The sequence below is a fragment of the Ranitomeya variabilis genome, chromosome 4 (assembly GCF_051348905.1).
Source record: "Ranitomeya variabilis isolate aRanVar5 chromosome 4, aRanVar5.hap1, whole genome shotgun sequence".
Classification (NCBI taxonomy): Eukaryota; Metazoa; Chordata; class Amphibia; order Anura; family Dendrobatidae; genus Ranitomeya; species Ranitomeya variabilis.
This window is the reverse complement of record NC_135235.1, coordinates 719841769-719898621: the sequence shown is the minus strand read 5'-3', so window position 1 is coordinate 719898621 and position 56853 is coordinate 719841769. Positions and strand designations below refer to the sequence as shown.

General features: G+C 45.6%; 1 protein-coding gene across 2 annotated transcripts; it reads right to left on the bottom strand.

Moving 5' to 3' along the window:
* Nucleotides 1–237: 237 nt before the first annotated feature.
* On the bottom strand, nucleotides 238–49888 carry LOC143766625 (uncharacterized). Of its 2 annotated transcripts, none has more exons than XM_077254431.1 (8): nucleotides 39922–40143; nucleotides 39134–39282; nucleotides 38825–39004; nucleotides 38618–38741; nucleotides 38445–38542; nucleotides 20397–20487; nucleotides 2044–3427; nucleotides 238–1965 (listed from the first exon to the last, which is right to left on the bottom strand). In XM_077254431.1, exons 2-8 carry the CDS (start codon nucleotides 39209–39211, stop codon nucleotides 1239–1241), a joined length of 2682 nt encoding a protein of 893 aa, XP_077110546.1. In that variant the 5' UTR covers nucleotides 39212–39282; nucleotides 39922–40143; the 3' UTR covers nucleotides 238–1238. The 2 variants fall into 2 exon arrangements, with proteins under 2 accessions (XP_077110546.1, XP_077110545.1); XM_077254430.1 differs by adding an exon at nucleotides 49795–49888 and having other exon boundaries at nucleotides 822–3427; nucleotides 39977–40054.
* Nucleotides 49889–56853: the final 6965 nt, after the last annotated feature.

The following is a 56853-nucleotide window of genomic DNA, read 5'->3' as shown; positions in this document are numbered from 1 at the left end:
ACATGTAGCTCTTTATGGTTGGAGACACAAATCTTCACTCCTCTGTAGGCTCTGTCTGATCCTTGTGACGTGAAATAGTGGAATTCCTGTACCTTGAACTACAGATGTTTAGCAGAGCTCTCCTCCCCCTGTGTGCAAGGAAAAGGAATCCACCCAAAATAGCACAAAAATCAGATTTGGCTGGGCTCCCCAAAATGTTAGAAAAAAAATAACACTTTCTTACTTTTTTTTTTTTTTAAGTAAGAGCACGGTGAGGATAGAAAGGAACGCAATATTGAATTATGTGGATAAAACAAATCTTGTTTAATGTTTATTCAAAAAGTGATTACAAAAATGAAGAAAAGTAAGTTCATAGCACCCAAAAATAAGTATTAGATTATAAAAGAGAAAACAAGCATTCAGTGGTTCTTACATATGGTCTTGAAGTTGATGTGGTCCGGGTTGGAGATTCTTAAAATATGAGAGATCTGAACAAGAGTTAGGTCGGCTTATATACTATTTTGACCCATAGACTTACATTGGTTTCTATTTTTCCTGTCTCATAACAACATAAAATGTTCTGCCGCTATGTTCATAGCCTCTACCATATTAGAAGAACACTAGCAACTTGCGGAATATGAATATTAGTTTTTTGTACATTACCTCATTTTGAAATGCATATAGCCTGTGACCTTTAAGAACCATTTACTATCTCCAAATAGCCACATATTGACAGTTCTGACAAAAGCCCTATAGTTCTGACAAACAGAGAACAGATGTATCGGCCAAAATCCTCAGAATAACTCATTCTCTCAATATACAGAGTATCTATTTGCTAGTTAGAACCTGCATATGTTAAGTTATCTATATATTTTTTTTATTATTGAAATACTAATATTTTACAGTGGCTTACCCTCCTTCTGGAGTGTGTCAATGACTGCCTTCTAGACATCTATCCAGTCAGCAGTCTTCCTCATGATTGTGGAGCGTACTGAAACAGACTAAGGGACCTTTTTTAAATGTTTAGGAAGCCACTGCAGGTGTTTTTATTCTAATTTACTGACATAATGACTTTTGGGTTTTCATTGGCTATAGGATATAGTCATCAACAGAAATAAACGCTTGAGATAGATCACTCTGTAATGACTAATTTAAGAGTTTCATTTTTTGCATTGAAGAACTGAAATAAATTAACTTTTTGATAATATTCTAATTTAGTTAGAAGCACTTGTATGTGACTATGTAAAACAATTAAGAACTTAAAAAAGCTTCTCCCCTGTGTGAATTCTTTGGTGGCTAGAAAGAGATGGTTTCTTCACAAAACATTTCCCACATTCTGAAAATGAAAAAGGCTTCTCCCCTGTGTGCGTTTTCTGGTGACTAACAAGATTCGATTTCTGGTTAAAACATTTTCCACATTCTGAACAGGAAAAAGGCTTCTCCCCTGTGTGGGTTTTCTGGTGGCTATCAAGATTCGCTTTCCTGGTAAAACATTTGCCACATTCTGAACAGGAAAAAGGCTTCTCCCCTGTGTGGGTTTTCTGGTGGCTAACAAGATGCACTTTGTGGTTAAAACATTTCCCACATTCTGAACAGGAAAAAGGCTTCTCCCCTGTGTGGGTTTTCTGGTGGCTAACAAGATTCGATTTCTGGTTAAAACATTTCCCACATTCTGAACATGAAAAAGGCTTCTCCCCTGTGTGGGTTTTCTGGTGGCTAACAAGATACGCTATTTGGTTAAAACATTTCCCACATTCTGAACAGAAAAAAGGCTTCTCCCCTGTGTGGGTTTTATGGTGGCTATCAAGATTCGCTTTCCTCGTAAAACATTTCCCACATTCTGAACAGAAAAAAGGCTTCTCCCCTGTGTGGGTTTTCTGGTGGCTAACAAGATTCGTTTTCTGGTTAAAACATTTCCCACATTCTGAACATGAAAAAGGCTTCTCCCCTGTGTGGGTTTTATGGTGGCTATCAAGATTCGCTTTCCTGGTAAAACATTTCCCACATTCTGAACAGGAAAAAGGCTTCTCCCCTGTGTGGGTTTTCTGGTGGCTAACAAGATACGTTTTCTGGTTAAAACATTTCCCACATTCTGAACATGAAAAAGGCTTCTCCCCTGTGTGGGTTTTATGGTGGCTATCAAGATTCGCTTTCCTGGTAAAACATTTCCCACATTCTGAACAGGAAAAAGGCTTCTCCCCTGTGTGGGTTTTCTGGTGGCTAAAAAGACTCGCTTTGTGGTTAAAACATTTCCCACATTCTGAACAGGAAAAAGGCTTCTCCCCTGTGTGGGTTTTCTGGTGGCTAACAAGATTCGCTTTGTGGTTAAAACATTTCCCACATTCTGAACAGGAAAAAGGCTTCTCCCCTGTGTGAGATCTATGATGTCTGTCAAGAAATGATTTAGCTAGAAAACATTTCCCACATTCTGAACAGGAAAAAGGCTTCTCCCCTCTGTGGGTTTTCTGGTGGCTAACAAGATTCGCTTTGTGGTTAAAACATTTCCCACATTCTGAACAGGAAAAAGGCTTCTCCCCTGTGTGGGTTTTCTGGTGGCTAACAAGATTCGCTTTGTGGTTAAAACATTTCCCACATTCTGAACAGGAAAAAGGCTTCTCCCCTGTGTGAGATCTATGATGTCTGACAAGAAATGATTTAGCTAGAAAACATTTCCCACATTCTGAACAGGAAAAAGCCTTCTCCCCTCTGTGGGTTTTCTGGTGGCTAACAAGATTCGCTTTGTGGTTAAAACATTTCCCACATTCTGAACAGGAAAAAGGCTTCTCCCCTTTGTGGGTTTTCTGGTGGCTAACAAGATTCGCTTTGTGGTTAAAACATTTCCCACATTCTGAACAGGAAAAAGGCTTCTCTCCTGTGTGGGTTCTTTGGTGGGTAACAAGCTGCGCTTTTCGAATAAAACATTTCCCACATTCTGAACAGGAAAAAGGCTTCTCTCCTGTGTGAGTTCTTTGGTGGGTAACAAGCTGCGCTTTCCGAATAAAACATTTCCCACATTCTGAACATGAAAATGGCTTCTTCCCTGTGTGAATGCTCTGGTGACTGACAAAATCTGATTTCTGGTTAAAACATCTCCCACACTTGGAACAAGAAAATCTATTGTCTGCTTTGTGAAGTTTTTGTTGTTTGAGAAATGACTTTTCTAGGGGAAAACTATTTCCATATTCTGAAAATGAAAATGTCTTCATTGCTTTAGGAGCAGTTCGATTTTTAATGCTTATTTTGTGACTTCGATTTTCATTAGTACTAGGCAATGAATCAGAAGACAGGACCAGTTCCAAATGATCAGATGACAGATCTTTGCTGTGAAGGGATGATGGTATATTTGGAATTATGGCATTCACTTCAATTGTATCCTGAGGGATCTCAAGATTATCTGATTTAAACATTGAAGATGTCAGCTGTCCTGCTGATCTCCTGGTACGGTCATCTGCCAAGAATAAAACCAATTATTATTTTAGAATAAAATATCCTTGAATTCTATATTTTTGAACATTTCTACTTAAACGGTCTGTAAAAATGGTAAGTTATGCAAAATTATTGAATTATTCACCAAGACAATGACAGTTTACAGTTTACTAGACTGTGCTCAAAACCACATTAAGCATCCATGCTTTTGGCATTACTATAGTGAGAAGAAACCACTTATTTTACGGCATGTGTATCTCCTGGAGCACAATCTGGGCACTATGTGTTGGGTAATAACTTGGGATATTTGCAATTTTCACTCTCCAACATGCACTGCTGTTGTGAATTAGACCTTTTTGGCTCCCTCTTGTGGTCACTAGTGGTATGACTCTGAGATTGTCTTTCCCTAGTTGGCACCCACCTGGGTCGTTAGTCCAGGGGTGTTGCTATATTAACTTCCTGAATTCTTAGTCTGGTGCCTGGCATCGTTGTAATCAGTCCTTTCTGTTTGCTCCTGTCTGCTGGTCCTGGTTCATGCAAAATTAAGCTAAGTCCTGCTTCCTTGTTTTTTGGTTATTTGTATTGCTCTCATTTTTTGTCCAGCTTGTACTAAATGTGATTCCTGATTTTGCTGGAAGCTCTAGGGGGCTGGTATTCTCCCCCCGGGCCGTTAGACGGTTCGGGGGTTCTTGAATATCCAGCGTGGATATTTTTGATAGGGTTTTTGCTGACCGTATAAGTCATCTTACTATATTCTGCTATTAGTCAGTGTGCCTCTCTTTGCTAAATACCTAGTTCATTCTTACGTTTGTCTTTTCTTCTTACCTCACCGTTATTATTTGTTGGGGGCTTGTATCCAACTTTTGGGGTCTTTTCTCTGGAGGCAAGAAAGGTCTATCTTTTCCCTTCTAGGGTTAGTTAGTTCTCCGGCTGGCGCGAGACGTCTAGAACCAACGTAGGCACGTTCCCCGGCTGCTGCTATTTGTGGTGCTAGGTTTAGATATACGGTCAGCCCAGTTACCACTGCCCTATGAGCTGGTTTTTTGTGTTTGCAGACTTGGTATTTATTGCAGAGACCCTCTGCCATTGGGGTCATAACAGTATGCCAGGCCAAGGTTGAATGTTTAATGCATTGCAGAAGTGGGATAATAAGAAAGGAAATTCTGAGTTTTTTTTTTTTTTCCTCTCTTTCTTCCTCCCTTTTACCTCTGAGTGGCTTAAGCTTGCTGCAGACATGAATGTCCAGACTCTGATTACAAGTGTGGATCAGCTTGCTGCTCGTGTGCAGGGCATACAAGATTTTGTTACCAGTAGTCCTATGTCTGAACCTAAAATACCTATTCCTGAACTGTTCTCTGGAGATCGATTTAAGTTTAGGAATTTCAGGAATAATTGTAAATTGTTTCTTTCTCTGAGACCCCGTTCGTCTGGAGACTCAGCTCAGCAAATTAAAATTGTTATCTCTTTCTTGCGGGGCGACCCTCGGGATTGGGCTTTCTCGCTAGCGCCAGGAGATCCGGCATTGGCGAATATTGATGCGTTTTTTCTGGTGCTCGGATTGCTTTACGAGGAACCCAATCTTGAAATTCAGGCTGAAAAAGCCTTGCTGGCTATTTCTCAGGGCCAGGATGAAGCTGAAGTGTATTGCCAAAAATTTCGGAAATGGTCCGTGCTTACTCAGTGGAATGAGTGTGCTCTGGCCGCAAATTTCAGAAATGGCCTTTCTGAAGCCATTAAGAATGTGATGGTGGGTTTCTCCATTCCTACAAGTCTGAATGATTCCATGGCGCTGGCTATTCAAATTGACCGGCGTTTGCGGGAGCGCAAAACTGCTAATCCTCTGGTGGTGTTGTCTGAACACCTGATTTAATGCAATGTGGTAGAATTCAGACTAGAAATGAACGGAAAAATCATAAACGTCAGAATCGGTTGTGTTTTTACTGTGGTGATTCTACACATGTTATATCAGCATGCTCTAAACGCCTTACAAGGGTTGTTAGCCCTGTCGCCATTGGTAATTTGCAACCTAAATTTATTTTGTCTGTGACTTTAATTTGCTTATTGTCTTCCTACCCTGTTATGGCGTTTGTGGATTCAGGTGCTGCCCTGAGTCTTATGGATCTGTCATTTGCCAAGCGCTGTGGTTTTGTTCTTGAGCCATTGGTAAATCCTATCCCTCTTAGAGGTATTGATGCTACGCCATTGGCGGAAAATAAACCGCAGTTTTGGACACAGGTAACCATGTGCATGACTCCTGAACATCGGGAGGTGATTCGTTTTCTTGTTCTGCATAAAATGCATGATTTGGTCGTTTTGGGTCTGCCATGGTTACAGACCCATAATCCAGTCTTGGATTGGAAGGCAATGTCTGTGTCAAGTTGGGGCTGTCAGGGAATTCATGGTGATTCCTCACCGGTGTCTATTGCTTCCTCTACTCCTTCGGAAGTTCCTGAGTATTTGTCTGATTATCAGGATGTATTCAGCGAGTCCAGGTCCAGTGCTCTTCCTCCTCATAGGGACTGTGACTGCGCTATAGATTTGATTCCGGGTGGTAAATTTCCTAAGGGAAGATTATTTAATCTGTCTGTACCTGAGCATACCGCAATGCGTTCGTATATCAAGGAATCTCTGGAGAAGGGGCATATCCGTCCATCCTCTTCCCCTCTTGGTGCGGGATTCTTTTTTGTGGCCAAGAAGGACGGATCTTTGAGACCTTGTATTGACTATCGGCTTCTGAATAAAATCACTGTTAAATTTCAGTATCCTTTGCCTCTGTTGTCGGACTTGTTTGCCCGGATTAAAGGTGCCAAGTGGTTCACCAAGATAGATCTTCGTGGTGCGTACAACCTTGTGCGCATTAAGCAAGGAGATGAATGGAAAACTGCATTTAATATGCCCGAAGGTCATTTTGAGTACTTGGTGATGCCTTTTGGGCTCTCTAATGCTCCTTCAGTGTTTCAGTCCTTTATGCATGATATTTTCCGGAAGTATCTGGATAAATTTATGATTGTTTATCTGGATGATATTCTGTTTTTTTCTGATGATTGGGACTCGCATGTAGAGCAGGTCAGGATGGTGTTTCAGGTTTTGCGTGAGAATGCTTTGTTTGTTAAGGGCTCAAAGTGTCTCTTTGGAGTACAGAAGGTTCCCTTTTTGGGTTTTATTTTCTCCCCTTCTGCGGTGGAGATGGACCCAGTCAAGGTCCGAGCTATTCATGATTGGACTCAACGCACGTCAGTTAAGAGTCTTCAGAAGTTCTTGGGCTTTGCTAACTTCTACCATCGTTTTATCGCTAATTTTTCTAGCGTTGTTAAACCTTTGACGGATATGACCAAGAAAGGTTCTGATGTTGCTAACTGGGCTCCTGCAGCCGTGGAGGCTTTCCAAGAGTTGAAGCGCCGGTTTACTTCAGCGCCTGTTTTGTGCCAGCCTGATGTCTCACTTCCCTTTCAGGTTGAAGTGGATGCTTCTGAGATTGGGGCAGGGGTCGTTTTGTCGCAGAGAGGCCCTGGTTGCTCTGTAATGAGACCATGTGCTTTTTTCTCTAGGAAGTTTTCGCCTGCTGAGCGGAATTATGATGTTGGCAATCGGGAGTTGCTGGCCATGAAGTGGGCATTTGAGGAGTGGCGTCATTGGCTCGAGGGTGCTAAGCATCGTGTGGTGGTCTTGACTGATCACAAAAATCTGATGTATCTCGAGTCTGCTAAACGCCTGAATCCTAGACAGGCCCGTTGGTCATTGTTTTTCTCCCGTTTTGACTTTGTGGTCTCGTATTTACCAGGTTCAAAGAATGTGAAGGCTGATGCTCTTTCAAGGAGCTTTGTGCCTGACTCTCCTGGAGTCGCAGAGCCAGTTGGTATTCTTAAAGAGGGAGTAATCTTGTCAGCCATTTCTCCGGATTTGCGACGTGTGTTGCAGAGATTTCAGGCTGGTAGACGTGACTCTTGTCCACCTGATAGACTGTTTGTTCCGGTTAAATGGACCAGCAGAGTCATTTCCGAGGTTCATTCCTCGGTGTTGGCAGGGCATCTGGGAATTTTTGGCACCAGAGATTTGGTGGCTAGGTCCTTTTGGTGGCCTTCCTTGTCGCGGGATGTGCGGTCATTTGTGCAGTCCTGTGGGACTTGTGCTCGAGCTAAGCCTTGCTGTTCTCGTGCCAGCGGGTTGCTCTTGCCCTTGCCTGTCCCGAAGAGGCTTTGGACACACATTTCCATGGATTTCATTTCAGATCTTCCGGTGTCTCAGGGCATGTCTGTCATCTGGGTGGTATGTGATCGCTTTTCCAAGATGGTCCATTTGGTATCTTTGCCTAAGCTGCCTTCCTCTTCCGATCTGGTTCCTTTGTTCTTTCAGAATGTGGTTCGTTTACACGGCATTCCTGAGAATATCGTGTCTGACAGAGGATCCCAGTTTGTTTCCAGGTTCTGGCGATCCTTTTGTGCTAAGATGGGCATTGATTTGTCGTTTTCGTCTGCCTTTCATCCTCAGACTAATGGACAAACGGAGCGAACTAATCAAACTTTGGAGGCTTATTTGAGGTGTTTTGTTTCTGCGGATCAGGATGATTGGGTGACCTTCTTGCCGTTGGCTGAGTTTGCCCTTAATAATCGGGCTAGTTCCGCTACTTTGGTCTCCCCATTTTTCTGCAACTCTGGTTTCCATCCTCGTTTTTCCTCGGGACATGTGGAGCCTTCTGACTGTCCTGGGGTAGATTCTGTGGTGGATAGGTTGCAGCAGATTTGGAATCATGTGGTGGACAACTTGAAGTTGTCACAGGAGAAGGCTCAGCGTTTTGCCAACCGCCGCCGCGGTGTGGGTCCCCGACTTCGTGTTGGGGATTTGGTATGGTTGTCTTCTTGATTTGTTCCTATGAAGGTCTCCTCTCCTAAATTCAAGCCTCGCTTCATCGGTCCTTACAAGATATTGGAAATCCTTAATCCTGTGTCCTTTCGCTTGGATCTTCCGGTGTCGTTTGCCATTCACAACGTGTTCCATAGGTCTTTGTTGCGGCGGTACGTTGTACCTGTGGTTCCCTCTGTTGAGCCTCCTGCTCCGGTGTTGGTTGAGGGCAAGTTGGAGTACGTGGTGGAGAAAATCTTGGATTCTCGTCTCTCCAGACGGAGGCTTCAGTATCTGGTCAAGTGGAAGGGCTATGGTCAGGAGGATAATTCCTGGGTGGTTGCATCTGATGTGCATGCGGCCGATTTAGTTCGTGCCTTTCACGCTGCTCATCCTGATCGCCCTGGTGGTCTTGGTGAGGGTTCGGTGACCCCTCCTTAAAGGGGGGGTACTGTTGTGAATTAGACCTTTTTGGCTCCCTCTTGTGGTCACTAGTGGTATGACTCTGAGATTGTCTTTCCCTAGTTGGCACCCACCTGGGTCGTTAGTCCAGGGGTGTTGCTATATTAACTTCCTGAATTCTTAGCCTGGTGCCTGGCATCGTTGTAATCAGTCCTTTCTGTTTGCTCCTGTCTGCTGGTCCTGGTTCATGCAAAATTAAGCTAAGTCCTGCTTCCTTGTTTTTTGGTTATTTGTATTGCTCTCATTTTTTGTCCAGCTTGTACTAAATGTGATTCCTGATTTTGCTGGAAGCTCTAGGGGGCTGGTATTCTCCCCCCGGGCCGTTAGACGGTTCGGGGGTTCTTGAATATCCAGCGTGGATATTTTTGATAGGGTTTTTGCTGACCGTATAAGTCATCTTACTATATTCTGCTATTAGTCAGTGGGCCTCTCTTTGCTAAATACCTAGTTCATTCTTACGTTTGTCTTTTCTTCTTACCTCACCGTTATTATTTGTTGGGGGCTTGTATCCAACTTTTGGGGTCTTTTCTCTGGAGGCAAGAAAGGTCTATCTTTTCCCTTCTAGGGTTAGTTAGTTCTCCGGCTGGCGAGAGACGTCTAGAACCAACGTAGGCACGTTCCCCGGCTGCTGCTATTTGTGGTGCTAGGTTTAGATATACGGTCAGCCCAGTTACCACTGCCCTATGAGCTGGTTTTTTGTGTTTGCAGACTTGGTATTTATTGCAGAGACCCTCTGCCATTGGGGTCATAACACACTGCGCGTGCTAATATCTGGAAACTGCAGTGCAGTCAAAATAGTCACTATTCCTATAGATTAATTTATTGAGGGTTATAATTTACAAAATGGAGTCACTTTATAGGGATTTCATCAGATCTGGTTTTCTGCAATTTTGTCATATTAGGGATTCTGCAAATGGTGTGCCCCATCTCCTCTGGGATCTGCTCCTGCAATGTCTGCTTCGGACACCAGACGCGGCTTACTCATTCTGCAGGCGATGCTTGTAACAGAGGTGGGGTTGGAACCAGAAGCTCTTGGCGGTGCAGGCTCTTCCAAGCCACTAAGATTAGAGTGCCTGGTATCTGTAGTACCATCCAGTCTGGCAATATGGGTATGTGTGCTGTCAGCTGCAGTAATCTGCTCCCTGTTTTAGCCAATTGGAAAGCACCACACCTTTTTAATCAGATAAATTTGTATTAACCATAACAAGATTTACAACAGATCACATGTTCATACTCATTTTATGTTTTACAGTAAATTAACCCCCCGATGGAGATCATATCAGGAGCAAACAATAATTCGTCCATAGTTGACAATATCAGAGTTCCAGTTTACCATAAGTTGTACTCTATAATACTATATACTAGTATACCATAAATTAATCCTATCCAACCACGGCTGCCATAATTTATGGAAGAAATCCAGCTCGTCTCTCCTGGTGTAAATACTTATCTCAAGTTGAATTATGTGGTTCGTTTGATCAATGAATTCACGTCTGGACGGAGGCTCCTCCCTAACCCAATATTTTGCAGTCAGTTTCCTTGCAGCAAACAATAATCTTGCAATTACAATTTTAGCCGTATTGTCAGTTAATATTTCCTCCACATACCCTAATATAGATATCAACGGATCCCTAGGGATAACCCACCCATACACCACTCCAATGAAGTTCAACACTACAATCCAATAGGAGAAAATCTGGGACAATCCCAAAGCACATGCAATATGTCCGTCTGAGATTGCCAACACCTTGGGCAATCAGAATTGGACTTCGAAAGCACCACACCTTACTACAGCTTGAAGCATATTGCCGGAATCTGCCAGATACAGCCTTGATCTCCTCTAGCTCAGTCCTCTGTGTTCAGCTCCCGGCTTGTGTATTTGTTTCCTGTTGTGACCTTGGCCTGTTTACTGACTACTCTTAAGGTACCGTCACACTAAACGATATCGCTAGCGATCCGTGACGTTGCAGCGTCCTGGCTAGCGATATCGTTTAGTTTGACACGCAGCAGCGATCAGGATCCTGCTGTGATGTCGCTGGTCGCTGAATAAAGTCCAGAACTTTATTCGGTCGTCCGATCGCCGTGTATCGTTGTGTTTGACACCAAAAGCAACGATACCAGCGATGTTTTACACTGGTAACCAGGGTAAACATCGGGTTACTAAGCGCAGGGCCGCGCTTAGTAACCCGATGTTTACCCTGGTTACCAGCGTAAAAGTAAAAAAAACAAACAGTACATGCTCACCTGCGCGTCCCCCAGCGTCTGCTTCCTGCTCTGACTGAGATCCGGCCCTAAAGTGAAAGTGAAAGCACAGCGGTGACGTCACCGCTGTGCTGTTAGGGCCGGAGCTCAGTCAGTGTCAGGAAGCAGACGCTGGGGGACGCGCAGGTGAGCATGTACTGTTTGTTTTTTTTACTTTTACGCTGGTAACCAGGGTAAACATCGGGTTACTAAGCGCGGCCCTGCGCTTAGCAACCCGATGTTTACCCTGGTTACCCGGGGACCTCGGCATCGTTGGTCGCTGGAGAGCGGTCTGTGTGACAGCTCTCCAGCGATCAAACAGCGACGCTGCAGCGATCGGCATCGTTGTCGCTATCGCTGCAGCGTCGCTTAATGTGACGGTACCTTTATGTCTCCTGAGTTATTATTTTCTCTGGCCTCTTGGTTCTGACACGGTTATCTGTCTATTCTTCTTCCCATCTTACTCCACAGAACAGTAGGTAACACTGTGCCCCAAGCTTAGGGGTCTCTGTGTAAGTCCAAATCCATGTAGAGGGGTTAAAGAAGTTAAAGGGTAATTGGCAAAACTGTGACTATAGACAATAACACATCTACTGAAATGATCAAGCTGAACAATCATCCTCAGGAAAAAAAATGAGTAGTGGTGAAACTTCTCTGGAGTAATTGGAGTATGGGACTTGGTGGCTCTAAGCAATATAAACTATCGTAAGGACCAATATTTTCTGTCAGATAAATGTCAAGAAGAAATATTAGACATTTAAATAGAACTTTTTATAATAGTGCAGAGCTGAGGGATCTTAAATTTAGATCTCAGGCATTTGGTAACTGAAACCTTTTTCTAAACACTACCAGGGAGTTACAGACTCAGATAAGTGAGGCAGGCCGATCCCACCACAATCAAACTATCATAAAAGATGAACTTGTAAAAAAAAAAAACGTTACATCCTCAACAACATCTATATGAGGGGAGAACTCCAACACTAAACCGGAGTTGCACTCATTTATGGTGGACTACTGGAGATACTATGAGTCCTGACCAGAAGAGTAGAGAAAGTATTGGCGCCCCCATTTCAGGAGAGATTACTGCACAATCCGAATTAACGTATATACTCGAGTATAAGCCGACCCGAGTATAAGCCAAGACCCCTAATTTTGCCACAAAAAAATGGGAAAATTTAATGACTCGGGTATAAGCCTAGTGTGGAAAATGCAGCAGCTACCGGTAAATGTCAAAAATAAAAATAAATACCAATAAAAGAAAAATTAATGGAGACATCAGTAGGTTAAGGGTTTTTGAATATCCATATTGAATCAGGAGCCCCATATAATGCTCCATACAGTTCATGATGGGCCCCATAAGATGCTCCATACAAAATACACCCCATATAATGCTGCACAAATGCTGATTAGGCCCCATAAGATGCTCCATACAGACATTTGCCCCATATAATGCTCCACAAATGCTGATTATGGCCCCATAAGATGCTCCATACAGACATTTGCCCCATATAATGCTCCGCAAATGCTGATTATGGCCCCATAAAATGCTCCATACAGTCATTTGCCCCATATATTGCTCCATAAATGCTGATTATGGCCCCATAAGATGCTCCATACAGTCATTTGCCCCATATGCTGTTGCTGCGATAAAAAAAATCACATACTCACCTCTCGTCGCTCAGGCCCCCGGCACTTTCTATATTCACTTGCTCCGTGTTCCACCGCTGCCAGCCGCAGCTACGTTCCCCTCCCCCCCGTTCCCCTGTTTTTTTGTGACATATTGGGCTTCATGTTAGTGGTAAATTTAGGTCGATAATTTCTGCGTTTATTTGTGAAAAAAATGGAAATTTGGCAAAAATTTTGAAAATTTTGCAATTTTCACATTTTTAATTTTTATTCTGTTAAACCAGAGTTATGTGACACAAAATAGTTAATAAATCACATTTCCCACATGTCTACTTTACGTGCTCAAAACCACATTCAAGAAGTTTATTAACCCTTCAGGTGTTTCACAGCAGCAGAAGCAACATGGAAGGAAAAAATGAACATTTAATTTGTAGTCACAAAAATGATTTTTAGCAACAATTTTTTTTTTTTCCCAAGGGTAAAAGGAGAAACTGGGCCACGAAAGTTGTTGTCTAATTTGTTCTGAGTACGCTGATACCTCATATGTGGGGGTAAACCACTGTTTGAGCGCACGGCAGAACTCGGAAGGGAAGGAGCGCCATTTGACTTTTTGAATGAAAAATTGGCTCCAATCTTTAGCGGACACCATGTCGCGTTTGGAGAGCCCCTGTGTGCCTAAACATTGGAGCTCCCCCACAAGTGACCCCATTTTGGAAACTAGACGCCCCAAGGAACTTATCTAGATGCATAGTGAGCTCTTTAAACCAACAAGTGCTTCACAAAAGTTTAAAACGGAGAGCCGTGAAAATAAAAAATAATTTTTCTTTCCTCAAAAATTATTTTTAGCCCAGAATTTTTTATTTTCCCAAGGGTAACAGGAGAAATTGGACCCAAATGTTGTTGTCCAGTTTGTCCTGAGTACGATGATACCCCATATGTGGGGGTAAACCACTGTTTGGGTGCACGGCAGGGCTTGGAAGGGAAGGCACGCCATTTGGCTTTTTGAATGGAAAATTAGCTCCAATCATTAGCGGACACCATGTCGCGTTTGGAGAGCCCCTGTGTGCCTAAACATTGGAGCTTCCCCATAAGTGACCCCATTTTGGAAACTAGACCTCCCAAGGAACTAATCTAGATGTGTGGTGAGCACTTTGAACCCCCAAGTGCTTCACAGAAGTTTATAACGCAGAGCCATGAAAAGAAAAATAATTTTTCTTTTCTCAAAAAAAATTTTTTAGCCCTGAATTTTTTATTTTCCCAAGGGTAACAGGAGAAATTTGACCCCAAGAGTTGCTGTCCAGTTTCTCCTGAGTACGCTGATACCCCATATGTGGGGGTAAACCACTGTTTGGGCACATGCCGGGGCTCGGAAGTGAAGTAGTGACGTTTTGAAATGCAGACTATGATGGAATGCTCTGCGGGCGTCACGTTGCGTTTGCAGAGCCCCTGATGTGCCTAAACAGTAGAAACTCCCCACAAGTGACCCCATTTTGGAAACTAGACCCCCAAAGGAACTTATCTAGATGTGTGGTGAGCACTTTGAACCCCTAAGTGCTTCACAGAAGTTTATAACGCAGAGCCGTGAAAATAAAAAATAATTTTTCTTTCCTCAAAAATAATTTTATAGCCCTCAATTTTTTATTTTCCCAAGGGTTACAGGAAAAATTGGACCCCAAAAGTTGTTGCTCAGTTTCTCCTGAGTATGCTGGTACCCTATATGTGGGGGTAAACCACTGTTTGGGCACACGTCGGGGCTCGGAAGGGAGAGAGCACCATTTGATTTTTTCAACGCAAGATTGGCTGGAATCAATGGTGGCGCCGTGTCGCGTTTGGAAACCCCCTGATGTGCCTAAAAAGTGGAAACCCCTCAATTCTAACTCCAACACTAACCCCAACACACCCCTAACCCTAATCCCAACCCTAACCACAACCCTAACCCCAACACACCCCTAACCCTAGTCTTAACCCTAATTCCAACCCTAACCCTAAGGCTATGTGCTCACGTTGCAGATTTGTGTGTGGATTTTTTCTGCACAGTTTTTGAAAAATCTGCAGGTAAAACGCACTGCGCTTTACCTGCGGATTTACCGCGGATTTCCAGTGTTTTTTGTGTGGATTTCACTTGCGGATTCCTCTTATGGAGCAGGTGTAAAACGCTGCGGAATCCGCACAAAGAATTGACATGCTGCGGAAAATACAACGCAGCGTTTCCGCGCTGTATTTTCCGCACCATGGGCACAGCGGATTTGGTTTTCCATAGGTTTACGTGGTACTGTAAACGTGATGGAAAACTGATACGAATCCGCAGCGACCAATCCGCTGCGGATCCGCAGCCAAATCCGCACCGTGTGCACGTAGCATAATTCTAACCCTAATTACAACCCTAACCCTAATTACAACCCTAATTCTAACCCTAACCCTAATTCTAACCCTAGCCCTAAGTGCAACCCTAGCCCTAAGTGCAACCCTAGCCCTAAGTGCAACCCTAGCCCTAAGTGCAACCCTAGCCCTAAGTGCAACCCTAAACCTAAGTGCAACCCTAACCCTAAGTGCAACCCTAAGTGCAACCCTAGCCCTAAGTACAACCCTAACCCTAAGTGCAACCCTAGCCCTAAGTGCAACCCTAACCCTAAGTGCAACCCTAACCCTAAGTGCAACCCTAACCCTAAGTGCAACCCTAAGTGCAACCCTAGCCCTAAGTGCAACCCTAGCCCTAAGTGCAACCCTAAGTGCAACCCTAACCCTAAGTGCAACCCTAAGTGCAACCCTAACCCTACCCCTAACCCTACCCCTAATGGAAAAACAAAAATAATTATATTTTCTGTATTTTATTATTGTCCCTACCTATGGGGGTGATAAAGGGGGGGGTTTATTTACTATTTTTTTTATTTTGATCGCTGTGATAGAACTTATCACAGCGACCAAAATGTACAGGAACGAATCTGCCGGCAGGCAGATTCGGCGGGCGCACTGCGCAAGCACCCGCCATTTTCCAAGATGGCGGCGCCCATGGAGAAGACGGCCGGACACCGGGAGGGACATCGAAGCTAGGTAAATATGGGGGGGTGGGATCGGAACACGGGGGGGGGGGGGATCGGAGGACCGGGGGAGCGGACAGGAGGACCAGGGGAGCAGACAGGAGGGAGGAGGGGAGCGGACAGGAGATCGGGGCAGAAAGGACGACTGGGGGGCGATCGGTGGCGGTGGGCAGATCGGGGTCTCCAGCCATGGCAGATGCTATTGCAGCATCGGCCATGGCTGGATTGTAATATTTCACCATTTTCATAGGTGAAATATTACAAATCGCTCTGATTGGCTGTTTCACTTTCAACAGCCAATCAGAGCGATCGTAGCCACTGGGGGATGAAGCCACCCCCCCTGGGCTGAAGTACCACTCCCCCTGTCCCTGCAGATCGGGTGAAATTGGAGTTAACCCTTTCACCCGATCTGCAGGGACGCGATCTTTCCATGATGCCACATAGGCGTCATGGTTCTGATTGGCACCGACTTTCATGACGCCTACGTGGCGTCAAAGGTCGGGAAGGGGTTAATGTGCACTCTGTACCCCATCTTGACTGAAAACAAAACAGAAATGTAGAAATTTTAGCAAATTTAACATATAAGAAAAACTGAAATATCACATGGTCATAAGTATTCAGACCCTTTGCTCAGACACTCATATTTAAGTCACATGCTGTCCATTTCCTTGCGATCCTCCTTGAGATGGTTCTAAGCCTTCATTGGAGGCCAGCTGTGTTTAATTAACCCCCGAAGCCTTTTTCAGTTTTGCGTTTTCGTTTTTCACTCCCCTTCTTCTCAGAGACATAAGTTTTTTATTTTTCCATCAATATGGCCATGTGAGGACTTGTGTTATGGACCTGGTGGTTAGGAGCACCCGGAATGACCTGATGGTTAAAATGGAAAACCTGAGACAAGCTCTGAGGAGGTGGTAACTCTACTGACCGCAATCCCTAATCCTATCACACACACTAGAAATAGCCGTGGAGCGTGCCTAACTCTCCCTAGACGCCTCTTCACAGCCTAAGAGCTAACTACCCCTAAAGATAGAAATAGAAGCCTAGCTTGCCTCAGAGAAATTCCCCAGGAAAAGGTAGCCCCCCACAAATATTGACTGTGAGATAAGAGGGAAATGACAAACACAGGAATGAAACAGATTTTAGCAAAGGAGGCCGAATCTTCTCTAGAAAGACAGAGGATAGGAAAGGGAACTGTGCGGTCAGTATTAAAAACTACAAAAACCACGCAGAGTGTGCAAAAAGACCTCCACACCGACTCACGGTGTGGAGGTGCAACTCTGCACCCCCAGAGCTTCCAGCTAGCAAGGAAATATCATAATAGCAAGCTGGACTAGAAACATAGCATGTACTGAGAAATATTCTCAAAAACAAATGAGCAACAAATGAACTAGCAGGGACTTAGCTTCTGCTGGAGTAGACAGGTCATCTGAGAAATCCAAGAGAGATCTGAACCAGTACTGAGACATTGACAGCTGGCATAAACTAACGATCTGAGCAGAGTTAAATAGGGAAGCCAGCAGAAGCAATAAGCGAGGGCAGCTGAGAAAGCCAACCTCAAAGATCAGCAGTTCCACTCAAAGCCACCAGAGGGTGTCCAAGGACCGAACTCACCAAAGAACCATTCACGACCACAGGAGGGAGCCCGAGAATGGAATTCACAACAGACTTGTTTTTGCGGGACGAGTTGTACTTTTGAATGACACCATTGATTTTACCATGTTGTGTACTAGAAAACGGGAAAAAATTCCAAGTGCGGTGAAATTTAAAAAATAAAAGTGCAATCCCACACTTGTTTTTGTTTGGCTTTTTTGCTACGTTCACTAAATGCTGAAACTGACCGGCCATTATGATTCTCCGGGTCATTACGAGTTCATAGACACCAAACATGTCTAGGTTCTTGTTTATCTATGTGGTGAAAAAAAACAAAAACAAACTTTGTTAAAAAATAAAATTTGCGCCATTTTCCAATACCCTTAGCATCTCATTTTTCGTGATCTGAGGTTGGTGAGGGCTTATTTTTTTCGCGCCGAGCTGACGTTTTTAATGATACCATGTTGGTGCAGATACGATCTTTTGATTGCCCGTTATTGCATTTTAATGCAATGTCGCAGCGACCAAAAAAACATAATTCTGGCGTTTTGACTTTTTTCTCGCTATGTCGTTTAGCAATCAGATTAATCCTTTTTTTATTGATAGATCAGGCGATTCTGAGCGCAGCAGGGCCAAATATGTGTATGTTTGATTTTATTTTTATTTTATTTTGAATGGGCAAAAGGGGGGGGATTTTAATTTTTATATTTTTAAAAACTTTTTTTTTTACTTTTGGCATGCTTCAATAGTCTCCATAGGAGACTAGAAGCTGCCACAACCCGATTGGCTCTGCTACAAAGAGGCGATGTTCAGATCATCTCTGTGTAGCTGATTTACTCACTTGCTATGAGCGCCGACCACTGGGTGATAGGACTTGATTTGGAAAGGCACACACCTGTCTATATAAGACCTCATAGCTCACAGTGCATGTCAGACCAAATGAGAATCATGAGGTCAAAGGAACTGGCCAAGGAGCGCAGAGACAGAATTGTGGCAAGGAACAGAGCTGGCCAAGGTTACAAAAGAATTTCTGCAGTACGCAAGGTTCCTAAGAGCAAAGTGGCCTCCATAATCCTTAAATGGAAGAAGTTTGGGACCATCAGAAGTCTTCCTAGACCTGGCTGTCCACCAAATTGTGCAATCATGGGAGAAGAGCCTTGGTGAGAGAGGTAAAGAAGAACCCCAAGATCAGTGTGGCTGAGCTCCACAGATGCAGTAGGCGGATGGGAGAAAGTCAACTATCACTGCAGCCCTCCACCAGTCGGGCCTTTATGGCACAGTGGCCCGGAAGCCTCTCCTCAGTGCAAGACATATAAAAGCCCACATAGTGTTTGCTAAAAAGCACATGAAGGACTCTCAGACTATGAGAAATAAGATTCTCTGGTCTGATGAGACAAAGATGGACCTTTTTAGTGAAAATTCAAAGCCGTATGTGTGGAGAAAACCAGGCACTGCTCATCACCTGCCCAATACAATCCCAAAAGTGAAACATGATGGTGGCCGCATCATGTTATGGGGGTGTTTTTCAGCTGCAGGGACAGGACGACTGGTTGTCATTGAAAGAAACATGAACGCGGCCAAGTACAGAGATATCCTGGATGAAAACCACTTTCAGAGTGCTCTGGACCTCAGACTTGGCCGAAGGTTCACCTTCCAACAAGACAATGACACTAAGCACACAAAAGAGTGGCTTCAGAACAACTCTGTGACAATTCTTGACTGGCCCAGCCAGAGCCCTGCCCTAAACCCAATTGAGCATCTCTGGAGAGACCTGAAAATGGTTGCCCACCAACATTCACCATCCAGCTGGAGAGGATCCCCAAATCCAGGGGTGAAAAACTTGTTGCATCATTCCCAAGAAGACTCATGGCTGTAGTAGCTCTAAAGGTGCTTCCACTCAATACTGAGCAAAGGGTCTGAATACCTATGACCACGTGATATTTCAGTTTTTCTTTTTTAATAAATTTGCAAAAATTACTACATTCCTGTTTTTTTTCAGTCAATATGTGGTGCAGAGTGTACATTAATGAGAAAAAAATGAACTTTTTTGAATTTACCAAATGGCTGTTATTGTACAGAAATTCACACTTGGCCTCGCTGCACATTTAATGTTGTCAATCATAAAATCGAAGTTTGGTCACAAAGACTGGACCTCGTCTTGTAGGGACCATATGATCACATTCAGCAGCACAGAAGGGGAGAAGGTAGATTCATCCAGTATCAGGGATCTAAAAATGACCCAAGTGATCCATAATAGGATGACCAGCCAGAGACATAATATTAGGAAAGGTGTGATCTGTCTGTTTAGGCATTCCATTTTAGAATATAAACGAGATCCCACCAGTTTAAGACTCAATATATTAGAACAAATATCAGAACATGTGTCTAATAGGTCTCAAAGGCTTGTGACTAGAGAATCCTATTGGATTTTTAAACTATACACACTTAAACCGGAGGATTTTCCATGTTCGTATATTGTTCTTTATATGGATTTTATTGTTAATCCAATATGCATTTTACATCTATTTGTATTGTTTTGTATATGAAGAAAGGTTTCTATACAAAATACTGCACCATGGCGCGGTTTAATTAATGAATTAAGCAATTGGATCAGTGACGCCGTTCTGGAGGATATAAAACATCCACAATGTATCATTTGTATATGCCTGAGGAAGGAGCTGGTTCACATAGGAAATGGGTAGAATATTAAAATGAAAAGTTTGTTGTTTTTTTTTATGTTCATTTGTTTTGATGCCCAACTTTATGGCTCAGCACTTGGCAGCACTTTTCAAAGCCCTGATTTTTTCCTTCTTCCCACATCAGGGATTTTGGAAGCCAACAGCATCATTACCCTCCGTTTTCCCTAAAAGGCTCATCATAATATTTTTCTAACTTGTCAGCACATTCTACGTACGCTGCCATTTGGCTTTATAGTTTACGGATCTGCGCAGGTAACGGTCAGAGTCTTCTAATCTCAGGGGGTAGTTGGATCCTCCAGGTTGTAAGTTCTATAGAAAAGGGCTTTCAATGGCCAAAGCCACTTGGACAGTTTTGGGTGAAGGAGAATGTTGTGGTCTAGAGGCAAAATGGTGATCACACGATTGTGATACGTTGGACTACACCACCGATAAAGCAGCCACAGCCGGTGACTGAGAAGAATCTGTGACTTCTCTGCATTTAGTGGTCACTACTCACCTGGGTAGCCATATGTAGGAATCTCCTCTTTACACCGCTCATCATCCCTCACATATGTCTCTGTAGTATTAATATGGGTCAGATCTTCACCCTGAAACAAATATAAAGGTCACAGACAGATGGAGAAGTCCCATCTATGATCAGCTCTAATCCTGCCATCTCCACCGTTCTCATTACACAAGTATAAAACATATAATACTGGTGGATAAAACAACACTGAGCACAAGACCTTCACAGCCGTCTACACATTGTGACAGTCACTGGTAAGGTGATAGAGGGGAGATATGTGTCACTTCGCTTAACGGCGTCAGTGGTGTGAAATCGGAGCATTTTTTCTCCAACACACTACGTGTTGTGAGGGTTAAGTTGCATAAACAGGGCTGGTTTTATGTGGACCTTCGCAGAGCGGGTGGGAGAAGGTCCACTTTATCTCCCCTGGCAGACCTGCCAGGACCTGCATGAGGACATGATCATGTGATCAATCACATGATGGGGAAGTTACAGGCTTGGGGTGAAATAACCGAGCTCTGCAGGCAGTCTGGGCTCAGCTAGCCTGGAGAGAGGAACCTCCAGAGTCTTTGTGGCTCCTCGAGAACAGACTGAACCTGTCCTGCTAAAGATCGGGGGGCCACCCACAACATACGGACTGTGCTGCAGCATTTTTGTATTCCTTTATCGTTTTGTTCCTGTTTTATCCAAGAAGGCGGAGTTTGATTTCCCCACAAGTTGGTTTATGCTGCCTTACAATAACTCAACGAGGATTTAAAGAGACGGTGTTCCCATTTTTCCTACCTCTGTGTGCCACCACGTGAGTGAACTACCACAACATCATAAAGCCTCTTTCACACGTCCGTGTCTCCGGTACGTGAGGTGACAGTTTTCACACGTACCGGAGACACGTACACATGTACACCCACTCAAATGAATGGGTCTGTGCACGTCAGTGTGTTTCCATGGACCGTGTGTCCCGCAAGTAGTCATGTCCGTTTTTTACTGTCAGCATGGACGGAAAAACGTACTGCACACGTGCACATGGAGAACACACATTTATGTCCTCCGTGTGACACGCATCAGCACCGGGGAAGAAGCGCTACAGTAACCGCTGTTCCCCGGCGGCAGGTGCTGAAGACGGCTCTCATCATTCTCCCCTGCTCTGCCGGCAGTCGGCGCAAGCAGAGGAGAAAGATGAGTTATATTAACCCCTTTCTGTCATTAGACGTACTATTCCGTCCATGTGGGGTGGGCCCTACTTCCCAAGGACGGAATAGTACGTCATACGCGATCAGCCGCGCTCACGGGGGGAGCGCGGCCGATCGCGGCCGGGTGTCAGCTGCATATCGCAGCTGACATCCGGCACTATGTGCCAGGAGTGGTCACGGACCGCTCCCGGCATATTAACCCCCGGCACACCGCGATCAAACATGATCGCGATGTGCCGGCGGTGCAGGGAAGGATCGCGCAGGGAGGGGGCTCCCTGCGGGTTTCCCTGAGCCCCCCGCATCAACGCGATGTGATCGCGTTGCTGCGAGGGTCTTACCTCCCTCCCTGCCTGCTCCAGACCCGGATCCAAGATGGCCGCGGATCCGGGTCCTGCAGGGAGGAAGGTGGCTTCACAGAAGCCTGCTCAGAGCAGGCACTGTGAAGCAGCCTGCACTTCTCGCAGATCGGTGATCTGTCAGAGTGCTATGCAAACTGACAGATCACCGATCTGTATTGTCCCCCCCTGGGGCAAAGTAAAAAAGTAAAAAAAAATTTTTCCAAAATAATGAAAAAAAAAAAAAAATATTATTCCCATAAATACATTTCTTTATCTAAATAAAATAAAAAAAACAATAAAAGTACACATATTTAGTATCGCCGCGTCCGTAACGACCCGACCTATAAAACTGGCCCACTAGTTAACCCCTTCAGCAAACACCGTAAGAAAAAAAAAAAAAAATGAGGCAAAAAACAACGCTTTATTATCATACCGCCGAACAAAAAGTGGAATAACACGCGATCAAAAAGACTGATATAAATAAGCATGGTACCGCTGAAAACGTCATCTCGTCCCGCAAGAAACGAGCTGCCATACAGCATCATCAGCAAAAAAATAAAAAAGTTATAGTCCTGAGAATAAAGCGATAAAATAATTATTTTGGTTTCTATAAAATAGTTTTTATCGTATAAAAGCGCCAAAACATAAAAAAAATGATATAAATGAGATATCGCTGTAATCGTACTGACCCGACGAATAAAACTGCTTTATCAATTTTACCAAACGCGGAACGGTATAAACGCCTCCCCAAAAAGAAATTCATGAATAGATGGTTTTTGATCACTCTGCCTCACAAAAATCGGAATAAAAAGCGATCAAAAAATGTCACGTGTCCGAAAATGTTACCAATAAAAACGTCAACGCATCCCGCAAAAAACAAGATCTCACATGACTCTGTGGACTCAAATATGGAAAAATTACAGCTCTCAAAATGTGGTAACGCAAAAAATATTTTTTGCAATGAAAAAGCGTCTTTCAGTGTGTGACGTCTGCCAATCATAAAAATCCGCTAAAAAACCCGCTATAAAAGTAAATCAAACCCCCCTTCATCACTCCCTTAGTTAGGGAAAAATAAAAAAATTAAAAAATGTATTTATTTCCATTTTCCCATTAGGGTTAGGGTTAGGGCTAGAGTTAGGACTAGAGTTAGGGCTAGGGTTATTGCTAGGGTTAGGGCTAGGGTTGGGGCTAGGGTTGGGGCTACAGTTAGGGTTGGGTCTAAAGATAGGGTTAGGGTTTGGATTACATTTACGGTTGGGAATAGGGTTGGGTGTGTCTGGGTTAGAGGAGTGGTTAGGGTTACTGTTGGGATTAGGGTAAGGGGTGTGTTTGGATTAGGGTTTCAGTTATAATTGGGGGGTTTCCACTGTTCGGGCACATCAGGGGCTTTCCAAACGGGATATGGCATCCGATCTGAATTCCAGCCAATTCTGCGTTGAAAAAGGAAAACAGTGCTCCTTCCCTTCCGAGCTCTCCCGTGTGCCCAAACAGGGGTTTACCCCAACATATGGGGTATCAGCGTACTCAGGACAAATTGGACATCATCTTTTGGGGTCCAATTTCTCCTGCTACCCTTGGGAAAATACAAAACTGGGGGCCAAAAAATAAGTTTGTGGGAAAAAAAAGATTTTTTATTTTCAAGGCTCTGCGTTGTAAACTGTAGTGAAACACTTGGGGGTTCAAAGTTCTCACAACACATCTAGATAAGTTCCTTGGGGGGTCTAGTTTCCAATATGGGGTCACTTGTGGGGGGTTTGTACTGTTTGGGTACATCAGGGGCTCTGCAAATGCAACGTGACGCCTGCAGACCAATCCATTTAAGTCTGCATTCCAAATGGCGCTCCTTCCCTTCCGAGCTCTGTCATGCGCCCAAACAGTGGTTCCCCCCCACATATCGGGTATCAGCATACTCAGGACAAATTGGACAACAAATTTTGGGGTCCAATTTATCCTGTTACCCTTGTGAAAATACAAAACTGGGGGCTAAAAAATCATTTTTGTGAAAAAAAAAAAGAATTTATTTTCACGGCTCTGCGTTATAAACTGTAGTGAAACACTTGGGGGTTCAAAGTTCTCACAACACATCTAGATAAGTTCCTTGGGGGGTCTAGTTTCCAATATGGGGTCACTTGTGGGGGGTTTGTACTGTTTGGGTACATCAGGGGCTCTGCAAATGCAACGTGACGCCTGCAGACCAATCCATTTAAGTCTGCATTCCAAATGGCGCTCCTTCCCTTCCGAGCTCTGTCATGCGCCCAAACAGTGGTTCCCCCCCACATATCGGGTATCAGCATACTCAGGACAAATTGGACAACAAATTTTGGGGTCCAATTTATCCTGTTACCCTTGTGAAAATAGAAAACTGGGGGCTAAAAAATCATTTTTGTGAAAAAAAAAAAAGAATTTATTTTCACGGCTCTGCGTTATAAACTGTAGTGAAACACTTGGGGGTTCAAAGCTCTCAAAACACATCTAAATAAGTTCCTTAGGGGGTCTACTTTCCAAAATGGTGTCACTTGTGGGGGTTTTTAATGTTTAGGCACATCAGGGGCTCTGCAAACGCAACATGGCATCCCATCTTAATTCCAGTCAATTTTGCATTGAAAAGTAAAATAGCGCTCCTTCCCTTCCGAGCTCTGCTATGCGCCCAAACAGTGGTTTACCCCCACATATGGGGTATCGTCGTACTCAGGACAAATTGCACAACAACTTTTGTGCTCTAATTTCTTCTCTTACCCTTGGGGAAATAAAAAAATGGGGGCGAAAAGATCATTTTTGTGAAAAAATATGATTTTTTATTTTTACGGCTCTGCATTATAAACTTCTGTGAAGCACTTGTTGGGTCAAAGTGCTCACCACACATCTAGATAAGTTCCTTAGGGGGTCTACTTTCCAAAATGGTGTCACTTGTGGGGGGTTTCAATGTTTAGGCACATCAGGAGCTCTCCAAACGCAACATGACGTCCCATCTCAATTCCAGTCAATTTTGCATTGAAAAGTCAAATGGCGCTCCTTCCCTTCCGAGCTCTGCCCTGCGCCCAAACAATGGTTTACACCCATATATGGGGTATCAGCGTACTCAGGACAAATTGCACAACAATTTTTGGGGTCCAATTTTCTTCTCTTACCCTTGGGAAAATAAAAAATTGGGGGCGAAAAGATCATTTTTGTGAAAAAATATGATTTTTTATTTTTACGGCTCTGCATTATAAACTTCTGTGAAGCACTTGTTGGGTCAAAGTGCTCACCACACATCTAGATAAGTTCCTTAGGGGGTCTACTTTCCAAAATGGTGTCACTTGTGGGGGGTTTCAATGTTTAGGCACATCAGGGGCTCTCCAAATGCAACATGGCGTCCCATCTCAATTCCAGTCAATTTTGCATTGAAAAGTCAAATGGCGCTCCTTCCCTTCCGAGCTCTGCCCTGCGCCCAAACAATGGTTTACACCCACATATGGGGTATCAGCGTACTCAGGACAAATTGCACAACAATTTTTGCGGTCCAATTTCTTCTCTTACCCTTGGGAAAATAAAAAATTGGGGGCGAAAAGATCATTTTTGTGAAAAAATATGATTTTTTATTTTTACCGCTCTGCATTATAAACTTCTGTGAAGCACTTGTTGGGTCAAAGTGCTCACCACACATCTAGATAAGTTCCTTAGGGAGTCTACTTTCCAAAATGGTGTCACTTGTGGGGGGTTTCAATGTTTAGGCACATCAGGGGCTCTCCAAATGCAACATGGCGTCCCATCTCAATTCCAGTCAATTTTGCATTGAAAAGTCAAATGGCGCTCCTTTCCTTCCGAGCTCTGCCATGCGCCCAAACAGTGGATTACCCCCACATATGGGGTATCAGCATACTCAGGACAAATTGTACAACAAATTTTGGGGTCTATTTTCTCCTGTTACCCTTGGTAAAATAAAACAAATTGGATCTGAAATAAATTGTGTGTGAAAAAAAGTTAAATGTTCATTTTTATTTAAACATTCCAAAAATTCCTGTGAAACACCTGAAGGGTTAATAAACTTCTTGAAAGTGGTTTTGAGTACCTTGAGGGGTGCAGTTTTTAGAATGGTGTCACACTTGGGTATTTTCTATCATATAGACCCCTCAAAATGACTTCAAATGAGATGTGGTCCCTAAAAAAAAATGGTGTTGTAAAAATGAGAAATTGCTGGTCAACTTTTAACCCTTATAACTCCGTCACAAAAAAAAATTTTGGTTCCAAAATTGTGCTGATGTAAAGTAGACATGTGGGAAATGTTACTTATTAAGTATTTTGCGTGACATATGTCTGTGATTTAAGGGCATAAAAATTAAAAGTTGGAAAATTGCGAAATTTTCAAAATTTTCGCCAAATATTCGTTTTTTTCACAAATAAACGCAACTTATATCGAAGAAATTTTACCACTATCATGAAGTACAATATGTCACGAGAAAACAATGTCAGAATCGCCAAGATCCGTGGAAGCGTTCCAGAGTTATAACCTCATAAAGGGACAGTGGTCAGAATTGTAAAAATTGGCCCGGTCATTAACGTGCAAACCACCCTTGGGGGTGAAGGGGTTAAAGTCGGAATGATGACAGCAGGTGGGGGCTTTTGGGACTATTACTCCCATCATCTGACAAATGGTGCCGCTAATAACAGTGACAGCAGGAGCGGATGATTGGGGTTTTTCCTCACAGCCACCTGCAATATATCGAAATAAATAAATGAAAAACCCGGTGTGGGTTCCCCCCTATTTTCTTGAACCAACCAAGCAAAACTCACAGCTGGGGGCTGCAACCCTCAGCTGTCAGCTTCAGCAAGGTTAGTTATCAAGAATGGAAGGGTACCCACGCTATTTTTTAAATTATTTAAATAAATAATTTTAAAAAATGGCGTGGGGTCCCCCCATTTTTGACAACCAGCCTTGCTAAAGCTCATAGCTGGTGGCTGGTATTCTCAGGCTGTTAAGGGGTCATGGATATTGACCCCCCCAGCTTAAAAACAGCAGCCTGCAGCTGCCCAGAAAAGGCGCACCTATTAGATGCGCCAATTTTTGCGCTTTTCCAGACTCTTCCCACTTGCCCTGTAGCGGAGGCAAGAGGGGTTAATATTTGTGGGGTTGATTTCATCTTTGTATTGTCAGGTGACATCAAGCCCACAGTTTAGTAATGGAGAGGTGTCTATAAGACATCTCTCCATTACTAATCCAATAGTTAGATGGTAAATAAAGACACAGCCAGAATAAAGTCATTTATTTGAAAAAAAAGACACAGACTCCTTTAATATTCTCAATTAAACCATACTTACGACCTCCCCTGTTGTGATTTTGCTTTTTGCTCCCTCTAGTGGTCATTAGTGATTTGACTCTGGAGCGTCTGTCTTTTCCTATTTCCTCACCTGGGCCGTTAGTTCAGGGGCGTTGCTATTTAAGCTCCGTGGACCTTCAGTTCAATGCCTGGCATCGTTGAAATCAGAGCTAATCTGTTGTGCTCTTGTCCTTTGATCCTGGTTCCTGTATTTCAAGCTAAGTCTGTTTCCTTGCTTTTTGCTTTGGTTTTGTTTTGTATTTTTGTCCAGCTTGTTCCAATCTGTATCCTGACCTTTGCTGGAAGCTCTAGGGGGCTGGTGTTCTCCCCCCGGACCGTTAGACGGTTCGGGGGTTCTTGAATCTCCAGCGTGGATTTTTATAGGGTTTTTGTTGACCAGATAAGTTATCTTGCTTTATTCTGCTATTAGTAAGCTGGCCTCTCTTTGCTGAACCTGGTTCATTTCTGTGTTTGTCATTTCCTCTTACCTCACCGTTATTATTTGTGGGGGGCTTGTATCTTGCTTTGGGGTCCCTTTCTCTGGAGGCAAGAGAGGTCTTTGTTTTCTTCTCCTAGGGGTGGTTAGATTCTCCGGCTGGCGCGAGTCGTCTAGCGATCACCGTAGGCATGATCCCCGGCTACTTCTAGTGTTGGCGTTGGGAGTAGCTATTTGGTCAACCCAGTTACCACAGCCCTATGAGCTGGATTTTTGTATCTCGCAGAATTACACGTTCCTCTGAGACCCTGTCCACTGGGGTCATAACACTCCCCTAATTCCACCGAAGTCCTCGATCTCCTGTAATAAAAATAAAATAACAGAACAACAATATACCATACCTGTCTGTCGTTCTGTGCCACGCCGTAATCCATGTCTGAGGGATAATTAGTTTTCAACCTGGACAGTGCTAAGATGCGACCGTCCAGGCTGAAAACCACTGGTGACTGAGCTGATGAGAGCGCAGCATCATTTACCAGCGGTGACATCATCGAGGCCGGGCTAAACTGCGGTGACCTAAGGACAGTGGGAAAATGCCATTACTGTGGAAAAGAAGTCTACATTCCTCAATAGGGGTTACCCCCACAAAGCGTTAACACAACCCATGATCCCACTAGGAGTCGCAATAACATTATGAGTCGCCGGGTCCCTTTTGTACATCATTATCACCCTTCAGCCTATATTAGCCATAGAACCATTTGCAAACATTGGTATCTCTTACAGATGGACGATCCCACAATTGAAGATTTCAAAAACCCTTTTCAGATGAGCACGCAATATACATGACACCTTAGTCAGAGCTGACACTGGCCCTACTCGTACATCCAATACACAACGTTTCTTGCGGAATCCCAAAATGGGCACTTTCCCCTGCCTCAACTGCAATCAGTGCAACAAAGTTCTGAAGGGAGACACTGTCCATACACTGGGAAGAGATACAATATCAATCAATTTCTCACCTGTGACTCCAATTTCGTAGTATATTTGATTAAGTGCCCCTGTGGCCTACTTTACCTGGGTGAGACTACCCAATCGGTCAAAGACAGAATTTCGAAACATAAGTCTACCATCAGGTACAAGAACCTTTTACTTTCCATTCCACAACAGTTTTTCTCTAAGGGCCATAACGTGGCACAATTAAGGTCTCAAGTGATCTACCATGTCTCACCCCCCCCACCCCGTAGGGGGAGCAACCGCATCTCAATAATAACACGGAGGGAAGCGTACTGGATCCATGAGCTAAAGACTCTGACTCCAAAAGGACTTAACAGAGACTATGATTTGCAATCCTTTATGTAATCCTTCATGTAATTGTTGTTTGATATTGATTTTGCCTTTATGCCAGAGTATCATTTAATGCAATATGTTATCTATTTCTTATTACAGCCGTGCACATATATCAGAATTTTGGCATCTTTTTTCTTTTTGCAGAGCCGCATGAACTGAATATCTTCTGCACTTCATCTCCACTGTGTCACGTCTTCACCGTGGATCCATAGATTCCCCACTGCAACCTTCAAGTCTCCACTCACCAATCTGTAACACACCGATCACCACTCTACCTGGAACGCACATCTCCTAGTTCCGGCAGATAGAACGCATAGCGCCGCTGGTTCCGGCTCCTGACACGCAAACGTCACTTCCTGTTATCCACTTCCGGCAAGTGGAACGCATAGCGCCGCTGGTTCCGGCTCCTGACACGCAAACGTCACTTCCTGTTAGCCACTTCTGGCAAGTGGAACGCATAGCGCCGCTGGTTCCGGCTCCTGACACGCAAACGTCACTTCCTGTTAGCCACTTCTGGCAAGTGGAACGCATAGCGCCGCTGGTTCCGGGTCCTGACACGCAAACGTCACTTCCTGTTAGCCACTTCTGGCAAGTGGAACGCATAGCGCCGCTGGTTCTGGCTCCTGACACGCAAACGTCACTTCTGGTTAGCCGCTCCCGGCAAGTGGAACGCATTGAGCCGCTTGTTCCAGCTCCTGACACACAAATGTCACTTCTGGTTAGCTGCTTCCGGCCCTCGAACACAGCAATAAGGCGCGCACATAGCCAGGAATTAATGGGGACCCTGGGCACGCCACGATCACCCTCCAGACCTGCGGTGGATACCGTGTCTTTGCACATAGCTCCTGATGTATTGGTAAGTTTATGCACTGTTAGGCCCCAATCTTTTTGAGTACCTCGGTGATATTAACCTACTGTACATATTATCTACAGATAGACCATTAAACGGCCCCCACAAACCAGTACGCCTGGCTTATCCTATAAATTGGTAGGTGTCTTTTCTCTCCTTGCTGACACACCTGGCTTATTAACTGAGGCAAAACACCACTTCACATGCACCCCTTTTCCTACCCCAGATTCCAGCGCACTCTTAAAGGGTTAAAATCATATGCCCAGCTCTTACTTCTTAGGCTACGTTCACACTTAGCGGAATTCCCTGCGGATTTTTCCGCTGCGGAATTGGAAAATCCGCAGTGCTAAACCGCTGTGGTTTTGCACTGCGGATTTTCCTGTGGATTCTTCTGCGGATTCCGCTGCGGGTTTCCAGCAGCAGTTTCCTATTGGTGCATATAGGAAACCGCTGCGGAATCCGCAGAAAGAAGTGACATGCTACTTCTTTTTTTCCGCAGGAATTCCGCAGTGTGGGCACAGTGGATTTTGTTTTCCATAGGGTAACATTATACTGTACCCTGCATGGAAAACTGCTGCGGATCCGCAGCGTCAAATCCGCTGCGGATCCGCAGCAAAATCCGCAAAGTGTGAACGTAGCCTAATAGGAATGTTGGTGTTATATCAATGTCTTACCGCCTTCTAGCTCACTTATGCATGCTGCAACCTCCTCTGTATGTTGATATGGGTCGATTATGTTGGATAACCTTACTATGGTATTTATGTCACTCATTGTGACCTTCCTGTATGATTGTCGCTAATTTCTTTATATGGTTTCTTTATTGTTTATTCTGCTTTATTTTGTAGTACACTGATGAAGGTCTTGAAAGACCGAAATGTTTGTTGCGACTACTGTATGTATCTCACAATATATTAAAACTGTTTTTTCACCACATCCACCCGAGTGTGCCAAGTATTACTATATAAGTGGGAAAATGCCAGTGATGATGTCACCGCTAGCCATTGAGGCTGCACTCGCAGCAGCTTATTCACCAGTGGTTTTCAGCCGGGACGGTCACATCTTGGCACCGTCCAGGTTGAAAACTATTTAGCCCCCAGATATGGATTACAGCGTGGGACAGAAAGACGGACAGGTATGGTATATTGTTGTTTTCTCTAGTAACCCCCCACGACAGCACACCTGGAGGATGTTACCCCTTTCCTAATAGGGACAGGAAATGACAAGAGGTTAAATAACCCCTCCCTTATCCTCCCCCTCAGTATTTTTTCCTGTCCCTACTAGGGATGAAGAGGTCATCCCAGGTGTACTGTGCCGGCAGCAGTCACCGGGGGGGAAAGAAAACCTAAACGCCAGGCAGCTGGGGAGCAGGCTTACCTCTTCCCCGAGCGCTGCTCCCGTCTCCTCTGGACTCGGGACTCCTGGCCACCATTCCGCACCTTCACGGCAAGGTCTGGGGGCATGCTTCGGCTGGAGGCCTCTCTGAGCTCTCCAGCCTTTCTCCTCCTCCGGCGCACGCGTGAGGACTTCCGGTCTGAAGCCGGCGGCAGGATGTGATGTCAGACGCCGGCCGGCTTCGGTGAAGTGGAAGAACCTTTTGCGTTCCAGACTGGAACGCAAAGCGAATGGCGCGGATTATGTCGGCGGTACTCCCTCCCACGTATATCCGGACTTCGGAGGAGGAGGTCCTCTATCCATGAGGACAGGTGCTGCAGTCCGGTCGCCTATATTAGGCCCCGGACAGGAAGACATCTCAGGTAAGCCCACTGTGTGGTGAAAACCATGGAGATATCCGCTTCCTCGAGCTCTGCATCAGCAGATCCCAGCACCATCCCAAGCCCAGTGAGTAGTCTGGCCCAGGGTGTCCACTCCCTGATGCGGATTATAATCTTATGATCCCCTCTCCTTCCTTTTTAGGGGGACAGGGAATCCGCATCAGGAAGCAAAAATAAAGCCCGCAAGTGTGCAGTTTGTATGAGGAAACTATCCTCTTCATACAAGAAACCGTTGTGCAAGGAGTGCACAGAAAAGATTATCAGGGAAGAGCAGCCATCTCTGATGGAAGAGATTAAAGGCTTAATCCAGCATGAGATTAAAACTTCGCTGGCCACTCTTTCCCAACCTACACCCTCTCCAAGTGGTCCTCCTGAAGCTAAAAAAAAGGAGACTTAATCCACAGGATGAAGGGCAGGAGGACTCTCAAGGAGAGACGTCAGACGAACCCCCAGAGGAGGGTGAATTATCTCTGGACTCTGAAGCTTTCCAGCAAGACAGATACTACTTCTCTTCGACTGACATAGAGGAGCTCCTTACAGCTGTAAGGAAGACTATGGAAATTGAGGAAGAGAAAACTGCTCAATCAGTACAAGAAGAGATGTTCGGAGGGCTCCGTTCTAAGAAAAGACAGGTGTTTCCCATACATAAGAATATTCGTGATTTAGTTCTGGATGAGTGGGAATCCCCAGAAAAAAGGCTGACTACTCCAGCAGAGATTAAGGACAGATTTCCAGTGGATGACGAGACATCCGCATGTTGGTCGGAGGTTCCAAAAGTGGACGTCCAGATTGCTAGGGTAGCCAAGAAAACCACGCTACCATTTGAGGATGCCTCCCAATTGAGAGATCCTCTGGAACGCAAGATGGACGGACTACTAAGAAAATCATGGGAGACGTCAACAGCTTTACTGAATATTAACTCCGTATCTTCCTGTGTGGCTAGATCAATGCACCACTGGCTGGGGCAATTAGAAGAACACTTGTCCTCAGGTAGCCCCAGAGAAGATATTCTGGCTTCTCTTCCGATCTTCCAAAAGGCAACAGGCTTCTTAGCGGATGCTTCCGCAGAAGCAGTGAGGGTAACAGCGAGATCAGCAGCATTATCAAATTCAGTAAGACGAGCACTTTGGCTAAAGTCCTGGTCTGGTGATATGACCTCTAAGATGAGGCTCTGTTCTATTCCCTTCAAAGGGAAGTATATGTTTGGGCCGGCCCTGGATGATCTGCTGGAGAAGGCTTCAGACAAGAAGAAAGCCTTACCAGAACCCAGGAACCCTAGGAAAAGGCCATTCCGCACTCAGCAAGAGCAGACTCCTCAATATAGGGGAAAAGGAAAAACGGGACGTTGGAGTTATCCACAAGGGGGGAAAGACAGGAATCTTTTTCTTTCCCAGCCCCAAAACCAAAGAAAGCAATGACGCCACCACAGTGGGGGGGACGAATCTCAAACTTCCTCCCATACTGGCAAAAGATCTGTGTAGATCAACGGGCCTTAACGTTGGTCAGAGAAGGCATGAAGATAGAGTTTGTATCATATCCCCAAAGGAGGTTAAAGACAACAAGATTGTCAACACCAAAGCTACAATCTACATTGATGGCGGGAGTTCAGGATCTCTTAGCCAACAATGTGATCTCCACAGTTCCGGAAAACGAGAGAAACAAGGGTCATTATTCCAACTTATTTATGATAAGGAAACCAAATGGATCTCATCGGATAATAATCAATCTGAGACCTCTGAATCAATATGTAACCTACAGAAGATTCAGGATGGAATCTGTAAGATCGACAGTGCCCTTAATAGGGAAAGATTTCTTTATGGCGACTATAGATCTTCAAGATGCGTATTATCACATCCCAATTCATCCAACTTATCGGAAGTTTCTAAGGTTCGCGGTCGCCAGAGGGAAAGAGATAGACCACTTTCAATTCAACGTCCTCCCGTTTGGTCTATCTTCGGCCCCAAGGATCTTTACAAAGATCATGTCCGAGGTAATGGCCTACATCAGAGGTCCACACATATGCATAATCCCGTACCTCGACGACCTCCTGGTAGTGGCTCCCACAGTTCCAATTCTACAAGAACATCTTCAAACAACAGTCCAGATCCTGTCGTCTCCGTCTCTAGGTTGGGTGGTGAACCCCAAAAAATCAGATATGGTTCTATCAACATCAAAAATCTTCTTAGGAGTCCTGTTAGACTCTCACAACCAAACATCTTTCTTACCCGAGCAAAAACTAACCCTGCTCACATCAAAGATAAGAATGTTGCGGGACAAAAAGAAAGTATCTCTGAGATGGGCCATGTCGGTTCTCGGAACCATGACGTCATGCATCCAGATGGTGGCATGGGCACAAGCCCACACCAGAATACTTCAGACTCATATTCTGTCAATCTGGGACGGTTCCCCAGATTCTCTAGACAAAAACATCCAAATACCACCGCACGTAAAGTCCTCGTTGACATGGTGGTTACAGAAGGAGAACTTAGTCAGAGGAGTTCCCTGGTTTCAGGACCCAGTAGTGACTATAACAGTAGATGCCAGCGGCAGAGGTTGGGGAGCTACGGTAGATCAACATATGTTCCAGGGGGACTGGCCAATCGAAATAAGCCAACAATCCTCGAACTTCAGAGAGCTAAAGGCGGTAGAGGAGGTCCTCAAAGCAGCGGTAGCTCTTGTTCAGAATTCCCACATAAAGATATACTCGGACAACATAACAACAGTTGCCCACCTTCGCCATCAGGGAAGCACAAGACACGAGGATCTAAAAGCAATATCAGCCAGAATATTTTCGTGGGCCGAAGAACATGTGCTCTCTCTATCTGCCCTACATATAAGAGGAGAATTAAATATACAGGCCGACTTTCTGAGCAGAACAAAGATCCATCCAGGGGAATGGAGCCTAGACCCGGAGGTCTTTCAGATACTTGCCAGAAGATGGGGACAGCCAGAAGTAGACCTATTTGCAAACGGTCAAAACACAAAAGTGAACCAATTTTTTTCACTAGATCCAACCAATCCGGGGCTAGGTGTGGACGCATTGGTCCAGCCATGGACATTTACACTGGTGTATGCATTTCCTCCATTACCAATTCTACCAAAGGTCCTACAGAAAATAAGAGCAGAGAAGGTCAAAGTAATCTTGGTGGCTCCATTTTGGCCCAAAAGAAGCTGGTTCGGGACTCTCATCAGCCTAAAAATAGATGGACCAATAGCACTTCCTCCGGTCAGAGACCTTCTTTACCAAGGGCCAATACTCCATCCAGATCCCGAGAGATTACACCTGAATGCCAGGCTTCTGAATTCTCAATTCTAAAGGCCAAGGGGCTATCGAAGAACGTCATTAAAACGTTACAAAAAAGCCGAAAGGCAGTAACTAATTCAATCTACCAAAAGATTTGGAAGACCTTCATCACATGGAGTGCTCCTGAACGGCCTAACCCAGACAGGCCAAACCTATCCAGGATCCTGGATTTTTTACAGGATGGGCTGGAAAAAGGTCTTAGACCCAGCACCCTCAAGGTACAGGTGGCAGCCCTGAGCTCGTATTTTGACCAATCCTTAGCCGACCATAGGTGGATAAGAAGATTTATGACGGCGGCATCCCGCATATCTCCAAGACCCATGAATATAGTCCCATCCTGGGACCTCAATATAGTCCTAAAAGGACTTACACTTCCACCTTTTGAGCCCTTGTCATCAATAAGTATGGATAGACTCGCCTGGAAGACCACCTTTCTAGTAGCGATAACTACAGCCAGAAGAGTTGGTGAGCTTCAAGCCCTGTCAATCAATGAGCCCTACATGAAGGTTCTACAGGACAGGCTTATCCTGCGATTGGATCCATCCTTTCTCCCAAAAGTCGTCTATGATTTTCACAAGTCGCAGGAGATAATTCTCCCCTCCTTTTATCAGGAACCAAAAAATGAAGAAGAGGAACAGTTTCATACTTTGGATGTTCGGAGAACGGTACTTTATTATCTTCAAGCTTCAGAGAAGATTAGAAAGGATCAGAATCTGTTTATTCACCTTCTTGGCCAGAATAAGGGAAAGAAGACTTCCAAATCTACAATTGCCAATTGGATCAAGAGAGCAATCTTGGAGGCTTATCAGATCCAAGGCCTTCCACCGCCAGAAAAATTCACAGCTCATTCTACCAGAGCAACAGCTGTCTCCTGGGCCGAGAAAGCCAGTGCTTCCATGGAGCAAATATGCAGAGCTGCTACGTGGTCCTCGGTCCATACATTTTCCAAACATTACAGGGTAGACCTGATGTCAAAGGAAGACTTAGCCTTCGGAGAAAAAGTCCTTAGAGCTATAGTCCCTCCCTAAGAGATTACTCTTGGGTACTGCTCCAGGTGTGCTGTCGTGGGGGGTTACTAGAGAAAATAGAATTATTCTTCCCGTTAAATTCGGTTTCTAGTAACCCACCACGACAGCAGGAGTAATCCCTCCCTTTGCTTAAGGATATGTTCTGAAAAGAATAAATTTAATTTGAAGCATTCCTTCTCCTGTGGTCCTTTATAATAACACTGAGGGGGAGGATGAGGGACCTCTTGTCATTTCCTGTCCCTATTAGGAAAGGGGTAACATCCTCCAGGTGTGCTGTCGTGGTGGGTTACTAGAAACCGAATTAACGGTAAGAATAATTCTATTTTTTTTATTTTACTTTTATTATAGGTCGAGGTCTTCGGTGGAATTAGACAATGCAGTAAGTATGGTATCATTGAGATTATAAAGGAGTCTGTGTCATTTTTTCAATTAAAGGATTTTATTCTGGCTGTGTCTTTATTTACATACTGCATAACTATAGGATTAGTAATGGATAGGTGTTTTATAGACACTTCTCCATTACTAAGCCATGGGCTTGATGTCACCTGACAATACAAAGGTGACATCAACCCCACAAATATTAACCCCAATTGCCACCGCTACAGGGCAAGTGGGAAGACCTGGGCAAAGCACCAGAATTGGTGCATCTAATAGATGCGCCTTTTCTGGGCAGCTGTGGGCTGCCGTTTTTAGGCTGGAGGGGGGCCAAAAGCAATGGCCCCTTACCAGCATGAGAATACAAGACCCCAACTGTGTGCTTTAACAAGGCAGGTTGGCAATAATGCGGGGACCCCATGCCATTTTTTTTAAATGATTTATTAAACTATTTAAAAAAAAACACAGCATGGGGACCTCAGTGTGAGGATATGGCCGCTTACTAAAGACTATAGGACAAATGGATGTAGAGCGGAGTCCACAACTCTAAGACATAAAGATTTTTTCCAGCACGGACCACCGGTTACATCAATATTATTGTACTTTAATAGTTACTTTGCTTGATGTGTTTTATTAGTGATTTTCTTGCTGTTTTATTAGTGATTTTCTTGCTCATCAGTTCATGCTCAGGAATCAATGTTTCTATTCAGTGGCAGTCAGCAGAGGAAGACGAGCAGGCTAGAGTTTATGTGAACCCAAGGACAGACTATCAATCTCATTTGTATCAAGGTTTCACTCCTACTGTACTCCCAAACCTAGGCCCATTGTGTGGGTGGGGATAGTAGACTCAGGGGACCATCACCACGGGAGGTCTCACATACAGTCCCAGCTGATGGAATATGCCTTGTTCTGTGAGCTAAAGGAAAATGTTTAAGGGGGCAGGAGAAAAAGACATAGGGTTGAATCAGGCAGTTGTTGGAGGGATTTCGATGGAAGAGGATCCAAGCTGGAATGGATGGATGATCTATGGAGCTTTGGAGATTGTTGGCTGGAGGAGTATCCATGAGCTACGGTCTGGATATCCATCGTCTGGAGGAACATAGGCTGTGACTGCAAACTATAGCAGCTGGAGATACAAAATCTGTGGGCCAACCAAAAGTTGGGAGACAGTGGGCATCGCCTGGTATGGAGCCAGTGGAACTACCGATCTCAGATTGGGAACTTGTGGACTGAGGACATTGTATGTTGGCCATCTACCTGGATTTGTTGTACAACCATGGATGTATGGATTAAAAAAAATTAGTTGCATCGTTAACCTGCCTAGGTGATTTTTATAACCCACAGCCTCAGATCTTCACACCCTCTATTCTTGATAACCAGCCTTGCTGAAGCTGACAGCTGAGGGTTGCAGCCCCCAGCTGTGATATTTGCCAGGTTGGTTCAAGAAAATAGGGGGGAACCCACACCGGGTTTTTCATTAATTCATTTCATTATATCGCAAGTGGAAGCTGAGGAATACCCCGATCATCCGCTCCTGCTGTCACTGTTATTAGCGGCAGCAAGTGTCGGATGACGGGAGTAAGAGTCCCAAAAGCCCCACCTGCTGTCATCGTTCAGACTTTAATATAACTCATCATTCTCTTCTGCTCCTGCCGATCGCCGGCAGAGCAGGGGAGAACGATGAGAGCCGTCTTCAACACCCGCCACTGGGGAAAAGCACTTAGGGCTCCTTTTCACTTGCGAGACATACGTCCGAGTCTCGCAGGTTAAAACCCTCCTCTGGCGCAGGCACTCCAGAGCGGAGCGTGCGGCCGCATAGCAACATATGGAGTTGCACGCTCCGCTCCGAAGTGCCGGCACCAGAGCAGGGTTTTAACCTGCGCGACACGGCCGTATGTGTCGCAAGTGAAAAGGAGCCCTTACAGTAGCACTTCTTCCCCAGCGGCCGTCTGTGTGATACTGAGGCAGCACATGTTTGCCACACGTGTGCCGCAAGTATTACATACACGGACATCTCCGGTATTGGGTTTTCCAGGACCGGAAATAAACGGAAGTGTGAAACCGGCCTAAGGGAGATCTCATGACACCTTCTCTCCATCTACCTGATGATCCTGAGGAACATTGGGATCTTCCTGTTTACAGTCCCGTGGAAGAAGAGGACGGGGACATCTCTCTGGTGTTGTCCTCTTACTGGAAAGATCTGGAGGAAACACATACAGGGACTGAATTCATTCTTCACGGATAATTATAGGCCGTCAGTATTTAGTTCTATCACCTGGTGATGTGAGGGGCTGGGGAACCTCCATCATGACGTCCTTGTACAGATCTTTGTGTCCTTCTAGATACTCCCACTCCTCCATGGAGAAATAGACAGTGACATCCTGACACCTTATAGGAACCTGACACATACAATGATACCGTCATCCCCCCGATCCCTTCATATTGTTACTGTATAATATCCCAGCATTCCCAGCAGTGTCACCTCTCCAGTCAGCAGCTCAATCATCTTGTAGGTGAGTTCTAGGATCTTCTGGTCATTGATGTCCTCATGGATCAGGGGGTGAGGTGGAGGCCCCGTGATTGGGCTCAGGGGTCTTCCCCGTCCCTCAGACACAGGGTCCTGACAGCGCTCACTAGAGGTCTTCTTCACTACTGTGTAATCCTGGTTATGGAGAGACACATTAATAAATCTCACTACAGACCTTTCCAGAGTCCTCACCTCTCCAGTTCTGTCTGTCCGTTATTCCCATAGATAAGAATGATGTAATGTGACGTCATCAGAATCTCTCACCTCTCCAGTAAGCCGGAAGAGGATCTCTAGGGTGAGGTGTAATATCCTCTCCGCCATCTTGTCTCTGTCCATATCCATCCTTGATGGGTAAATCAGGAAATTCTCTTATATAGAAGATCTTCACTGAGAGGATCCGATATTGTAGAGACCTGAATGAGAAGAAGATGAGCCGATGTAACATCATAAGAATCCTGTGTAATAATACAATTACTGGAGATAATAAGGGAAACATATGAGGAGATTTATTATTTTACAGTATTTAGTTTCCTTCTTTCCATCTACTAATAAAACCTATATATTTAGGCCACAGACAACAAGCAGTTTCTCCCTCGGAGTCGGCAGCTGAATACGTTCCTCATAGACTCATCTTCCATAACGCTAATTCTCGCCTCATTTCCCGACCCTGGAATCGGCATTAGTAATACTGCAGGAGATATTCATTACACGTGACAGGAGAAATAACGACTCCATGATGAGGACGACATCTCCATCTCCTACTGCGGCTCTAGGAACAGATCTGTCCAGAGTCGGTCACTGACTCCATCCCCACCGGCCTCTATATGGAGGTTTCCCGTCTTCACCGCACTGGAATCTTCTATCACGTTAGATCTCAGCTCTGAGTCACACACAGAAGTTTGAGGCTTTTATAGGAGATTGTCGGTAAGAACAAGACCGGAGATATCTGAGGCCAATGTCTCCATGTACGGGGTTTATTTCTCCGGATATGATGGTTTTCTTTGGTACTTTCCCCCATTAGAAGGGACACCGGTGGATATTGGGGTCTTTACCTGCTACAGTCCTGGTGGGATTTACTCGGTACAGTGGCCGCTGGACAAATATCACCATCAATTCCCCTCAGACTGAAGGAACATCGCTCCTCTACTCGGCTCTATGGATCCAGGATGAAATCCACTGCGGCCCCTGCAAGAAATGAAGGAGAAAGAGCAGAAGTTGGGGGAGACCACCGTGGCCTGAGATTTCTACGGCTGCTCTGTGCGCACAGGACCTGTGATGAGGTCACAGGAGGGGAGGAGTCAGGGGTCACATGATCAGGGGCCTCAGTGTATGCAGGACTCTGCTGTGCTGGTTGTCATGGTGCTGGATGAGGGGAAGTTTATGTGTGGGGTCAGGAGGGGTTTACAGTGTGGATGTAGCAGAGCCGTGTGTGTACGAGGTGTATGGAGCGGAGCCGTGTGTGTACGAGGTGTATGGAGCGGAGCCGTGTGTGTACGAGGTGTACGGAGCGGAGCCGTGTGTGTACGAGGTGTACGGAGCGGAGCCGTGTGTGTACGAGGTGTATGGAGCGGAGCCGTGTGTGTACGAGGTGTACGGAGCGGAGCCGTGTGTGTACGAGGTGTACGGAGCGGAGCCGTGTGTGTACGGGGTGTACAGAGCGGAGCCGTGTGTGTACGAGGTGTACGGAGCGGAGCCGTGTGTGTACGAGGTGTATGGAGCGGAGCTGTGTGTGTACGGAGCAGAGGCGGGCATGTACTGAGCGGAGCCCTGTTTGTATGTGGTCCTGTGTACTGACCAACCGTATACCCCTAGCTTCGGTCGCAGTCCCCTATGTGTACTCTGTATACCCCCAGCTTCAGCCGCATACCACTCTGTGTACACTGTATACACCCGTATACCCCCAGCTTCAGTCTCAGACACCTCTGTGTACACTGTATACACCTGTATACCCCCAGCTTCGGTCAGAGACCCCCCTGTATACGCTGTATACACCCATATGCCCAGTGGCGTAACTACAAAGTTATGGGCCCCGATGCGAACTTTCAAATGGGGCCCCCCATACCAAAATATATAGGTGAATTAGAAATTGCGACACACAAACGTCATCTGCGTTAGTAGTACATGCACCATTACAGAATTAGTCGTGGGCTGGGTATGTGTATGACTAAAATATGTGTTCTGTGGCTATGTGGGATCATTATGGGATGTCTGCAGCTAGCCAGACTCTGCTCCACTATGCATATGGCTATAATATTTGCTCTGTGGCTATGGGGGATCATTATGGGATGGCCGCACCCAGCCAGAAAACTGCATCCCATAAATTGGTGCATGGGTCCCACATCTCTAAGCTCCTGCCCGCAGAGTACATGACATGTGTACTCCATACCTCCCAACTTTTGAAAAAGGGAAAGAGGGACAAAGTTTGCGGCGCGTGCAGCGGGTCGTGGCAAATTTTAGGCCACACCTCTGACCACACCCATTTCACAACTAGTCACACCCAAATCCACATCCCAACCACACCCATTTAGCACTGCTGATAACACTGTTTCATAAACAATAATTATAAACAAAAAAATATGGACACACATGATGTTCCATACTGTATAATGGCCCCACATGGTGCTCCATACTGTATAATGGCCACACAGTGCTCCATACTGTACAATGGCCACACATGGTGCTCCATACTGTATAATGGCCACACATGATGCTCCATACTGTATAATGGCCACACATGGTGCTCCATACTGTATAATGGCCACACATGATGCTCCATACTGTATAATAGCCACACAGTGCTCCATACTGTACAATGGCCACACATGGTGCTCCATAGTGTATAATGGCCACACATGATGTTCCATACTGTATAATAGCCACACAGTGCTCCATACTGTACAATGGCCACACATGATGCTCCATACTGTATAATGCCACACATGATGCTCCATACTGTATAATGCCACACATGATGCTCCATACTGTATAATGGCCACACATGATGCTCCATACTGTATACTGGCTGCACATGATGCTCCATACTGTATACTGGCTGCACATGATGCTCCATACTGTATAATGACCGCACATGGTGCTCCATACTGTATAATGGCCACACATGATGCTCCATACTGTATAATGACCGCACATGGTGCTCCATACTGTATAATGGCCACACATGATGCTCCATACTGTATAATGGCCACACATGATGCTCCATACTGTATAATGGCCACACATGATGCTCCATACTGTATAATGGCCACACATGATGCTCCATACTGTATAATGGCCACACATGATGCTCCATACTGTATAATAGCCACACAGTGCTCCATACTGTACAATGGCCACACATGGTGCTCCATACTGTATAATGGCCACACATGATGCTCCATACTGTATAATGCCACACATGATGCTCCATACTGTATAATGGCCACACATGATGCTCCATACTGTATAATAGCCACACATGGTGCTCCATACTGTATAATGACAACCCATGGTGCTCCATACTGTGTAAGGCCGGTTTCACACGTCAGTGTCTCCAGTACGTGAGGTGACAGTTTCCTCACGTACCGGAGACACTGACACACGTAGACCCATTAAAATCAATGCATCTTTTCAGATATCATTTATTTTTTGCGGACCGTGTCTCCGTGTGCCAAACACGGAGACATGTCAGTGTTCGTGGGAGCGCACGTATTACACGGACCCATTAAAGTCAATGGGTCCGTGTAAAACACGGACCTCACACGGACGTTCTCCGTCTGGGGTCCGTGTGCGTGCAGGAGACAGCGCTACAGTAAGCGCTGTCCCCCCACATGGTGCTGAAGCCGCGATTCATATCCTCTATGCAGCAGCGTTTGCTGCATAGAAGATATGAATAGTGTTTAAAAGAAAGATCTATGTGTCCCGCGCCCTCCCACCCCCTCTGCGCCCCCCCACCCCCTGTGCGCCCCCCCGCTGTTCTAAAAATACTCACCCGCTTCCCTCGTTGGCTGTTGCTGCTTCCTGGCCGGTGCCGCGGCTTCTCCTGTATGCGGTCACGTGGGGCCGCTCATTTACACTCATGAATAGGCGGCTCCACCCCTATTGGAGGTGGAGCCGCCTATTCATGACTGTAAATGAGCGGCCCCAAGTGACCGCATACAGTAGAAGCCGCGGCCAGGACAGGAAGCAGCGACAGCCAACGAGCGAAGCGGGTGAGCGCACAGGGGGTGGGGGGCGGGGGAGACATAGATCTTTCTTTTAAACACTATTATTCATATCTTCTATGCAGCAAACGCTGCTGCAGGGAAGATATGAATCGCGGATTCAGCACGATGCAGGGGACAGCGCTAAACTTTAGCGCTGTCTCCTGCAAACTCCGTGTGGTACCACCTCGGCACACGGGCGGCACACGTGTGCCGCACGTATGGCCTACGTGAGCTCACGGGCACACGGACACGGATAACTCCGGTACCGATTTTTTCCGGTATCGGAATTATCTGGACGTGTGGGACAGCCCTAATAGCCACACAGTGCTCCATACTATACAATGGCCACACGATGCTCCATACTGTATAATGGCCACACATAGTGCTCCATACTGTACAATGGCCACATATGATATTGCCTACAGTATAATGGCCACACATAGTTACTCCTACACACGCCGCTGAGCTCCATACACCTTGCACATGCGGCTCCGCTCCATACACCTCGTACACACGCGGCTCTGCTCCATACACACGCGGCTCTGCTCCGTACACCTCGTACACATGCAGCTGCGGTCTGTACACACGCGGCTCCACTCCGTACACCCCCAGCTCCGCTCCATACACCTCGTACACACCCGGCTCCGCTCCGTACACCTCGTACACACACGATTCCGCTCCATACACCTTGCACACACGGCTCCACTCCGTACACCTTGTACACACCCAGCTCCGCTCCGTACACCTCGTACACAACCAGCTCCGCTCCGTACACCTCGTACACACACGATTCCGCTCCATACACCTTGCACACACGGCTCCACTCCGTACACCTTGTACACACCCAGCTCCGCTCCGTACACCTCGTACACAACCAGCTCCGCTCCGTACACCTCGTACACACACGGCACCGCTCGATACACCTTACACACACCCGGCTCCGCTCCGTACACCTTGTACACACATGATTCCGCTCCATACACCTTGCACACCCAGCTCCACTCCGTACACCTCATACACACACGGCTCCGCTCCGTACACTTCGTACACACATGGCTCCGCTCCGTACACCTCGTACACACACGGCACCGCTCCATACACCTCACACACACCCGGATCAGCTCCGTACACCTCGCACACACCCGGCTCAGCTCCATACACCTTGCATACATGGCTCCACTCCGTACACCTTGTACACACCCAGCTCCGCTCCGTACACACACGGCATCGCTCCATACACCTTGCACACACCCGGCTCAGCTCCGTACACCTCGTACATACGGCTCCGCTCCGTACATCTCATACACACGGCTCCGCTCCGTACACCTCATACACACGGCTCCGCTCCGTACACCTCATACACACGGCTCCGCTCCGTACACCTCATACACACGGCTCCGCTCCGTACACCTCATAAACACGGCTCCGTTCCGTACACCTCATACACACGGCTCCGCTCCGTACACCTTTCACACACCCGGCTCCGCTCCGTACACCTCATATACACACGGCTCCGCTCTGTACACCTCATACACACCCGGCTCCGCTCTGTACACCTCATACACACACGGCTCCGCTCCATACACCTCGCACACACCCGGCTCCGCTCCGTACACCTCATACACACACGGCTCCGCTCCGTACACCTCGCACACACCCGGCTCCGCTCCGTACACCTCATACACACACGGCTCCGCTCTGTACACCTCATACACACCCGGCTCCGCTCTGTACACCTCATACACACACGGCTCCGCTCTGTACACCTCATACACACACGGCTCCGCTCTGTACACCTCATACACACACGGCTCCGCTCTGTACACCTCATACACACACGGCTCCGCTCCATACACCTTGCACACACCCGGCTCCGCTCTGTACACCTCATACACACCCGGCTCCGCTCCTTACACCTTGCACACACCCGGCTCCGCTCCATACACCTTGCACACACCCGGCTCTGCTCCGTACACCTCATACACACACGGCTCTGCTCCATACACCTTGCACACACCCCGCTCCGCTCTGTACACCTCATACACACACGGCTCTGCTCCATACACCTCGCACACACCCGGCTCCGCTCCGTACACCTCATACACACCCGGCTCCGCTCTGTACACCTCATACACACACGGCTCCGCTCTGTACACCTCATACACACACGGCTCCGCTCCATACACCTTGCACACACCCGGCTCCGCTCTGTACACCTCATACACACCCGGCTCCGCTCCTTACACCTTGCACACACCCGGCTCCGCTCCTTACACCTTGTACACACCCGGCTCCGCTCCATACACCTTGCACACACCCGGCTCCGCTCCGTACACCTCATACACATACACAGGACAGTGTGGCAGTTAGCTGGGTGACAGATAGAAGGCGGGGTAGAGGGAAGAGTGCCAGGGAGGCTAGTCCTGATCTGGCACACCCCAATAAGTTTGCTAAGTTGGCAGATGAGGGGGGTGCCAGTACAGGGGTAGCACTGCTGCAGCCAGGCATGTCCTCTGAAAGCCGGAGGAGTGACTGCTCCAGTAAGGAGGGAAATAGGAGAGCAGGGCAGGCCAGACAGGTGCTGGTAGTGGGGGACTCAATTATTAGGGGAACAGATAGGGCAATCTGTCACAAAGACAGGGATCGTCGGACGGTGTGCTGCCTACCTGGCGCTCGAGTCCGACACATCGCTGATCGGGTGGACAGATTACTGGGAGGGGCTGGTGAGGACCCAGCAGTCATGGTGCACATTGGCACAAATGACAAAGTTAGAGGTAGGTGGAAGGTCCTTAAAGATGATTTCAGGGAATTAGGCTGCAAGCTGAAAGCAAGGACCTCCAACGTGGTATTTTCCGAAATACTGCCTGTACCACGTGCCACGCCAGAGAGGCAACGGGAGATTAGGGAGGTTAATAAGTGGCTCAAGAATTGGTGTAGGAAGGAGGGGTTTGGGTTCCTGCAGAACTGGGCCGACTTCTCAGTGGGCTACAGGCTCTACGCTAGGGACGGGCTGCACCTCAATGGGGAAGGGGCAGCTGTGCTGGGGGACAAAATGGTTAGAAGGTTGGAGGAGTGTTTAAACTAGGGATTGGGGGGGAGGGTATTCATTTTATAGGAGGGGAAGATAGTGCAGATAGAGAGCTGGGCACAAATAAGGAAGTTGGGGGTGGCGGTGGCATGGGGGGTGGGGTTAGAACAGTTAATAATTTAAGAAATAATAGAGGTACAGAGAGTAACATCAAGTGCATGTATACTAATGCCAGAAGCCTCGCCAACAAAATGGACGAATTAGAACTAATGTTGTTGGAGCATAATTATGACATGGTGGGGATATCTGAGACGTGGCTGGATGAGAGCCATGACTGGGCTGTTAACTTGCAGGGCTATAGCCTGTTCAGAAATGACCGTACAGATAAGCGAGGGGGAGGGGTGTGTCTATATGTAAAATCTTCCTTAAAACCCATCCTGCGTGATAATATAGGTGAATTTAATGAAAATGTGGAGTCCCTGTGGGTGGAGATAAGAGGAGGGGGAAAAAATAATAAATTACTGATAGGGGTTTGTTATAAATCTCCAAAAATAATGGAAGCAATGGAGAATATCCTCGTAAAGCAAATAGATGAAGCTGCGACTCAAGGAGAAGTCATTATTATGGGGGACTTCAACTACCCTGAAATAGATTGGGGAACAGAAACCTGCAGTTCCAGCAAAGGTAATCGGTTTTTGACAACTATGAGAGACAATTACCTTTCACAGCTGGTTCAGGACCCAACAAGGAGGGGGGCACTGCTAGACCTAATATTAACCAACAGGCCAGACCGCATATCAAATATAAGGGTTGGGGGTCACTTGGGGACTAGTGATCATAAAATAATAAGTTTTCATGTAACCTTTAATAAGATGGGTAGTAGGGGGGTGACAAGGACACTAAACTTCAGGAGGGCAAATTTCCAACGGATGAGAGAGGATCTTGGTGCAATTAACTGGGACGATATCCTGAGACACAAAAATACACAAAGAAAATGGGAGACGTTTATTAGCATCCTGGATAGGACCTGTGCACAGTATATACCGTATGGGAATAAACATACTAGAAATAGGAGGAAACCAATATGGCTAAATAGAGCTGTTAGGGGCGCAATAAGGAACAAAAAGAAAGCATTTAGAGAATTAAAGGAAGTAGGTAGTGATGAGGCATTAAATAAATACAGAAAATTAAATAAATTCTGTAAAAAGCAAATCAAGGCAGCAAAGATTGAGACAGAGAGACTCATTGCCAGAGAGAGTAAAAATAATCCCAAAATATTCTTTAACTATATAAATAGTAAGAAACTAAAAAATGACAGTGTTGGCCCCCTTAAAAATAGTCTGGGTGAAATGGTGGATGAGGATGAGGAAAAAGCCAATCTGCTAAATGACTTTTTTTCATCAGTATTTACAAAAGAAAATCCCATGGCAGCCAATATGACTAGTGATAAAAATTCCCCATTAAATGTCACCTGCTTAACCCAGCAGGAAGTACAGCGGCGTCTAAAAATAACTAAAATTGACAAATCTCCGGGCCCGGATGGGATACACCCCCGAGTACTGCAGGAACTAAGTACAGTCATTGATAGACCATTATTTTTAATCTTTAAAGAGTCCATAATAACAGGGTCTGTACCACAGGAGTGGCGTATAGCAAATGTGGTGCCAATATTCAAAAAAGGGGCAAAAACTGAACTCGGTAATTATAGGCCAGTAAGTTTAACCTCTACTGTGGGTAAAATCCTGGAGGGCATTCTAAGGGATGCTATACTGGAGTATCTGAAGAGGAATAACCTCATGACCCAGTATCAGCACGGGTTTACTAGGGACCGCTCATGTCAGACTAATTTGATCAGCTTCTATGAAGAGGTAAGTTCCGGACTGGACCAAGGGAACCCAGTGGACGTAGTGTATATGGACTTTTCCAAAGCTTTTGATACGGTGCCACACAAAAGGTTGATACATAAAATGAGAGTAATGGGGATAGGGGAAAATATGTGTAAGTGGGTTGAGAGCTGGCTCAGGGATAGGAAACAAAGGGTGGTTATTAATGGAGCACACTCGGACTGGGTCGCGGTTAGCAGTGGGGTACCACAGGGGTCAGTATTGGGCCCTCTTCTTTTTAACATATTTATTAATGACCTTGTAGGGGGCATTCAGAGTAGAATTTCAATATTTGCAGATGACACTAAACTCTGTAGGGTAATCAATACAGGGGAGGACAATTTTATATTACAGGATGATTTATGTAAACTAGAAGCTTGGGCTGATAAATGGCAAATGAGTTTTAATGGGGATAAATGTAAGGTCATGCACTTGGGTAGAAGTAATAAGATGTATAACTATGTGCTTAATTCTAAAACTCTGGGCAAAACCATCAATGAAAAAGACCTGGGTGTATGGGTGGATGACAGACTCATATTCAGTGGCCAGTGTCAGGCAGCTGCTACAAAGGCAAATAAAATAATGGGATGTATTAAAAGAGGCATAGATGCTCATGAGGAGAACATAATTTTACCTCTATACAAGTCACTAGTTCGACCACACTTAGAATACTGTGCACAGTTCTGGTCTCCGGTGTATAAGAAAGACATAGCTGAACTAGAGCGGGTGCAGAGAAGAGCGACCAAGGTTATTAGAGAACTGGGGGGTCTGCAATACCAAGATAGGTTATTACACTTGGGGCTATTTAGTTTGGAAAAACGAAGACTAAGGGGTGATCTTATTTTAATGTATAAATATATGAGGGGACAGTACAAAGACCTTTCTGATGATCTTTTTAATCATAGACCTGAGACAGGGACAAGGGGGCATCCTCTACGTCTGGAGGAAAGAAGGTTTAAGCATAATAACAGACGCGGATTCTTTACTGTAAGAGCAGTGAGACTATGGAACTCTCTGCCGTATGATGTTGTAATGAGTGATTCATTAATTAAATTTAAGAGGGGACTGGATACCTTTCTGGAAAAGTATAATATTACAGGGTATATACACTAGATTCCTTGATAAGGCGTTGATCCAGGGAACTAGTCTGATTGCCGTATGTGGAGTCGGGAAGGAATTTTTTCCCCATGGTGGAGTTACTCCTTGCCACATGGGTTTTTTTTGCCTTCCTCTGGATCAACATGTTAGGGCATGTTAGGTTAGGCTATGGGTTGAACTAGATGGACTTAAAGTCTTCCTTCAACCTCAATAACTATGTAACTATGTAACTATGTACACACACGGCTCCGCTCCTTACACCTTGCACACACCCGGCTCCGTTCTGTGCACCTCATACACACACGGCTCCGCTCCTTACACCTTGCACACACCCCGCTCCGCTCTGTGCACCTCATACACACCCGGCTCCGCTCCGTACACCTCATACACACCCGGCTCTGCTCTGTACACCTCATACACCCATGGCTCCGCTCCGTACACCTCGCACACACCCGGCTCCGCTCCGTACACCTCATACACACACGGCTCCGCTCCATACACCTCGCACACACCCGGCTCCGCTCCTTACACCTTGCACACACCCGGCTCCGCTCCGTACACCTCATACACACACGGCTCCGCTCCTTACACCTTGCACACACCCGGCTCCGCTCCATACACCTTGCACACACCCGGCTCCACTCCGTACACCTCATACACACACTGCTCTGCTACATCCACACAAACCCCTCCTGACCTCACACAAAAACTTACTCTCCTCCAGGACTACGACAACCAGCACTGCACTACCTCTTTGATTATGTGACTCCGACTCCTCCCCTCCTCCTGTGACGTCATCACAGGTCCTGTGCGCACAGAGCAGCGGCAGCAATATCTGTGGTGTGCTCTCTGCGGTGGAGGGGCTCTGCTGTGGGACAAGTGCAGTCCCACCCGTGATCGCGCACGCACTGAGAGCCTGCACGCGCACCAGGGCCTGTAAAGAAGATTTATTTAAAGGGCCTGCGGCCCATTTTGTAGCTCTTCTTAGGGGCCCCTAAGCACTCCGGGCCCCGTCGCAGCTGCGACCCCTGCGACCGTGGTCGTTACGCCACTGCACGACATGTTAACAGGACCGCATGTCAGGGTGAACCTCAAGCCCTATAGAATTCCAGAATCATGTCAGGAGGTGATTTCAAATGAGGTGAAGAGGATGCTAGATCTCGGGGAGATAGAGGAGTCGAAAAGTGGATGATGGAGTCCAGTCTTCCTCGTGCCAAAGCCTGATGGTGAGTGGCGGTTCTGCAACGACTACAGCAAGCTGAATGAAGTCTAAAGATTTGATGCATACCCGATGTCTTATGTGGACGAGCTCATTGAGAGACTTGGTCCCACAAGGTACATTACAACCCTAGACCTGACGAAGGGTTATTGGTAAATCCCCATGTCCCATAGTGTCAAGGAGAAGATGGACTTCTCGATGCCTGATGGGGGTTTTCAATACACCAGAATGTCCTTCGGTCTTCAGTGGGCCACGGTAACCTTCAAGAGGGCGATGGATCGGATCCTGACTCTGCATAAGGCCGGGGACACACTTAACGTATAAAAAAACGGTCCGTTTTTCACGGCCGAGAATCGCACAAATGTTTCAAAAACAGTGATCCGTGTGCAGTGCGAGGATGCGATTTCCTCGCATCAAATGATCCGTGTGACATCCGTATGGCATCCGTATGCCGAGATTTTATCGCAAGCTTGCAAAACCGACATCTAATGGATTTATGTGCTCAAATGTTCGGGAAAACATATATACAGTATATATATATATATATATATATATATGTCATTGAGACACATATATATATATATATTCTGTACTTATATTTCATTCAGCGCGATATCTGTGAACAGCCGGTAATTCAATTGCCGGCTTTGCATTTCTCCTGCCTAAACCCGACATGATGAGACATGGTTTTCATACAGTATACCATCTCATATCCCCCTTTTTTTTTGCATATTCCACACTACTAATGTTAGTAGTGTGTATGTGCAAAATTTCAGCACTGTAGCTGCTAAAATAAAGGGTTAAATGGTGGAAAAAATTGGCGTGGGCTCCCGCGCAATTTTCTCCGCCAGAGTGGTAAAGCCAGTGACTGAGGGCAGATATTAATAGCCAGGAGAGGGTCCATGGTTATTGGCCCCCCCGTGGCTAAAAACATCTGCCCCCAGCCACCCCAGAAAAGGCACATCTGGAAGATGCGCCTATTCTGGCACTTGGCCACTCTCTTCCCACTCCCTGTAGCGGTGGGATATGGGGTAATGAAGGGTTAATGCCACCTTGCTATTGTAAGGTGACATTAAGCCAGATTAATAATGGAGAGGCGTCAATTATGACACCTATCCATTATTAATCCAATTGTATGAAAGGGTTAAAAAACACACACATTATTAAAAATTATTTTAATGAAATAAACACAGCGGTTGTTTCAGTATTTTATTGCTCTCTCAATCCATCAGCAACACCCTCGCTTGGAAAAATAATAAACGCACAAGATACATACCCTCAGCTGAACCGTCATGTCCCACGAGGTAATCCATGATCTGAAGGGGTTAAAATATTTTACAGGCAGGAGCCCTGCAAATGCAGCTGTGCTCCGTGCCTGTAATCCCCGGCGAATGAATGAAATGTAGGTCATTGACCTACATTTCCTTCAGTCGCGGTGATGCGCCCCCTGGTGGATGTCCTCATATGACCTGGAGCGTGGGAAAAAGTTCCCAGGCTGCAGTTCATGAGAACATCCAGCAGGGGCGCATCACCGCGACTCAATGTAAGTACAGATCACTCTGCTTTCCTTTCAGCACCCGGGGATTACAGGCACGAGCGAGTGGTTTATCGCAGCTCGTGCCTGTAATATTAGTTAACCCCTTCAGATGGATTACCTCGTTGGACGTGATAGGACATCAGAAGGTATGTATCTTGTGCGTTTATTATTTTTCCAAGCGAGGGTGTTGCTGATGGATTGAGAGAGCAATAAATTATTAAAACAACCGCTGTGTTTATTTCATTAAAATACTTTTAAATCATGTGTGTGTGTGTGTGTTTTTTAACCCTTTCATACAATTGGATTAATAATGGATAGGTGTCATAATTGACGCCTCTCCATTATTAATCTGGCTTAATGTCACCTTACAATAGCAAGGTGGCATTAACCCTTCATTACCCCATATCCCACCGCTACAGGGAGTGGGAAGAGAGTGGCCAAGTGCCAGAATAGGCGCATCTTCCAGATGTGCCTTTTCTGGGGTGGCTGGGGGCAGATGTTTTTAGCCACGGGGGGGCCAATAACCATGGACCCTCTCCTGGCTATTAATATCTGCCGTCAGTCACTGGCTTTACCATTCTGGCGGAGAAAATTGCGCGGGAGCCCACGCCAATTTTTTCCGCCATTTAACCCTTTATTTTAGCAGCTACAGCGCTGAAATTTTGCACATACACACTACTAACATTAGTAGTGTGGAATGTGCAAAAAAAAAGGGGATATGAGATGGTTTACTGTATGTAAACCATGTCTCATATCATGTCGAGTTCGTGAAGGAGAAATGCAAAGCCGGCAATTGAATTACCGGCTTTTCTATAGAACACCGTTGCGTATTTCTCGCAATGCACACGCATGGTCCGTGTGTAATCCGATTTTTTCTCGCCCCCATAGACTTGCATTGGCGAGTCTCGGTCGAGATACGCTGACAATCGCAGCCTGCTGCGAGTTCCCTCGGATCCGAAATACGGTGGAGAAAATATCGGATGATGGGAGCTGCACCATAGATTAACATTGGGCCGAGTGCTATGCGATTTTTTATCGCATAGCACTCGTCCGTATTACGGTCTAGTGTGACCCCGGCCTAAGAAGGATGCCGCAGCGTACCTCGATGACATTGTGGTCTTTAGGCCTGACTGGGCTAGTCATCTGCCAAAGGTACAGACAGTTATGGATGCTTTAAGAAATGCGGGGTTCATCATAATTCCGAAAAAATATGCCAAGTACCTAGGCTATGTCGTTAGGAGGGGCGAAATTAAGCTACAAATAAACAAGATGGAGGCGATTCAAGAGTGGCTGCAACCACTTCCCAAGAAGCAAGTGAGGGCGTTTCTTGGAATTGTGGGGTACTATCGGCTATTCAGTCTGAGTTTTGCGTCACTGATAGACCTTCTTAAAGACACCTGTTAGAAAAAATAACACTTTCTTACTTTTTAACTAAGAGGACAGTGAGGATAGAAATGAAAACAATATTGAATTGTGTGGATAAAACAAATCTTGATTAACCCCTTTCTGCCATTGGACGTACTATTCCGTCCATGTGGGGTGGGCCCTAATTCCCAAGGACAGAATAGTACGTCCAGCGCGATCGGCCGCGCTCATTATCCCCCGGCACACCGCGATCAAACATGATCGCGGTGTGCCGGCGGTACAGGGAAGCATCGCGCAGGGAGGGGGCTCCCTGCGTGCTTCCCTGAGACCCCCGGAGCAACGCGACGTGATCTCATTGCTGCGAGGGTCTCTTACCTCTCCTCCCTGCTGCAGGCCCGAATCCAAAATGGCCGCGGCATCCGGGTCCTGCAGGGAGGGAGGTGGCTTACCAAGTGCCTGCTCAGAGCAAGCGCTGGTAAGTCTGCAGCACTGTAAGTCAGATCGCCGATCTGACAGAGTGCTGTGCAAACTGTCAGATCAGCGATCTGTGATGTCCCCCCCTGGGACAAAGTAAAAATGTAAAAAAAAAAAAATTTCCACATGTGTAAAAAAAAAAATCCTAAATAAAAAAATATATATTATTCCCATAAATACATTTCTTTATCTAAATAAAAAAGACAAAACAATAAAAGTACACATATTTAGTATCGCCGCGTCCGTAACGACCCAACCTATAAAACTGCCCCACTAGTTAACCCCTTCAGTGGACACCATAGGGAAAAAAAAAAACGAGGCAAAAAAAGCTTTATCATACAGCCGAACAAAAAGTGGAATAACACACGATCAAAAAGACGGATATAAATAACCATGGTACCGCTGAAAACGTCATCTTGTCCCGCAAAAAACGAGCCGCCACACACCGTCAAAGAAAAAATAAAAAAGTTATAGTCCTCAGAATAAAGAGATGCCAAAAACTATTTAATAGAAAAAATTATTATTTTATCGTATAAAAGCGCCAAAACATAAAAAAATGATATAAATGAGGTATCGCTGTAATCGTACTGACCCGAAGAATAAAAATGCTTTATCAATTTTACTAAACGTGGAACGGTATAAACGCCCCTCCCAAAAGAAATTCCTGAATAGCTGGTTTTTGGTCATTCTGCCTCACAAAAATCGGGATAAAAAGCGATCAAAAACTGTCACGTGCCGGAAATGTCAACAATAAAAACGTCAACTCGTCCCGCAAAAAACAAGACCTCACATGACTCTGTGGACCAAAATATGGAATAATTATAGATCTCAAAATTTGGAGACGCAAAAACTTTTTTGCTATAAAAAGCGTCTTTTAGTGTGACAGCTGCCAATCATAAAAATCCGCTATAAAAAACCCTATAAAAGTAAATTAAACCCCCCTTCATCACCCCCTTAGGGAAAAATAATAAAATTAAAAAAATGTATAAAACAATCAAAGATATGGCGCTATGAGTGGCTACGAACTGACCGTATCAGCGGTCCGGTTAAAAATATGTATAGAAATATATGCACGCAACTCCCTTACTGGCGTGTTACACCTATTACTGGCTGCGTCAGCCCAGCCTCAGTACAACTAGCGCAGTATTAAAACAATAGCTGATACTAATGACATAAAATCACCTACTGTGTGTAGAACCTTAACCGGCTAGGCTGCTTGCTTTGAGATTTAGGTGTCCGGTACTCACGCATAGATGTGCGTTCCGATTCGAGGCAGTTCCCGTCCACACAGGAGGTAGGTGTATAGATGTCAACGTTAGCCGAGGTCAGTGGCTATGGGTGCTAGCGGTGAAGATCGCAAGTGCTACATGTAGTGCCAGAGACGTCCCGGCCGGTGGCGTCCCTGGATACACGTGGAAAAAAAGGCCGGCACTGCAGAACAGTGAGTGACGTCACTGGCCTATGGAGGCCTGTTTGGGCCAATTCTAACCTACGCGTTTCAAAGTGACACGCACTTCTTCATCAGGGTTACCGCTCGCTGTCTTCACCCGCATATATAGGCACCTTGCACCCCGCTGTGTTTCCACTCCCGTGAGACTAAATGCCTCTGACTGTTACCTGTCATCCATATAGACATAGCGATCATGGGTTACCCCTCAGCATATGGACACCCAATTTCTCGCTATGTGTCAGGTATTCCCAGGCAATTATTCGCTGCGATATTGGATTAACCTATTCCTGTGTACATATTATGTATCACCAGTTGCAGTTATATATGGAGAACAGTTCTAAAAGGGCTTATCCAAAATTAAAACATGACTTTTATTAAGACCATAAACATATAAAAACATATAAAAATATACAAAATAGAACCATAAAAAATTTATTATAGTTAAAAACTAATAAAAATATATATTTATGTGCTTATACCATTATAGTGCCTTACACTTTAGGTTAATAATATACAGGGAAAAAAATGTTTTTGTGTCACCAGAGAGAAGGCTATAAAACTGTAACCACACTGCAGGCTACCCCTGTCACTAAAGTGCGGCAATATAGCAATAAAATCAGGTGGGCTAAAAATGTATGATAATTATCCCTGCATGTCCAATATACTTGGGGATTACATAACATATAAAGGGCCATAAAACTCCCACTGTAGGTCGATTTCTGTTCCCAAAGTGTGGCAATATAGTAATAAACTCGGATGGGCTGTATAACTGATAATTGTCCCAAAATATCCAATACACTTTAGGATTAAAAAATGTATTTATGTCCATTTTCCCATTAGGGCTAGGGTTACGGTTAGGGCTAGGGTTACGGTTAGGGCTAGGGTTAGAGATAGGGTTAGGGATAGGGTTAAGGTTAGGGTTGGGGCTAAAGTTAGGGCTTGGATTACATTTACGGTTGGGATTAGAGTTAGGGTTGTGTCAGGGTTAGGGGTGTGGTTAGGGTTACCGTTGGGATTAGGGTTAGGGGTGTGTTTGGATTAGGGTTTCAGTTAGAATTGGGGAGTTTCCACTATTTAGGCACATCAGGGGCTCTCCAAACACGACATGGCGTCCGATTTCAATTCCAGCCAATTCTGCATTGAAAAAGTAAAACAGTGCTCCTTCCCTTCCGAGCTTTCCTGTGCGCTCCAACAGGGGTTTACCCCAACATATTGGGCATCAGCGTACTCGGGACAAATTGGACAACAACTTTTGGGGTCCAATTTCTCTTGTTACCCTTGGGAAAATATAAATTTGGGGGGCTAAAAATCATTTTTGTGGGAAAAAAAAGGATTTTTTATTTTCACGGCTCTGTGTACATCAGGGGCTCTGCAAATGCAGCGTAATGCCTGCAGACCAATCCATCTAAGTCTGCATTCCAAATGGCGCTCCTTCCCTTCCGAGCTTTGCCATGCACCCAAACAGTGGTTCCCCCCCACATATTGGGTATCAGAATACTCAGGACAAATTGGACAACAACTTTTGGGGTCCAATTTCTCCTGTTACCCTTGGTAAAATACAAAACTGGGGGCTAAAAAATAATTTTTATGGAAAAAAAAATATTTATTTTCACGGCTCTGCGTTATAAACTGTAGTGAAACACTTTGGGGTTCAAAGTTCTCACAACACATCTAGATCAGTTCCTTGGGAGGTCTAGTTTCCAATATGGGGTCACTTGTGGGGTTTTT

Bases quoted from the DNA above. Each gene is read 5' to 3' on its own strand.
- LOC143766625 (XM_077254430.1), bottom strand. From the start codon at position 39,211: ATGGATATGGACAGAGACAAGATGGCGGAGAGGATATTACACCTCACC. The intron at 38,543-38,617 runs GTGATAGAACTA...TGTTTCCTCCAG, and splicing joins CCAGCCCCTCACATCACCAG to ATCTTTCCAGTAAGAGGACA. The intron at 3,428-20,396 runs GTGAGTAGTGAC...TATTCTTGGCAG, and splicing joins TCCTACATATGGCTACCCAG to ATGACCGTACCAGGAGATCA.